The sequence below is a fragment of the Clupea harengus genome, chromosome 16, assembly GCF_900700415.2.
Source record: "Clupea harengus chromosome 16, Ch_v2.0.2, whole genome shotgun sequence".
Lineage (NCBI taxonomy): Eukaryota > Metazoa > Chordata > Actinopteri > Clupeiformes > Clupeidae > Clupea > Clupea harengus.
The window spans coordinates 3,508,728-3,580,816 of record NC_045167.1 but is presented as its reverse complement, the minus strand read 5'-3'; the positions used below and the strand labels follow the sequence as shown (position 1 = coordinate 3,580,816).

The 72,089-nt window shown below is 42.8% G+C and overlaps 3 protein-coding genes and 1 non-coding gene across 4 annotated transcripts; 2 read left to right on the top strand and 2 right to left on the bottom strand.

Annotated features, from left to right (window-relative positions):
- Positions 1 to 7,609: 7,609 nt before the first annotated feature.
- Positions 7,610 to 7,703, bottom strand: trnai-uau. Its single transcript has 2 exons — positions 7,666 to 7,703; positions 7,610 to 7,645 (listed from the first exon to the last, which is right to left on the bottom strand). It is a non-coding gene; the product is annotated as a tRNA-Ile (tRNA).
- Positions 7,704 to 12,981: 5,278 nt separating this feature from the next.
- LOC105904122 (potassium voltage-gated channel subfamily G member 3-like) lies at positions 12,982 to 18,412 on the bottom strand. Its single transcript, XM_042710044.1, has 3 exons — positions 17,425 to 18,412; positions 16,108 to 16,110; positions 12,982 to 14,228 (listed from the first exon to the last, which is right to left on the bottom strand). The coding sequence occupies exons 1-3, from the start codon at positions 18,048 to 18,050 to the stop codon at positions 13,610 to 13,612; spliced, it is 1,248 nt and encodes a 415-aa protein (XP_042565978.1). The 5' UTR covers positions 18,051 to 18,412; the 3' UTR covers positions 12,982 to 13,609.
- Positions 18,413 to 23,092: 4,680 nt separating this feature from the next.
- On the top strand, positions 23,093 to 39,339 carry mta3 (metastasis associated 1 family, member 3). The gene is made up of 14 exons (XM_012831964.3): positions 23,093 to 23,381; positions 26,788 to 26,855; positions 29,610 to 29,703; positions 30,084 to 30,210; positions 31,289 to 31,352; positions 32,249 to 32,366; positions 32,974 to 33,076; positions 34,050 to 34,149; positions 34,632 to 34,820; positions 35,630 to 35,704; positions 35,868 to 35,926; positions 36,030 to 36,151; positions 36,330 to 36,487; positions 37,088 to 39,339. Exons 1-14 carry the CDS (start codon positions 23,354 to 23,356, stop codon positions 37,331 to 37,333), a joined length of 1,551 nt encoding a protein of 516 aa, XP_012687418.2. The 5' UTR covers positions 23,093 to 23,353; the 3' UTR covers positions 37,334 to 39,339.
- Positions 39,340 to 39,567: 228 nt separating this feature from the next.
- On the top strand, positions 39,568 to 46,598 carry LOC116224064 (metastasis-associated protein MTA1-like). Its single transcript, XM_031582656.2, has 6 exons — positions 39,568 to 40,745; positions 40,875 to 41,054; positions 41,148 to 41,179; positions 41,388 to 41,509; positions 43,020 to 43,047; positions 46,237 to 46,598. Exons 1-6 carry the CDS (start codon positions 40,655 to 40,657, stop codon positions 46,282 to 46,284), a joined length of 501 nt encoding a protein of 166 aa, XP_031438516.1. The 5' UTR covers positions 39,568 to 40,654; the 3' UTR covers positions 46,285 to 46,598.
- Positions 46,599 to 72,089: the final 25,491 nt, after the last annotated feature.

Sequence of the window (72,089 nt, the reverse complement as noted above, 5' to 3'; positions counted from 1 at the left end):
TGAAACTAGTTTGATCAACACTGACAAGTACAAAACTGCTTTGTCAAAGTCAGAATCAAGACAAATGTACTTGTTTTTAGTCTGGCCACACTTGTTTTAATATGTATTTGGGTTCTTTTAAAAAGAAATTTTGTTAAGTCAAATTCTCCTGTCCTGTTGGCAGATCATTTTGCTTATTTTAAGTAATATATCCCCCATTTTATTACTTTTTTTTCTTGTTTTTGAAAGCTGAATTTTTGCGGTGATGTAGACCCAGTTGTTAGATACAATCTTTACATTTTCTTTCATGGGATTCAGACCATTTTCATGGTTGGAAAATCTTCATAAATGAAATGCTCCTGACATTTTGAATATTGGTCAATTGGAAATTTGAACTGCCCTTGTGAGGAAACCAGTTTATGCAATCTGATGCAATACAGTTTGTCCTGTCTGGATATATAAATCATCGCGAGAAGATATCTTATATATCATTTGAGTATTTTATTTCAGGCCTACATTGCATAGCACATTTGATAGTTTTTGTTGATTGGACATTGTTATGGCAAAATCTACACCCTGAACATTAGAACAACAGAAAAGCTCCTGCAAACGTAATAAAGAGGCAACAATGGCCTCTCAAAGAAATGCCTGAGACGATGTAAGCTACAAGAGCGAAGGGGCTGTTGCATTGCCATCAGCTCTACTGTTCTTGAAGTTTTCATGAAATGTGCAATGCCTTCTTTCTGACTGACCACTGCCCCCTGCAGACTGAAATTAAACGTGTTCCCCAACAGATAAGCTCTGTAATGTTCTCTCATCCAAGGCAGAGAGTGAGTACATTTGCTCTGTTACCAGTCCTCCACTGGAGACATCAGACTGCACAGTGGAACTACAGTATGTCAGTGTGTGTACAGTAGGCCTATTATGCAAACGTTGCAGTTATTTATTTTCATGTGTCACAATTGATGAACTGTTACATTTCACACAAATGTACATCTCCATATCCAGGTCTGGACACTGTGGTGGCTGACAGTCGTTCTGACTATGCCGGAAGCTTAGTGTGATAGTAATAACTATCTAACTTTAGAATGAGGTCCTGCTGTACTAATATTTGTTTATAGCTATCAGTATTAAGGACTCCTTAAATATATATAGTACAGGAATGCCATGTTGTTACATGGTGTATCTGTGATGCTTAAATTATGTTTCTGTTTCTTCTGGAAATCTCAAATTAAGACCCATCAGTCGAAAAATTTAACTCGACATGTAGTCCAATTTTAACTTAAAATTGTCTTTTCTTTGTGTATATTTTATTTGTCTGAGTAGTTCATTTTTGATGACCAAACATAATTTTAGAACAGCTGAAGATTTGTGGATCAAAATATGGATTTTTTTTTTCAGCTCTGGAGCAACAGTGGATCTCACACATTTTTTTTTCTAATGAGCATGTTTTTTTTATGGTCAAGGCCAATAAATCTGATTCTGATTATAAAAGATTTTTAGAGTGCTTCTCTCTTAATATCTTGTTACAATAATCTGCATTCCAGTTTGAAACACTAATTACTTTTGTTTAACCTTAACCTACATGGAAATGACCTACTGCTCCTAATAGACCTGTAGTGGTAGCAGGCTGCATTTTAGATGCATACAAAAGAAATGTGAACAATTATTATTATTCAATATATTCACATATGATACATAAATATTAGAAGTGGTGGAGGCCATTGCTTTTATATGTATTTCCTGAATGCATTATTAACTGATGGTACAAAAGAATTGACTGGACCCATCCATTTTAATTGGAAAATTAATTTAAAAAAAAGGATGATCACTGACTCTCAGTGGTACTGCATCTCTCTTCCCCTTCCCATCATATTAACTTTTGAAGAGTTACTGATTCTCAACTTCCTCCACAACTCCACACAAAACCACACATGTGTATGTATGTCACCCATGATCACAGTAATGGAAAAGAAGATGAGCATAAACTCTGCATGTATTATTTGAATAATTTCAGAAACCACACAGGTCCATGAGCTTTAAAATTCAGAACATGCCATTAAATTCCCAAACATTCAATCCCCTTTCCTTCTTTCTGTCTCTCTCTGTCTATCCTCACTCACTGTTTACCTTCAGTGTTGATAGTTGACATTAATGGTGTTGACAGCATTTTAATGTTTCACACACTCCACATATGAGCTAAGGCTTTTGCTCCTCAATTAGCCAGCAGGCCTGTCAGCCTGGCTTAAGTCTCTCTCTGTCTCTCTCTCTCATTCTCTCTCTCTCTCTCTCACTCTCTCACACACACACACTCTCACTCTGTGTGTGTGTGTGTGTGTGTGTGTGTGTGTAGTCACGGTATCCACAATTCCTCATATAAACAATTATAAAGAACAATACAGCAGTCATCAAAACCATATTTGACATTAGATTAAAGCCCTTAACCCAGAAACTGCTCTGAGGGCCTTTTCTCTTGTGTAACTCTCTCACTCTTGTCAAAGCTTCTCTCTCTTGACCCTCTGCCAGAGTATCACTGTACAAGGGAAAGCTGTTTTAATTTCTCCCAACCTGGTCAGACAGAGGTTACATTAAAAATAGAGATATAAAAATGATAGTATTGTCGTTTACCGATGAAATTACGTTTAAAATTGACCATGGAATTTACACAGGATTCCAAAGCTACATTGCTGTCATGTGTCCAAGGTTATTTGGATTATTTAAACATGCGCTAAACTGGTCAATTTCTCCTTTGGCCCACTATCTGGAGGGAACGGAAGGGTGGTGTCCTACTTCAGGCCTTAGAGCCAAAGCCAAACAAAGCCCATGTGACCCAGATGATGCTCTGCTTAGAATGCCTCCTCATTGTTCTTTTGGACTCCAAGATGCTCCGTCTGCAGAGAGAGAGAGAGAGAGAGAGAGAGAGAGAGAGAGAGAGAATAGCAGACAAAAATAACAGATAACATAATGAGTGAAAGTGAGGCTCACAGTGAGTAAAAGTGAATACCTTGCAACCATTACATCAACATTTATGAACACACAGAGAAACTACCATCTAGTGATAAAGATATATGGGTACCAATCATATAGCATCCTTCAGGCTTTGCAATCATATAGCATCGTTCAGGCTTTGCATATGTATGTGAGTTGGCGTGTGTGTGCATTTAGTGTATGTGTGTAAGGGTTTAGTATCTGACTGGAAGAAGGATTTAGAATTACATGTCCTCACATAAAGATTACTCTCCTCTCCTTTATCCTCAATAAAATATTATCATTATTATTGTCGTTGTCATTTTTGTTATTGCTGTTGCTGACATCCGATTAAGCCCGGTCTTATTAATAAAGAACTCATCAGATGTCGGCTCTATCACACTAAGGATAAAAGAATGTTTTTTGAGACAGAGAACAGTGTCTTTGGGGGAAGGTCTCAGGGAGATTTGCTACTTTTAAATACATGCCGACAGGCTGGAATAATGCAAGCTGCATGGATCAGAGACTCTAGATTACAAGAGACGCTATCATGGCCATCTCTGGGTAGTGTGACATTAACTGAGACCTCATTCTCTGGGCTCAGAGGGACTAGGATGAACATGTTGCTGCTCGGAATTGGATGTCGCTCAAAGTTCAGCTCTGGTCAGGGAAGCATGTCAGTCCGCTCAACATAGTTTTTTGGGTGTATTTGTGTGTGTGTGTGTGTGTGTGTGTGTGTGTGTGTGTGTGTGTGTGTGTGTGTGTGTGTGAAGAGAGAGAGAGAGAGAGAGAGAGGAGAGAGTGTGTGTGAGAAGAGAGTGTGTGTGTCTGAGTGAGAGTAAGTGAAGGGTGCATCCACGTGTGTGGATATTTTTCAGGGATTAGCGTGAATAAAATTTGATCAATCTTCACTGATCTTATGGTTTTATCTGAGTGCTCAATCACAGCAAAGCCTGAGCCTCTTCCATTCTCACCGCCTTCATCTGGAAAGTGCCGTGATTCCCGTTATCCTCTCCTGCCACTCTTATCCTCCTGATTGCTCAGAAAAGAGATCCTCTGTTTCTCATTAGAATATCAAGTCCCTGCAACATAAAAAAAAGGACAGTAGCAGCTTGATCGTCTTATAGGGTAGCTTCAGAGACAAATTAAAATTTGTCATGTCTAATCTTCTTTGAGCGCCAGTTCCAAGTGCAAGTGGTCCACATTCTTAAATCTGCTGGATGATCCTCGTTGTTTACAGTGCTAAGCCCAGCGAGGGCGCGGCGCCTGGGATTTGGGTGTTCTGAGGGAGCTACACACACAAAGCTGCTCTCTCTGTTTCACTTCCGACAGATCAGTGAAGGGACATGTAGGTCACATAATTACTGCCTGTTCCATTTTCTCATGCTTACAATACACACACACACACACACACACACACCACACACACACACACACAGACACACACATACACTCACACACACACTAACCTAAAAGCTAAAAGGGGGTTTGATATGTTATACATGCATGTAATACAGGTTGTACTGTAAGTTCAGAGAGAGGGTATGCTGAGGGCGACGGGCGTTGGTAAAGGTGATAGCTAAGGCTAAGGTTGAGAATGGCGTGAGGAGCTCTGTGATCTCAACAGGCTGCAAAAGAATCATTCACAGTTGGTCAGGATTTTCAAATGTTATCTTCTCCCCATACAACCTTCTCACAACACCACTCTGTACAACACAATAATTACACACATTCAAAATTCAGAGGTCAGGGCAGGGCCTCACCAACGTATAGGGAGCCTATATGAGGTCTATCAGTCTATGGTATACACATAGCACATGATAAAGAGGAACAGGGTGCGTGTCCCCACAACGCAGAGATGATTGAGAGTGAGAGTTAGTGTAACATGTGAGGCAATGGCGATGGAGGAGAGAGACTCTGAAGTTCAGTACGGGAGTATGGGTTTCTGCAACATTTTAGGAAAAACATCCAGCCAAACCTATCCTTAGTGACAGGAAAACAGAATAGTGTGTGTGTATGTGTGTGTGTGTGTGTGTGTGTGTGTGTGTGTGTGTGTGTGTGTGTGTGTGTGTGTGTGTGTGTGTGTGTGTGTGTGAACGTGGGTTAAGGGCGTTAGCTTTACTCTGTGGCCACAGTGCATCAGGGTTACATGCATGAATTTTAGGTGGACGAGGGGCAGCAGAGCAGCGCAGTCAAGTGGCCCAGCTGCAGGATTTTCTTGGGATTTCTGGGAATTAGTGCGTATTAATTGCGGCCTCTGTGGCAATCTATACGGAGGGCCGAGGGATAAGAAGCAGCTGCTCATGTTCAGTTCAACAGTAGATTATTAAGCTAAGACACTGAATTAAAATAAATAAATAAATGAAGGAGTTAAGAAGAGCAAGGGGCTAACATAAATGTCATTCAGATTAGTGCAGGCATTTACATGTCTGAGAAGATGAATCTCCTGACTGATTGGGCCTAGTGATGCAATCTCTACATCCCATTAGATCTTTTTGAACACAGAATAGACATTTTTCAAAGTGAGATTAAAAGTGGGGCCTCCACATTTTAAACAAAGTCATGTAAATGTACACGAAGATTGTCCATGTAATCATAGGTCACAAGTCTCTCTCTGTGTGCGTGTGTTTGTGCGTGTGTTCAAGTGTTTCTAAACGGATAAGACACCCGCGCAGGTGACTTAAGTAACGCAGCGAGCCCCCACTCATCGCGTCCCTACTCCCTGCCTTCCCTCGCCGTTATGAATATTTAACACCCGCTGTAATAATAACATGTTTGCATTGTTCCGACTGCTGGATTTTTGAATTATTTACTGGTGGCTCGCCTCTAATGCGATTGTGGTCAAGCTCGGTCCGGCACTCGGTCTCTGCTTCTCCACCAGTCAGGTCTATTCGGCTCGGCCGTGTCGCCGTGTCACTGCGGTTTAGACGCAGGCGGGGGTCAGAGTTCGTCCTGCCATGTTGCGTGAGTGTGAAAGCAGCGAGGGCCAATCAACCGTGAGACAGCTTTTCACTTCCAGTGTCCGTGACCATTTTTTGCTCGCCTCGGCTATGAGGCTCCTTTCGCCCGGTGCATTAAACCAGTCAACGGTAGGCCTAATGGGAAAAACATCAAACTTTCATGTTCTTTCTGTTCTGTTTGCTCAGCGACAGGGGTGGAATGAGGCCTTCCTACGAGTTTCTTTAGAAAAAATATATTTCTCTGGCCCTATGCTATCTGTATAATTCGTCCAAATGTAAATTCACTTATTTGAAACCTTGATATTAACTTTGTACAGCACAAACGGTTGTTTTGGTATGGATATATGTTACTTTAGGTCTTACCCTATATCTATGTTTTAGTGAGGTAGACCTACCCACCTGGAACTGCTACAGAATATCCAGGCCCACCATGAGGTGATAGTCTAATAGCATAATAACTTATAAATCCGCGCAATCCAATCTGGTGTCTGTGAAACACAAGAGCGCTGAAAATTGCTCGAAGGAACGTATCAGCAGCGCGATACATCTGTACAAATACAGACAATCTTCAGATTGTTTACGTTTCCTTGATAACAGTAGTAGACTGAACTAAATGTTTTTGACTGCCTTAGGTTAACAGAATCGCCATGTTTTGTACATAACGGTAATTCTCACTTGCAGAAATAAATGGGTATTTTTCTCCAAAAGTGGACCTTTTTGATTGACTCACACTTCCCCTGACCAATTGTTTTCGCGGAACGAACTGAGCTGATACTGACTCCTGCTGGTAAGGGAGAGCAATATTTTGGACAAATTTGGAAGCTATTTAATTTGTCAAAGTAGGACATATATTCTGGAGGATAGTTTCTACAAACAAATGGGTTATTAGATAAACACGTTTTGTCATTATTGTTGCAGGATGATTTAGCAATTTATGTGTACTTATAGTTTAGTAATTGGTAACCTTAACTCAGGGGTGTTTTGGTAACATTTCAGATAGGCTACTTTTGCTACTTTGTGTTCACCAGTGCATACAGGTGGTATGTCTGTACATGTAGTTCAGCCAAAGAGCAAATGCATTTATACAGTGGTGGCTCTTCTTTAATTCAATTGGTGAACATTTCAATCGATATTGTAGGCTACAGATTCCTGTAAAATGTATGAAACCCGCAAAAAGATGGGCAACAGTGCCATCTAGGGCTCGTTTAGTTGTTGCATGTGAACGCTGCCAAAAATAATATGAATAGCCCGTTTGAATTCTGTACACAGACAAGTAGGCTACAAAAACAAACCGAGGTGAGGGGGGACTTTTAAAGTATATTAAATTAACTTTTACAAAAGACAGATTGTGAGATTGTGTTCAGACTGCTGACTGTACTCAAGTGGTGAAGACTGCACCGACTCCACCGGAGCTCTGGTAGTAGTTTATGACTGTCAGGTCAGTTGGGTCAGTGAAGCTCATTTGAATTTAAAAGAGAGAGAAACTCCCTGCCAATAGCAGGCTTTTCCTCCAACATCCTGAACAACGCTATACAAAGTATGTTTACACTATTGTTCAGTTGTTTCCCCCATTGAAGTGTGAATGTTCCCAGCCAGACGTAAGTTCTCTGATGTCGCACATGTGATAGTAGAATCAGCTATGAGTTGTATTCCTGGACATCTTCTTACGGAGCTGTTCGGCGGTTAGTGTCGATGAAAAACTCTGCTCCAGGTGAGGCTCGAACTCACAACCTCGGCATTGCTCTGCTATGTACTGTCATATAAGTACCGCGCGCTAACCGATTGCGCCACTGGAGCTTGTTTCTTTAAAGATGAAAAGTCATTTCATGAAAATTCCATCGATAATCAGGTATTTTAATGTATGAGAGAGAAACTACGCTTGATATAGCGTACGTTTACTGATGACATGAGCCCAGCAGAAGAGAATTAAGCAAACTAATTGGCCATGTCCTTGCACCCTACACCGCTGCATGTCGCCACTCCCCGGGGCTCCTCGTCAGAGCATAGGGTATTTTTTAATGATGTCCCTCATTCATAAAAATAGTTACTGGAAGTAAAATGTCACGCTCGAAATTGCTTAAGATATCATTTAGGAAGAATAGCCTTCTGTAAACTTACGTTTCGACTGGAACAAAAATTAGGCACCATACTGTTGCATGGCATTTTTCATTAAAGTTAATTTGATTATGGGGTCCTTAATGCAGAAAGCGATTAGACCTATTTCATTGCTAATTCATAAGAACCTTTAAAGCATTCATAAGACAATTTTCTGGCAAATATAATTTGAATTTCCCCAGCTGGAAGGGCTAAGTTAATGGATAAAGTGATTGATATTGTATCAGTGGTCTGCATGAGAAGCAGCTTTCTACTGCACAGGGTGCCAAATCAGTGCTTTTACCCACATGGCTAATCTAGCCCGGTCAGTTATTTCAAATAGCAGACAAACCAGGTGCTGCACTCTCTATGAAGAAGGGCTTTCTGTGTTCAGCTCCTCTGCTGGGTGCTGTCACGTCTGGACCCCTGACCCTGACTAATTCATTCCGCTTCCAAGATCAATGTGGTGAGCTACGAAATTAAAGAAGTTGATTAGGAGAGCCAGAATTGATTTGGTTTAAAGCATGGTCTCTCTGCTTTACGTAAGGGATAATGTATTGTCCGGAGGTCATTATCCAAAAATAAATCCCGACGGGGCGAACAGCACCCCGACTTACATTGGGCCATTATGACATCATAATAGGGTCATTCAACTGGCTTGCACCTGTGCTTCACTGACACCTGCGCCAAGGTTCCAATGCTCCTCTTCTCTCTGTCCCTCCCCATTAAACTGTATAACTAGGAATATTAAGAGACACCTTTCATACTCTGCTTTTTTTTCTCCATCTTTCTCTTTATCCCTCTTACTCTACTTTCTCTCACACTTTTCCCTCTTCACTCTCTCTTTACTGTCTTTATCCAGAGCCTTTCTTCTTTCTTTCTTCCACTCTTCTTTCCGTTCTTCTTTCCTTCTTCCACTCTTCTTTCCTTCTTCCACTCTTCTTTCCTTTCTTCACTCTTCTTTCCTTTCTTCTGTCCTTCTTCCACTCTTCTTTCCTCCTTTCACTCTTCTTTCCTTTCTTCTTTCCTTACACTCTTCTTTCTTTTCCTCTTTCCTTCTTCCACTCTTCTTTCCTTTCTTCACTCTTCTTTCTTCTTCCTCTCTTCTTTCCCTCTTCCCCTCTTTTTTCCTTTCTTCTTTCCTTCTTCCACTCTTCTTTCCTTTCTTCACTCTTCTTTCTTCTTCCTCTCTTCTTTCCCTCTTTCCCTCTTTTTTCCTTTCTTCTTTCCTTCTTTCTTTTCTTCTTCCTTTCTTAACTCTTGCATTTCATGCACTGGTATTTCCTTCGGGAAATGCATTTTCTAGTTTTGATTACATTTTATTACATTTCAATTCATATTTTAAATATCTTTGTACAGTCCAACAAACATTCACTATTTAGGCCAAGTTACTTGTCCTGCTATTCCTGATGTAGTGATATCTATCCATTGAAGCTGTTGAATCGTTTTCCTTTAACATCCACATAACAGATATAACATGTGACATTCTATGCATTATGTATTTCATTCAATTCAAGAATCATGACATTTTCAGTATTCAGTTTTAGTATTTTTATTACATTTCAGGTGCACTGGGACAATCTGAGTTTTATTGCAATTTTTTTCTGATGCATTATGTAGCTACGTTCATAAAGACAGCACTATGAGTTTGAGGTTTACAAGTGGTAGGCTGAGTGATGATGTTTATTGACTTTTTTATTGAGGTTATGCATTTTTCAAAGCAGGAACTTCTCACTGACACCTCAACCTGAGTGTTATGAGAAGAAAAAAACATATTGAATTTCAGATCAATGTCTGTATTCATTCACAAGGTGAAGAGCACCCAGCACCACAGCTGTTCTGCTGCACGTCAAGGAAAGTTTTAACTAGTGTTGTGGGTGCATGAAAGCATAACTTTGCAAGCTACTAATTACTTAATAAGAATAAGAAATTGAACCATAGCAAAGCTACCCTAGAGTGACATATAGTTTGGTTAACTAGAGCTACTTAGAAAAAGTATTTCAATGTATTTTGTAAAAAAAATTATCAAATTGACAATGTAAACATGATACAAAATTATGACAAAATATAATCCAAAAAAGTCACATGCCAGCAACAAATGCCATTTAGCTGAGTTGACTGCAAAAAGGGCTTACTTGTTCACAGGTCATACATTTACCCACAAATGTAATACCCCACTATTCATGGGAAAGTGCAAGGAATATCAGCTTTGTTTTTAAATACAATGACTATCAGTCAGATACCAAGCATGATTACTTGTAAGGCAGATAACTTCTAACAACTTCTCTGAGCAATCGTTAAGAAATAGCATTAATCAATTTAGCACATTGCACTTCACAAAGGTCAAGTATGTGCTGGTGGCCGCCTGATTGAATGCATTCCTGGGCATGCCTTTACAGCGGTGAGGATGGCAGAAAAGGGGGGCGGGGGGGGGGGGGGGGGGGGCAGGGCTACCGAAACTACAAATAATTTTGGGCCATAAAGGGAATATATATATTTTTGTATCTTTACCATTCACCATATTTTACCATTGCTCTATTGTAATTTAACCCCCTTTGACCACAAAAAAATGGTAAAAAAAAGTTATTTAACTACTTGAATCACTATGCAAATATGAATGTAGTTGAACTACGAGCGAGCCTTTACAGTGGTGAGGATGGCAGAAAAGGGGGGGGGCAGGGCTGGTCAAAGGGGGTTCAATTACAATAGAGCAATGGTAAAATATGGTGAATGGTAAAAATACATAAATGTATATATTCCCTTTATGGCCCAAAATGATTTGTAGTTTCAGTAGTTAAGTACACAAAAAATGGTAAAAAAAAGTTATTTAATTACTTGAATCACTATGCAAATATGAATGTAGTTGAACTACGAGTGAGCTACTGCAAAATGCAGTTAAACTAGTAGTTTAATTGCATGTAGTTCACTACTCCATAACACTAGTTTTGACTTGGGTCACGCTTCACAAAACATGTATCGTCTAGTTTCCTGTTATTGTCCTTCTCTGTCTCTGGAACGTCTCATCCTGTGGTAACAATGATTTATCCCAGCTATATTTATGCAGATATATTGAACATGTGTGTCCCATGATCCTGTTAATGCATACCCTGTGTTGACACATGGCAGTCACATTTATATCTCATAGTCCTGTTTTTCTGAGGCAAGAGAATGAAGCATGATATGTGAATTGGCATTTGTTAAGAATATAAAGCATGTGCAACCAGACCTTGTTGTCTCAGTCATATCTGACATCCTACTTGCGAGTAGAATAAACCACAGAGATTCCTTTTGCTGTTGATAAGTTTTAGACTTAGAAACATATTACATTTTCAATACACTGCACAAAGAAAATGACTCACCCGTGATAACTACTGCTCCATCGATCTACTGAGAGTCCACACCACCCTTTAAAAAGTAATATTCTCTCCTGCTATATTAAAGGACTCACACAGCAGTAAATCTTCTGGTGAACTTCTGTTCAAAACCTACTTTAAGTGTTTTCTTTGTTCGCATTTAATGAGAACCGGCTCTAACAGGTATCAAAAAGTCTGTTCCTTCTATTACTCTAGACACCCCTCACTGGAGCATCTATCAGGTTTGGGGCTGTATCAGAAAACTGAAATGTAGTCCCCGGGGTATAAGGAAATATAGTGCTCCTTTGATGTTACCAGTAAAAACCAATGTCAGAGGGTATACAGCGTATTCATTTCCACCCTCCTTCTGTAGTATGTACTGAAAGCATGGCTAGAGCAAAACCTTCCTGTTCTTCGCACTTGCATGTATAGAAACAACCGGGTTAAGGTACATCACTCAAAGAGAACTGCACATTCCTTAGTCTTTACTCATTTTTATTGATCAGATTTTTGTGTCGGCAAGATATAACAGGTGCTGTAAGGCAAGTAATTTTTTTTTTACACACAATAAACAATACAGCAGATGAAAATGACACATTAAAAATGTTACACTTAATACAAAGACACATTTAAATATTCTCACACATAACCAAAGACATTTTATGCATTGTCAATACAAATACAAGTACAAGTTACAAAGCATTAACATGGAAACCATATTTAAAGCAATGAGTCACCAACAAACATATTGATGCATTGTCCTTTCTTCCTCCTACGCAATATGTTGTATGTTTTCTAAACCAATTCGCCTGCAAGACATAACCAACCCATAGCCAAGGCCTGACACAAGATTAAACACACCACTACCCTTTAGCCTAAACCACACTCAAATGTCTGACTGCGGCGCTGAGCGTAGTGTGAGGGGAATGGTGTGATAGAGTGGTGCTGCACCCACCAGAGTGTGGGGGAAGTGTTAATCAAATTCATTCACACCATTCACGACATTACACTGGCAGTCGATAACACTCCATGTTTGGATTATCTTCACATCCATCAAAAAAAAATGCTGCTATAAAGAGTAAATTATGAATGTAAAGCAAGGACTGGATTTATGCTGCAAGGAGCAAATATAATGCATAAAACATTGAGGGAAATGAAAAAGACAAATAATCTCTGCCTGTCATTTCATGCTTCTCAAGGTATCAACTACCGGTTGCCCATACCTTCGTGGTCTCTGGTAGATCATGGCTTTGGTGTCACTGCGGCAGCCTCAGAAGAAGTACAGACCTCCATGCCATGAGAAGCTTGCTGACCATTTCTTTCTACTCAGTAGTTATGACCGTCGTCAAGGGAACATAGCCTAGAGATGTAGGAGGACACTTTCTGCCAGACTCCCTCGCTCTCAGCTCTTAGCTCTCTCCCTCCCTCACATTTGGAGTTCATTCTGTGCCAGACTCTTCTGAAGTACTGATCTAACATGCTGGAGAGGCCTCACCATGGGAACCAGATCAGGGAACATGGAGAGGGCACTCTGCTCTTGTGGGCTGACTTAAGCCAAGCGGCTTACTGCAGTTCCATAAGGACAGCCTGGCCATCTGCAGCAGCCATAAGTGTCCCTTCCAAGCACAGCTGAACCAGAGAATTGTGCTCTTCAACTCTTGTGTGCTCTGCTGGTACTTGTGAAAAGAATAGAATTTTACCACTAGGTCTTCAAAAGGACATTCCTCTTTGGGATATATCTGCTAACAAAACAAACGACTTGTGTGTCACAGACGTCTGACAGTAGATCTAGACTGATATTTCAGAATTCAGCTTTCCATGTGTTCAGTGTCTTTCTGTAGTACCCATTAGTGTGTAGCCCCACAACTATAACACTCATGTACTGCAGCCATGTGTTAAGTGTTATTTCAGGTTATCTTTTGATTCCTAAAAACGTACTCACATTTCAGACTAAGTAAAACATGTCTGTCAGTGTGGTAAACCATATTTTGCTAGCATTACAACAGTTAACGGGGATACCATAGTGATAGACCCAAAATAAAGTATTTTCTGGTGTAATGCGGACTTTGCTCTAAACACCATGTTGAAGACTATTATAAGAGAAAGAAAAGTCCCCAGATTGTTAAACTCTAAAAGACTAAAATGTTCAGTTAGACTGTGAAGGGCTGACGGAGGGTCAGCGTATGTGACCGATACAGATGAGCAGCACAGAACAAGGCTGACCACAGGTCAGTTGAGGTGCTCAGCAGAGAGGCTCTAGGGGTGGCGTGAGGTGCGGAAGCGTTGCTGGTGATAGCACTGCAGGAAGCTGTGGTAGATGAAGCTGATTGGCAGCGAGATCAGCACGATGCCACTCACCACACACACCCCGCCCAGCACTCGACCCGGCACCGTGATGGGGTACATGTCACCGTAGCCCACCGTTGTCATGGAGATGATCACCCACCAGCTGGCCGCGGGGATGCTGTTGTAGTCCTGGCTGCTGGACTGGAGGTCCAGGCCGTGCTCCAGCAGCTGGGCCAGCGCGCTGAAGATGGCCGTGGCCACGCACATGAACACCAGCAGCATGACCAGCTCGCGGCGGCAGTGCTGCAGCGTCAGACCCAGCGTCTGCAGGCCGTGGAAGTGGCGCGCCAGCTTGATGAGCCAGAAGATGCGCGTCATGCGCAGCATGCACAGCACGATGCCAGCGCGCTGCATCTCCAGACTCTCACCCAGCAGCGCCGCGGCGGCCATCGACACGTAGTACGGGCTGACGGCCAGGAGGTCGATGATGTTCAGTGGCTGGCGGACGAACTCACACTTGTCTCGGGAGAGCAGGAAGCGCACAATGCACTCTGCGGTGAACCAGCCGATGCACACAGCCTCAATGATCCTGGGGATGGGGGGACAGGAAGTCAGATTCTAGAACTTAAAGATCACAATGACATGTTTGAAGAATATATAGGGAATTACTAACAGATATTAGACATTTACTTGAGCAATGCACTGAAGATTAAATGGAGACATTTTTTTTCACTTTAAAGGATTGCCTGACCAAAATTGGCCCACAGTTCAGTGAATGAATGCATATATTTCTGTGCGACAACTGCACCGCAAAGGAACACCTTTTCTACTAATTGCATAGTGCTCCAAAGGAACACATGTTCTGCTAATTGCATAGTGCTCCAAAGGAACACCTTTTCTGCTAATTGCATAGTTCTCCAAAGGAACACCTTTTCTGCTAATTGCATAGTTCTCCAAAGGAACACCTTTTCTGCTAATTGCATAGTTCTCCAAAGGAACACCTTGTCTGCTAATTGCATAGTTCTCCAACTTGCCTCTGCAGAGGCCCTCTCCTTGAAACAGTTCGCTCTGAAAGTGTTATGCCAAAAGAACAAGTGTGGGTGTTCTGCCAAGATTCATTTTTAGGGAAGGGTACACACATCAAACTCCAATCAAAAATCTGGCCATATGGAACAACAGAAGGGCACTGTTGGTGGATGGCAAAATACAGACAAAAAAACCTTTATGTAAGTGTGAGGGGCACACTTCCTCATCCGTCAGTACCATTCGTAAGTCCATGACAGTAGTATGTATTGTAGTATTGCAGAGGGCTTTCATTTCGTTTACAAGTTGATTTACTCTCCCTGACACACATGCACTCGCAGCATGTGCAAACTAATTGAGAAAAACGAGAGCACATGATGTTATATGACTACTGATGAAGTCCACATTCATCATACCAGAGTACACATTAGTCTCATTAGACAACACCAGACCAGATATGAGCTTTCATTTATGTGTCTATATATAGAGTTCCATTCTGCCAGCCAGAAAAGCATTGCGGTCATTGGTGGAACCAGACAGCTGTGGTATACATCCAACAGTAGCTCAGCTTAGCCATGTTCGTTCATTAGCTTATCCTTGGTTATGCATGTTACATATGGCCGTTTTGATGCTCATTACAATGTCATTAGGTTCAATGTAGACACACGCTTGATTAATTAAGAGCTTGAATGCAATACATTTACATTTAGTCATTTAGCAGACGCTTTTGTCCAAAGCGACGTACAAGGGAGAGAATATTCAAGCTACGAGCAATAGAACCTGGTGTAACAATAAATAAATAAATACTACTTTATGTAAACTTTATGTAAATGCACATTGTGTGCATTTAGTTACTTGCCCAAACCAAAACCCATTATCCTAATCTATCTTGTAAGAGCACGTACTAACGCAATACACTGCTCAGTAATGAATAAAATGGCAATATAAATCAATGCCCATGTTTAATAAGGAAATGTTATTACTGAGTGAGTTTTATTACAAGGTTACAATCATAAGTAATGAACAATATCTATCTGTTGGCATAATGGGTGTCCAAAATAAACTTTGATTGATTAGATTAACACAACTCTTTTCTCAACTCTGTCATTCTGGATGGCAGATGATGGTAGCACAATCCTGATGAAACTCTAAATACTCTAAATGCAGTTTTCTTCGTGCACTTTGTTCCTCCGTGTACACGCCTGCAAAATACGCCGTAGGCTAAGATGTCCTTCTTTATCAGGGGATTATATCAGCTGATGTTGACACAACTGCAATAGTGCATTTAGAAGTGCACGTAGATGGTGGCATGGTATTCACTACTGTCATATACTTAAGACACTAGTATTGTTATTGGGTCATCACCAAAACAGTCAACTGGAACTGGTTGCCAATAGTAACAAAGCTCAGATGAGTAGGTTGTAGTGCATTTACATCTTCAGCACCTGCTTTCAATGAATGCAGACAGGTATATAGTCATTTAGATATTCTTTAGGCAGTTATTGTGTTTTCATGTTTTAACATTTGTCCTTATATTTGTTTAACATTTGTCCTGGTGTTTGTTTTGTTGTTCAGTGCCTGTTGAAGATCACCTGTCCTCTATTGGGAAAATAATATGACTGAACTTGCTCAGTACAACCCACTGAAAAATTCTCAATTTCATTTGACATTCTGCAGTTTTACCCGAAAGGCTATAACCACACCATCTCATTTCTCTCTCGCTCTATTTTTGTGCTGTTTTCAAGTGTGTAGGATGTGTCAGTATAGAAGGCTTGAATATTTTTCCTGAATCCCATGAAGTTGTTTCCCCTCCCAAGCTCACGCATCTTCTGTGGGCATTTGTTGTTATTTTGCCATGCCTCTGGGCTAGAGCAGTAAGGGGGCAGGGGGGTGTGACATGAGTTGTTCCTTTGTCTAGGGATGCCTACATTTTGCTGTTACCCCCTGCTGTGCCTCTTTTGCTACTATCCTGCGACAGAGGAGCTGTACGTGTCTGATTCAATCCCTACCGGAATTTTGTTTTATTTTCCTTGATGTCAGAGATCAGGAAAAAATAAAAGCATTTAGACCCATGTAGGCCGGTTGTGGCGTCACGTCAATTTTCCATTCAATTTATCAAACACAACACAATGCAGACAGGGAGCGCACACTCCTGTTACATCAGCGTTGCCTTACCCTTAGACTTTACCTTACATATAAGTGTGTGCTACATCCCAAGTTGACACATCCAAGTTCTGTTGACATCTAACTAAGCTAAGGTTAACATGTACAGTACCCTATGTACCAGCTGTGGGCCCTTTCAAAAACAGCATCCAAGTAGAAACACATACGCATTGCCCATTGGCTTACTTATCCTTCCTGTTAGAGTTTATACATATCATCTTATAAGCAGACACTTGCAGGTTGCTATGGATTAGTCTAGGTGCCTTGATATCAGGGAGTGGTGGAACCACTGCGTGCTGAGAGCAATAGTCTCCATTTAAGGCAAATTCCATTGGACAACATGTCATGCCATTGATTATGATATGGGTTCAAATATTATTGCTGTATGAACTAAAAGGGGAAAAACTATGTCCTTGCCCCTCGAAGTGTCCGATTTGTGTATTTGTCTAAAACCCTTGATCGTATTTGAAGGCGGTTTCATTAGCTGAGTCCATCCTCTGATTTCTGGTTGACTTCATTCATTACCTCACAACCATGTACAAAAAAGGGAAATGTTAAAGTGTCGTGCTTGTTTAAGCAATGTGTAAATTACATCTTACCTGTGCTCTTCTAGTTTTTTATTTTTGGCTGTTTCCCAATCTGGCAGAGTACTGGCACAAAGAATGACCATGGATACGATGACACAAATAACAGACAAGGCGGCTACAATTTGTGCAGCGACCGACGATGCCGGTTCCTCAAAAATCCTTCTGAGTTTTCCTATCCATCTCATGCTCCATCCTGTGGAGACAGCAGGGTCCGTGGCGGTCACCTCTTCGCCTCTAGGCTCTTCCTCTGGCTGGTTGTCCTCCTCGAATAAGTAAGTGTGTGTGTCGGACATCCTGTCGTCGAGTCGCCTCTGGCAACAAAACTCCAGATGTGAACTCTCCAGACCCCAGTATATCATCTCATTGTAGAAAGAGAGTTCGCACATTTTCGGGGCGAACCTGAGTCTCCCCGAACGCACGTACAGCATAATGAAGACAAAAGCCTCTGAGTGTCTATCGAAGAAGAACTCATTTCGCTCGCGGTCATAGTCATCACACACCTCCAAAACCTCCTTTTCGGACGAGCAATTGTGCAGTCTACTTACCCGTCGGAGAGGGAAATCTTTTATGATTTCCCTAGAGAATGCATACTTGGTGCCCCCGACGTTTAGAATACAAATGCTTTTTCCGAACTTCATCGTGGGGTGTTGTCATGAAACGCCAATGGTGCCAAGACAGTACAGAGAAAATGCATCGGACTAACCATTTTAAAAAGACCCCTCTTCTTTTGCCATTGTCATTTGTAAAAAAACTTCCTATTACATCCATGAGATGGTTTTCCAAGCCTACACATGTTGCGAAGCCCTCCTACATCCACTCCTCTCTCTGTGGTTGTTTGATGTAGTGCGCGTGGTGTCGGGGGCAACCCAGGATCTGCTTCAGTGGCGCCCCCTCCTTACGCAAAATACGCACACCGCATAGTGCTTACAGGATTGGCTCTAATGATTATTCCCGAGGACTGAAATCGATATGGAGAGTTTTGAGGGAGTGTGATACATCAGGCACCAGGAGAGTCTTTTGTTGTAAGGTAGGCTGAGGTTTCATTCTCTCTAGGATGGCGTGTAAAAACAGGGTTAATGTTACTGTTGGTGCACTTAATGAGCTAGCGACCAAGAAACACATCACTTGCTTTAGTATTTAGGCTATCTGATCGACGTTTATTCTTTCTTTTGTTTAATCCGTGGATGCTAAGTTAGGTTCAGTGCCTGCAAGGTAGCTAGCTCTTATCTGATTTATCTAAAATAGAAAGAAAACATCTCTATATAAAAAAACGTGGGCTACGCCTACGTTTATTAACTAAAAACTACGACAAAACAAGAGCCAACTCATATTTTGGCTGGAGCAGTCCTTAAACCACCTTAAAGTAGGTTAACTTAGTAGTAAAATAACGTTCCAGTCAACCAATTTATTTTCAAAGGTGGTTTGTTTCGCAGTGCAGTCTTTGTCACACTGTCCCATGCGCCAGACGCTGTCATTCACTTCTGTTTACGCTAATAGTCAACGTTTCTTGAAATTGAGCTGCTGCCACTTGTGAGTGGCATGCTCTATGGTGGCACAACTTTCTTGAGTGTGCGTACCATGAACAAGTATCCTGCGGGTGCCCCTGATTTATTTTACCTTTCCCGTTGCTGAAACAGACTGATTAGGGAGCTCAAGTATCACTAATGATCTCACCGATCAACACCACTCTGCTGTGACTGTTCGATTACATCTTCATGCTGAACGTGCGTAATCGATAACCTAAGGAATCACATGCGTAAAACACGAAACAGAAGAGCGAGGTCGATATTCTGCAAACAAACTAAGAAATTTGGTTGTAAAAGTGTATGCATTAATTTACTATCTTTTCTTGAATAGGGAGAAGAGTGGCCTACCGTCCTCCAAAACTGAGATAAGCTGTAACTGGAGACTGTGTGGCTCTAAGAAGCATCTGTCCTTGTGACACAGAATGACCAAATCATGTATCACAATTATTGACCACATTTTCAAAAACATCCCAATCACAGTTTCTTCATCCATGCATTTATGATCTTTAAACATGTTAAATGAGACACACTTTATTACACATACATTATTGTGTGAATGACATCATGATGTATGTGATCTTCTCATCTCCCCTCTGGGCAGACAGTGAGTACTGCATAAGGGGTCGCAAGAGTTGAGACTTTACTGTAGGATGGTGTTGCAAAAACTTCCTGAGGAACATTTCAGAACTTTCTATTGTAGGAACAATGAACAGATTCAAGGAATCTATTTCCCTGATTGACATAACACAGGCTTCCCAGATTGCACCATGTCTAAATATAGCCAATGAGCATGCACTGAGACATGATGTCATATGTTCAGGGGTGAGATAAAGCAAAAGGTGTCAAAAAGCACAACACACCGTAATCAGTATGAAACAATGAGGCACCATACCAGTAATTCATCTTCTTACATGATGAGACTCAGACACTGTGTTTCCGTTGTGAACTTGAAACGATGGATGGATGGATGGATGGATACTTTATTAATCCCAAAGGAAATTTAGGTCATCCAGTAGCTTATACACTTAACTTAACTCACAAACATACATACACAAAACCAGGGAGTATGGGAAAGTACAGCATGTTCTTTAGCTACTGCAAAGCTAGTTGTATATGATCTAAAACAACAGCACCTAGGCTAGATTGGTTATGTGATTCTTGGAACTACTGGAGGTCAGTGATCACTAACCAGTCTAACCTTGCAGGACAGGTCTCTCTCGTCTCAGGGTCTTGCATGCCTTTTAGGAAGTTAGCTCACTAGTTTCAGATCAAAACTCCATAATGCTGCTTTAATTAAACTAAAACTAGCCAGCTTACTACCTAAAAGGCATGTAAAAACCTTACAAACACACCAACAATCCAGTTTGCGAAAAAAAAAAACCCTGCTAGCATGCTAAATGGTGCCTAAATGGTTGTCAATGAAGTGCTGCAGAGGTTGTTTTTTTTTGCAGGTTTTTCCATCCCGGACCACAGAACTTCCTAGTGCATAGCTTGGACTGCTAGTGGGAACAGCAAGTGTGTTTATCTGTCCTTCACATGAGCATTCAAAGATGATTTTGAAGATAAAAGTAGTTGCTTATAAAAACATACCTCAAAAAGGGATAATTAATTGCATAGTGTTGCTTTAATAGAATTTAGAGAGACAGCACAAATGCCTAACAAATTATGAAGAAATACTAAATTTACTAAGGAAAATACAACAAAAACACATGTACTGTACAATTAGAAGATGTACACAGGAAAATGTGTTTAAACGTAGTTGCTAGAGAGGCAATCTAAAGCAGTTGGCCATGTATGTGTAGAGCAGGACAGAGGTACACATAGTCACCAGGGTCAGTATCTACCTTGTATATGCTGAAATAATATAGTTATTGTCATGACATTCAAAAAGGAAAGCATTTTGTGTATCATTAGACAGCCATGAATTGTGCTCATTCAGTTGGCAAAAAAAGAAGGGAATGAAACCAAGTGTGGGTGACTGGAAGATGTCAATGAAAATGAGGGTCAAAAACAGACGTCCAGAATAATACAGCTACAGGCCATGATAACCATATTCACAAACAGGGTTGATGCTCAGTGCAAGGGAAGATGTTTTTAAGCAAGCAAATTAGTTCCTCTGTTCATAAAGGGGGGGGGGGGGGTTCCAAATGTACCCGGATGGATGCCAGTATCATGTAGAAGTGTCCACCCAGCTGGTTAAGGAATCCTGGGAAGTTAAGCGAAACCTGGGGGTGCTTTGTCCCGACCACATCAGGGTTCTCCTTCTTGGCTGCTGTTATGATTTCCCCCTAAGAATCAACACCCAGGGGACAACATTCAAACGATAGTAGCATCATTATCGTCTATCTGCAGCATGACATACACTTCACCTTATCCATGACTGTAGTTCAGTAAAGGCTGCAGATGTGTCATGTAGAGAGGCCCAGGTCAAAGTGGCAACCCTTGATTGCCACAGTCATCGATGATCTGATCACGAGTAGTAGATCATTATCAGGAGGCACATAGTTTCTGTCGGCCCTTTCAGCGGCTGATCGCATGGACAAGGATCCCGTCTGACCAGAGCTACAGCACCTGTTTTGGGCTGTGTGGAGCCACCTTTTGAAAAGTAAAAAATGCGTCAAAGATCGCTTGATAGTGTGTGTATGGGAATTAGGAAATTGGTGTGTCACCTCAGGGCACAGGGCCTTATTCGGATGCCTCTGACTGTCTGCTCTATACCAAAGCCATGTCTATTCATAAATATAGCAAACAAGGAATTCTCCTTTTATTAAATTTAAATGAAAGATGGTAGTGTAATCTGAGTGCACTGATATAGAGGGTTGATATAGAGGATGAGTATGCAATGTTTGGCAGCATTTATAAGACTATAGCTTGGTGCACCCGCAGTCAAAACAGTCGCAACCAGTTCTGTCTGGGCGAAGTGAGTACGTTTCCACCTTTCTAAATCAAGGTGACATGTAATTGGGACCCCTGCTGCTCATCTGAACACCCGCTCAAACCTTTTGAGCATTTGAGGATTTATTTGCATTAATGCATGTAATTTGCGATGTCAGTGACACTCAAACATGGGATGCACAGAGCGACTATCCAAAGGGAAAATAAACAAAATGTTAACTTAGCTGATGGCAAAATACCTTAAAGTCATACAGCAGCTGAAAGAAAGCTGAATGTTTCCCAATATCATGGTGCCTTAGACATTCTAAAAATCAAATGGCAGTGAAAAATACCAAACAAAGCATATATCAGGAAAAACAGCTTGTGTTGACCACAAATATGGTGAGAATAATAGCATGCAAACATTGAAGCAGATGCCATGGGTTTGAAGGATGAAAGCCAAGGAAGACTGAAAACAGGGTGAAGGACCAGGAGGAACAGTCAGTGCAAGGCAAGGTGGACTAGCTGTAACGAGATCAATGTGACAACACAGACCTATGTGGCTTGGACTGAACCAACCTCATGCACCTCTAATGTGAGCAGTGCAGTTTTTTTCTGTCAGAGGGCCAATGTTTGAAGACTGGCACTGCTACACCACTTGGTTCAGTTTTGGTAAGGATTTGAGTCTAATGAGAAGGTATTGGGCCACATGGTTAGTGGTTCGCCAATCAGTGAGCTGTGGGGAGTGGTTGACCCAATCCTTTTCAATGTTTATACAATGCTCATTCACAATGCTGCAAACCCAATTGATTATGAAGGATGTCCAGACTTCAAAGTGTCTGAAATGTTTTTTTTTCTGGGTCTCGGTCTCTCCACGAGAATCTAAGTAACTTAACTCTAGCCGGTCAAAATTTGCTGACTACCGCACCACCCCAACCAACTATGAATCAGACATAAAATCACTGTAAATAGACTACAGACTACAAAAGGCGTTTGTGTATCTTATAATAAATAGCCAACCATTTGGGCGTTGTGTTGTTTTCGCAATGCAAGCGCTCACGTCTGAGAGTGTGTTATGCTTTATACGATTCAATTAATCATTGTCTTCATATGCATACTGATATATTCTAATGGGTGAAAAGAAAAGTTGGTCTAACAAATTACCGACTTTTTTTTTCGAGCCAGTGCCTTCACGCCATATCACCGAATCCATTATAGGCACACGGTCAGTCCTTCCATCGTTGCGAACGCTTCTCTGCTCTCTCCCTCCCACCCCTCGCCTCTCCTCCTCTCTCCCATCCGCACCAGGAAGCCGTTCTGGGCTGATATCGGAGTCTTTTTCCGCGTGTTACTGTATTGTACTATGAATCTTGGGAGGGGGGCTCCTCTGAAGATAATCCGCAACTCATTCACCCCTCCCTCCCCACCTATCGTTTAGGCATAGAATTTATAAGAGGGTGGACTTCAAAAGCGTTGATTAATGTATTTATTTTGAACATTTTTGTTTATGATTTGGTTTTTAACACTCCAAGAGGGCAGAAATGGCGGCCAACATGTACCGGGTTGGAGGTATGTAAGTCTGTGTTTTTAATGAGCCGAAAAAAATACCAGCGCCATAACGATACAGTTGTTTTGTTGACCTCATCCAAGAGTCATATTTGAAGACTGTTTACATTAACTGCATCACTCACGCAATTAGACTGAACGAGCGGCGTGATTTGGAAATGTTTTGGATTCAAATTTGGGTCAGGCCTCTGTTTTAGCACCACAGGCTAGCTAGCTAGCCAGCAATCGACTAGGTGCCGAACTAGCATTGTTGCTGGAATATAACATTAACCTTTAAAATGCTACATTGCATTTGTAGTAATGCGCCTCATGAAAGCACAATTTCTCAGCTAGTTGCACAACTAGGTATGTGCACTGAGCATTGCTGATATGTGTGCAGTGTAGAGCTATTGACATAAAGAAATATTTGGATAAGTAGCATAATCATTGGGTAACGTTACGGGCTTTAAGTATACATTTGAAGTTAGTTAGCCAGCTAGCCAGCTTCCTTGCTCATTTTAGCTATCAGTGCTAAATTAGCGTGCAGGCTGGTGATCGAAATTATGAAACAGTATATTTATTATCGTGGTTAGTAGGGCACAGTAGAAGGGAAGTACGCTGTATTAGAAAAGGTCATGTACCATTAGGAATGCATGTGTTTAAGAAAGAATACATTCGTGCTCGCCACCAGCAAGCCGCGCAATTAGCCAGCTAAGTTAACCAGTGGCTATATTAGCCGTCTATGCCACGGCATCTGACATTGTTTCATGGCGTCGTTGCACCGTGGCAATGAAAATGTTGGAACATGATTGTTTCCCCACCAGCTTTGAAACGTCGTGATGTCTTATGTAAACAACCGGTCGGCAATTCGACCGTAATAATACATGCTGCTACTCTGCCTCAACAGCTATTTCAGTCTTTGTTTGCTACCTTGTATTGAATCGGTCTAATAGTACCGCTATTTACACAATTCTCGGTTACAAAGTATCGGAATGTTGGTCACGTGATCCATACCGATAGACGTCCTCTTCTGGTTTGAAGGCACACTTCTCAGCGCTCGCGCTTAATCTGTACATCATCATTCGTATTTTTCTTTCATGCATAGATTACGGGGGCACTAGCCGTATTTCCTGTAGATTTATGCGTACTTCAAAAGTGTTTCTCAAGTATGGTGTGTTCTACAAAGACTAAACAAAACCTACAAACGAACATACTTGATAGACTCTTGAGAAACAGACCTCAGTAACTTCTCCAAGAAAGGCCTGCATTGCAATTGCACTTATTAAATGTATTGACCAAGTCTTTGCCATCTCTACTCACTGAAAGATGTATTTTTTAATGTTGATGATGGTATACCTTTCTGTAATTTTACAAGCCATAGTCAGCAGTGTTTAATGTTAATGTATAGTGCTCATGATTTAAAGAATGCACTGTCTCTGTGGACCTCCAGTCCAATATCTGAAGTGCGCCTGGGGCCTGTACTACGAAACTGGATTTTGGGGTTAGCGTGGTAACTTCAGGCTTAACCCTGGGTTTTCAGTATCACGATGGTGGTTCACTTAATACCGGGGTATATCGACATGGTAATTTATGCTGCACACCTAACTTGCTCCGTAGCAGGGGGGTATTCCAAGAACACAGTTTGGTGACAAACCTGGTTAAGTTAAATCCAACCAAGTGGTGAACCTCCTAAACGAAGAGCTTGATGGCTTCATTCTCCTAGCATACCTATTAGGAGGTTTACCACTTACTCTGACTTGTCTTAGCCAGGTTTGTCACTGCACCACGTTCTTGGAATACCACCCAAGTTATGTTCAAGATAACAGATCAAAACAAAGAAAAGCACCGCCTAGTAACCAATCAATTCTCTTGCAAAATTGTGTCACTATGTCTGGAAGATCTTGTGGACCTCAGTGCGCAGATAGTGAGAAGGTCTCTTAGTATGGAAAGGTTCCCAAGACTGTTTAACACAGCCAGGGTTGCAGAGGAAAGAATGATACTAATATTGACTTGCACGTCATCTAAACAACCCATTACTTAAAATGAATACACAATTGTGATTATAGTCAGATCTACCCGTGCTTTAATGATGAGACGGTGATGTTGATAAGCCTATTAACTTGCAAATTCACACTTCTACATATTTGGAATTGATTACGGTTTCGTCGTCTGAGAAACGATTATGGTTCGGTCGTCTTGTGGGAAATCTGCGGGCTCTAGACCTCCGCGTGTTTGCGATTGGTCATCTGGTGATGCCATCACCACCCCTTTCCATGAATGCGTTCATAGCTAGATTAGGAAAAGATGGGTTGACTTAATGAGTTAATAACCACCGTTGTGACATCGCTTATGCGTGACTGCCGTTGTTAAGGTTTGTCAAACCGACCAGCAAAAGATACCCTGGGTGTGTGGAACTTGCTTCTTAGTATAGTCAAGTCAAGTCAAATGTATTCATAAAGCACATTTAAAAACAACTCACACTGACCAAAGTGCTGAGACCTATGGTCAGGCAGAAGCGAGTAAATAGTGTCCTTTTTAATACTTTGCTGAATGTCACTTTTTGTGATTACGGAGGTGTCCCTGCGTTGAAAGGCCAGCATGCCGATTGTAGATTGTTCAGTTTGAACACTTTGGAATTGACTTCACATTGTATAACATTAGCTGAGTGAGGGCGGCATTCCAAGTACGTGGTTTAGTTAACTTGGAGAAAGTTGTTTTGACAGGAGAATAAAGCCATAGGGCTCTTCTACTAGAATGTTTACCACTTTCTCTGAGTTAACTTATCTGGGTTAGAGACTAAACCACATACTTGGAATACCCCCCTGGTGACAAAGGAAATCATGCAGTCCTCGTTATCCAACTGAGTTGTTTGCTGCTGCAGTTCTTGTCTTGTTGCTGTGTAGTAAATGCATTGTTTGTGTATATATGCACATTACGCTGTAGATTAGATGGTAAAAACTGATGTGATTTTCCATCCACTGCAACAGGTATCTTATGAGTCTTGTCACTGTTTCTAAAGGTCCGTGTACAGACTCATTTCAAACCGGCCCCAGCCAGCTCATGCAATATGTCTAGATGCTTAAGTGCATGTTCAGAATCAGAATAGTATTTATTGCCAAGTAGGTTTACACCTACCTGGAATTTGTTCTGATGTATAGGTGCATACAGTAAACATAAAAACATACAAACACAGTGAGTACTACACATAACATAAAACATAAAAACACAGTAAGTACTACACAAACACAATAAGTACTACAATACAAAAAGCAGGGCAGGAGTGCAAAAGTGGATGTGCAATGTGCAGTGTGCAATGTAGTGAGTGTTGATGTTGGTGCTGATGTTAGTGATGTAAGTGCTCATCTGCTGTCATATTCCATTGGTCTGGCCCCTTTTGTTCCATTGACTTGACCATGCTTTATTCTTTCAGATTATGTCTTCTTTGAGAATTCGTCAAGCAACCCGTACCTGATCAGAAGAATAGAAGAGCTGAATAAGGTACTGTCGCCTGTGGGCCAGGTGGGGATCAAGGCATGGACTCACACCCAACAGTCACCCTGTGAGAAGGCTGTCAAGCCTCAAGGCTGAGCAGACATTTCTACGTGTCCCTCTCCAGTCATTCGCTGTTGTTGTAGTTTTCAGTCCACATGAGAAAATTAAGCAGTCATTATTTTAACAGCTTTTATTTACATTGGAAATGTAATATATGGAGATTATTTTTTTGCAAGTTTCATCTTAGATCATATCTGGCTCTACTGTAATTCTACTTTAATTCTACATTATTTGGGGTTTTTAGAATCAAAATAAGAGTCACCTTAACTTATTTCTTGCCTTGTTCATAACTACTTATACTGACACTAATCCACAGGCCAATATCCTGAATCAGGGGAGACAGGGATTATATTGTGTGGACCCTTAATGTCATGCAAAGAAAAAAAATATATAAATATATTATTACTATTATTTTGTTTGGCTGTAATTTTGTTTTTGAATCTGGAATAATGTGTGTCTTCGAATTTGGGGTACATAGACAAAAGGCCTGTCAGTCAGGGTATTCTTTTTTTTTTTAGATTTATTTTTGGGCTTTTTATGCCTTTATTTGGATAGGACAGTTGAAGATATGACAGGAAGCGAGGTGGAGAAGAGGTGGGAAGAGGATTGGGAAATGACATCAGGCCAGACTTGAACCTGTGTCCCCTCGGGCAATGTAGCCCGTAAGTGGGGGGCTTTATCGGCAGTCAGGGTATTCTGAGGCTAGGATAGGTCTCAACCAAAAATATCTTGTATCCTGATGTTCCACATACCATGATTCTTTTGTGTTTTTAGCATGTGTAGTGGACTGGTTATTCTCGTACCTTTCTCACAAACCTCTGTCCCCAAATAGACATGAAGGTTAGCTCAACCAAAACTCTTTCTGATATATTGCCTGTTGCTGAGCTTGTAAACTGATGGCTTATTCACCAGCCATCCAAGTTATTGTGACCCAGCAGGCTACAACTAGACAACTGGTAGCAGACTAATATCAGTGACAACATGAACACCGATTCATCCAGAGATTAAGAGATGAATGTCTAGGAATTGTAATATTGTAGGTATCCCTTGAAGGCTGTGTCAGGAGGAGAAGTGCATATAACTGACCTAGACAAAAAAGTGTGTGGGGGATTTGTTGGAGAATAGAACAACGTTGTATTAGAAGTGGTCAGTTTGGTGGTGTTGCGTCACGGTTCCCCAGGAAGTATATGTTTAGCTTCATGGCATTGGGTCATCTCTGAATTTGACAGGTAACTACTGGCTTATGTTGCCATTGACCAGTGGTTCCCAAAGTGTCGGGTGTGGGTTGAGGATGTAAAAACAGAACAAAACCCTAAACAACCAACTACTGGTCAAATTATACCAATTATTACAAAGTATGACTGTTCCTACAGCACAGTAACTAACCTATTTGGTGATACGTTTATAGCCTACTTTGTACTTAAAAGTATTGTCAGGGCCTACAAGTTAGCGTGTATGATATGAAGGATAGCTAGCCTAATTATGAATACAATGGACATGCACCTAACATGAACCAATCCAAAGAATGTTCTGATACATAGCCAATCATAAAACCATATTTGATCCATCCAAATTTGATACATTTTAAACAAGAGCTCTTATCAAAGGAAAAAAGTCATATATAATAGGCAATATGTTTTGTAATTGTCAAAAGGTGCGCCTGCCCTGAAAGGTTTGGGAACCACTGCCATAGACATATACATGTGGACCAGTGTCTCTTCTCTGGCCACAACAGAGTGTGTCTTGGGTGTGACATTCACACATCCAGATGTTGGCAGATGTTATGCCTCCTTTAGATTTTCTTTCAGTGTGACTCTTGCTTTTATACTGTCACTGGAACCATCAGTATTTGCAAGTAGTAGATTAGTGCTGTTTTTCTCACTTATAGTCACTCTATCCAGCGGCATGCAGTCAGCCCATAGAAGAGAGCCCAACTAATTGGTTGTGTTGGGTGTTTAGTTGTGAGTATGTCTGATGTTATTGTTGTGTTTCGTCAAATAATGGATTTGCCTGGCCTCAAGAGATTTACAAAAGTCAAGATACCTTGATCATCTGAAATTATACATACTATGGGGCCTACATAGCAGTTTGTGTTCTGATGATTTCAGAAATCCGTGTCGCAATCTGCAGTTAACAGAATATCTGAAAAGAACCGTAATTGAATTGTTGTACAGTAGTTTCTTTGTCATTGAGCAGTTTTTGAGTGAAGGATCTGTGGTCAGAACAATCAGTGGCTACATATCCACACACAAACACCCTTTTAGTTAATGCTGTTGGGGAAAACAAAATGCTGTGTGATTGTCATGTGAAAAAAATGAAATGCCTTTTTTTAAGCATATTTAAGAATACTTGGTATGTGAACTGTTGTATCTGGCTACTTCCGCCATCTAAATACTTGTGTTCTGCCAATGTTTATTTGTGTGGCGCTGACCACTTGATGAATGGCAGCAGAACCTCCAAACTGGAGGTGGAGACAAACGTCACATAGACACATAGACACTATTTGGGTGATATGTACATTAGTGTAATTGTATGAATTGTGGAATGTGCGTCATGTGATCTAAATGAATTTATCCAGATTGAAAAGCTTTGCTTGCGTTCCAGTAGCAACAAAGGGGAATCTGTAAGAGAAGGATAACTGGTCCTTTCTTGTCCTGGAATGAGTGAATGTCCTGACAGTGTCTCTCATGTCTCTGGCAGACTGCGAGCGGAAATGTGGAGGCCAAGGTGGTGTGTTTCTACAGGAGGAGAGACATCTCACACAGCCTGATCCAGTTGGCAGACAAACATGCAAGTACGTCTAGGAGATGGGTTGAGGGGATTTAGTGGTCATGTGGTCGTGTAGAGATTTGTTAACCGTTTGACTCTCGTTGTGCAGTGTTTTATAACATCAGTTTAAGTTTGTCAAAATGACTTAATTTTGATGTGTCATCCCATTGGGGATTGTATGTGTATGATTGCAGATGTTACTGACTAAATGTCCATGTGCATTTAGTTGGACCATTCAAGTACATGTTCTTCCAGTGCTTTGATGTCCCCATGAGTGTCAGTTAACTCAGGGAAGTGTTTGTGACTAAGTGAAGTTTAATACTGTGCTGTATGAGTAACGTGTGTGTGTGTGTGTGTGTGTGTGTGTGTGTGTGTGTGTGTGTGTGTGTGTGTGCGTGCGTACAGAGGACCTGGAGGAAGAGAGAGACAGCCCCTCAGAACCTGAGCTGTCAGAAAAACAAAAGCACCAGCTCCGCCACAGAGAACTCTTTCTGTCGCGCCAGTATGAATCCCTCCCAGCCACACACATACGGTAAGGCACCAGCCGAGGCACACAGACCCTAGGTACACCCCACCCCAAATCTTCACAGGTGGGCCTTAGACCCTGGGTACACCCCACCCCACATCTTCACAGGTGGGCCTTAGACCCTGGGTACACCCCACCCCACATCTTCACAGATGGGCCTTAGTCAAAGGAGGTTTGTAGTTCTCCAGAAACCCACAGCCACAAAATACAAACAGTGGCATAACTGAAACAAATGTCCAGTATTTAATATTTAAACTTCTTTAGGAGTAGATCTTTAGAACAATTTTGAGATGTTTTGTCATACCAGCAGTGTGAGCATATTTGTCATCCAGTCCTTATTCCCTCCTTTCTTCACACAGACACACACAACTATTTAGATCAGGCCATCTTTAAAAAGATGTTAGTTCGTTTTTCATAAATTTGGCAATTAAGTCGATATTAACACCAGCATTAATGTGTTTCATCACAGTCCAGTCATATAATTGAGTTTATACCTCAAAAAACACATTTATGTGTGTAGTACCTCTCTAACATTACAAAAACGGTTACCAAATATTGTGTGGTTGTAGAACAATCTAGCCAGGTGTGCCTTTACTTCTGTGATGACATTCTGATGATGTTTCAATCAAAACTAATCTTAACTTCTTGTACAAATGTATCTTATCAGCATACAGTCAGTATTACTTTATAACATAACTTAGCCCATTTCTGCTCATAATAATGATCATCTGAGAAGGATGAAAGTTGCATCCTCACTGCTGCTTTGTGAACTCAAATGCTAGTAAAACTGAGACGGGAGTTGGTTTGCTATTGTTACGGTTATGGTTAGCATTCAAACATTTTCTAGGTTGCTTGATTTTAGAATAGCTAACTTTTGCATGCCAAGGAAGAACAGGAGTGTCAGGAGATTATATATATTTATAGGACAAACGTGTCAATTTCTTTTTTTTCTTTTTGGTGCTTATCTTGCCTAATCTCATTTCCTCTCTGGCTTAGTAAAGTCAAAGTAAAGTGTCCACGTGGAAGGGTATTGTGTGTGTGTAAGCGTTCAGTGTGTAGTAATTGCTTTCTTCTTCTGTGCCAGGGGGAAGTGCAGTGTTGCGCTTCTCAATGAGACGGAGTCGGTGTTGTCCTACTTGGATAAAGAGGTACCAGCCTTTTTGTCTGGTTAACACTAACTTAGTTAAATACATTGCATCCACACCCTTTCATTATGCAGAAATATCTGTCAGTTTTCAGATGATACTACAGTACTGGCGCAACCCTTCTCTGAATCATTGATGCCCTTTTAATGAATTCTCTCTGAGAACTGTGAGAACATGTGACCCAGTAGACCATTGTGTTTTGATTGAGTGTCTGAGGCGGTTGGTAGGAGTTTCTGGGACTCCTGTGGAGTAGTTTTCATACCTGTCCGATATAAAAGTTGCAGATGTAGAAAGTCCGGTACCCTCTGCTAGTGAACTTACCTGTGTTCCTCAAGGCTCTGTTTTAGGTCCCATGCTGTTCATATTGTCTATGTTACTGCTTGGTCAGGCTACTGGATAGCATGTTAATCATTTTCATTGTTACACAGGGGCTTTTTACACCTGGCATTAAAATACGTTATCTAGTTTATATCAAGATAGGAAATGATTTCAACCAGATTACATTAACACCTGGTATTAATATTTGTCTTTAGTGTCCACATTGAGATCTGATCGCTGTGTCTAGCTCAGTTCACATCCCCCTCTTACCTGCGTCGGTCCAAAAAAACAACGACAAACAAAAATAAAAAAAGGTAGAAGAAGTGGTCGCCATCCATGAAGCTGCGTTATGGTGTCTTTTCAAAACCTCACTGGTTTGGATCATAAAGGATGCATGACTAGCATTAATAACTGGCTGAATTCGTACAAGTCAAAAGTGCTGAAACTCAAGTGCTTCAAGACACAGGATGTAGTTCTGTGGAATATATCTGGGAGTGTAGGTGTAGCATAAACCGGTAAAGACACAGAAGAGCATTTGTTGACTCTGACTCTAAAAAGGCTACCGTCTCTCCCCTCGCCAGGATACATTCTTCTACTCGCTAGTGTACGATCCCACACAGAAAACGCTGCTGGCCGACAAAGGGGAGATTCGTGTGGGACCACGTTTTCAAGCAGATGTCCCTGACATGATGCAAGAGGGTAAGTAAGCTCAAACTCCTGTGTCCACACAAGCTCACACCCTACACACACATTTCTGAGATACCAATCTCCTTACCCACTATGTACACAAAAAAGGTCAGAGATGGTTCTCCTTGTGGCTTGAATGCGAGGGTTGGGGGGGAATGCCGTAAAAAGCGAGCCAGTGGAACTGGTTGTAAGGGAGGACAAATGATTTAATCAGTGGAGCAGTGACCTGTGCCCGACGGCCGTGCGAGAGTGTCTTTAATGGGCACAATTTATCAGAGGCCTGGATATGTTAGTTTGATGATGATGGCTGTTTTCCAGCAGGGAGTCCCACACACTCCGCGGCGCACGCTAAATTAAACCCTAAATAAACTATAGAGAGCAGTCCCCTGCACAGGCAGTGAGAGATTCTGCTGTCATTCTGGCCCTCAGGAGATACTCAAATCCGGTTTCCTGCTAGCCCTAGATTTGGAATACATCTAGGGCCCAGATGGAGTTTGTTGTGCATTTGTGTTTGTGTGTTCGGTACAAACACATCAGATGGCTGCACTAGCGTTTGTGTTTGTGTCACGGACACGTAGGCATACATGCTAATGAATGTTCTCTCCTTGTGTCCCCGCAGGTGTAGATGATGACAGAGATCAGTCCAAGCTGGAGGAGCACATGTGGGACCCAGAGTGCCCGCTGACCAACAAGCAGATCGACCAATTCCTGGTGGTGGCTCGGTACCTTTCACCTTTCAGCTTCTAACTGATACGCTGTGTACTCTACCTGGAGCTGGGCTGCACTTGTGATGCTACGTGCCCTCAGCCCAGATAGTGCAGAGGGCCTCCCAGTATGGCCCCGAGGGGTTACAGGAGGGGTTTTCAGCCCAGTAGCCTGGTTGTAATGAGGCGTATTCAGACCAAACTTGTAGAAGTATCCTGAGCAGAAGTACTAGCCTGGATACCAGACGAACTTAGCCCTGCCCACAACATTTGAGGTCGGGAAGTTCGGTCTGGCATTGCTCCGTTGGGGAGAAATTATGCCCGACCAGAAGCTGTTCAGACCAATCAAATTGTCAGGGCGGGCTTTTATACGATGATGGACAGATGATCAACAGTAACGTAATCAACCACGTCACCAAAGAGCGCTTGGGTTGAATTTGTTTTCAACAAACATGGCTGCCGCTGGAGAGCTAAGATGTGTAGATAGATTCTGCCATCAAGTCTGTTTTAGAAGACATCGACAGCGCATTCATTTTAAAAGAGGAACAGAGAAACGCGATCAAGGCATTTGTCGATCGAAAAGATGTTTTTGCCGTCCTTCCTACGGGATTCGGTAAAAGTTTAATTTATCAGCTGGCCCGGTTCACATACTACGTTGCTCTGATTGGTTGTAGGTCTATCCAATTGAGCGAAGAGGCATTTTTTTTCCTGGTTCGGTTGAAACACGCCCCATAATCACAGCCCAATGGAGCAGTATCAGACTCATATTCTGACTAGAATTATGAGTATGACAACGTCAGGCTACAGAAGTACTCCAGGAGCCTCTAGAATCCTATATTTACGGGTCTATCTTAACTTAGGTGGGATGTTTTCTATAATGCGGCCCCCGTGCTGCATTTAATGAATCAGGCGTTAGATAAACGTTGTTGCGTGTGTGTAGACTCTAGGCAAAGTGAGGGCTCTGGTGCTGATGATAGTCATGTCTTTGCAGGGCGGTGGGCACGTTCGCACGGGCTCTGGACTGCAGCAGCTCCGTCAGACAGCCCAGCTTACACATGAGCGCAGCAGCCGCCTCACGAGACATCACACTGGTACTGCCACACTCACCGCTCTCCTCCCTGTCCTCTGCTATCTCTCTACCCTCACCACCTCTCTAAGTGTCCCTCTACCCCTCACCACCTCTAAGTGTCTCTCTACCCTCACCACCTCTAAGTGTCTCTCTACCCCTCACCACCTCTAAGTGTCTCTCTACCCTCACCACCTCTAAGTGTCCCTCACCACCTCTAAGTGTCCCTCTACCCTCACTGTGTGTCCTCTTCTCTTGTGTGTCTGGACTTTTCATCTCTTCCCATCCCCTAGTACTGTCAGAAGTACCTCTCTTTAATCAACCTTTCTCTCTCTTTCTTTCTTGCAATCTTTGCTCCTCCATTTCATCCCAACAGGTACTCACCTCTCCCATGCTCTTTACTTTTCTGTCTTTATACTTCTCCCCCCTTCTCTCTCCCCCTCTCTTTCTCTATCTCTCTCTCTCTCTCTGTCTCTCTCTCATCTAATGTGTCTCTACCATTTGCAGTTCCACGCCATGGACACGTTGCACCGGCACAACTACGACCTATCGAGCGCCCTGAGTGTGCTGGTGCCCCAGGGAGGGCCGGTGCTGTGCCGCGACGAGATGGAGGAGTGGAGCTCCTCCGAGGCCAATCTGTTCGAGGAGGCGCTCGAGAAGTACGGCAAGGACTTCAACGACATCCGGCAAGACTTTGTGAGTCACTATAAACCTCTTAAACGGTGCAAGGACCACTATGAACGAAACTTCGTCCATACACAACTGGAAACTAAAGAGTAACGATTTCCTTCACCAACAATGAGTTGCATGTTGTAGTAAATATAGATCAAAATCGATTAAAGCATTAATGGTTGCAATGTCAATTATTCATAGTTAAGCAAAAACAAATCGTAAACCTCATTATTTAATAACGAATGAATGAATTTGTTGATAATCCAATTTGTTAATGAAGTTCATGATTTATTTAATTATGTAAGCTAAAGCTTGTCCTTAATGTGAAGCACCATGTTTTCTTCTTTCTTCCTGAGAATGTGTAGTGCAGTATAGTTACATTTCTGCACTTCTTTCTTTCTTTTTTATTTCATTTTGTTATATTTCTTATGTAAAGTAGTATTTATTTATTGTTACACCAGGTTCTATTGCTCGTAGCTTGAATATTCTCTCCCTTGTACGTCGCTTTGGACAAAAGCGTCTGCTAAATGACTAAATGTAAATGTATCTAAATGTAAATAGTGATCACACCACTGCACCTGCACTCCATTCAGAAGTGTAAACACCAGTGAGCAGGCACTGAATTATGCAGCGGGACCAGACGCCTCCACACAAACACACTGAATCATAGACACCTGTGCACACATGTGTCTTATGGAGCACCTGGTGTGGAACGGCCATGAATATTCCACAGAGGCACAAGAAATAGAGCAAAGCAATCTTTCGGGCAGAGGATGCGCAGGAACACAGAGGGGAACACTAAAGATGATTATCCATTTCTGTTGGCTTTTCAGCTCCCGTGGAAGTCTCTGACCAGCATCATTGAGTATTACTACATGTGGAAGACCACAGACAGATATGTTCAACAGGTAGGCATTGCATAGTATACACACACACACATACACACACACACACACTATGGCATTCAAAACCTTTCATTCCTCAAAAGAAAATTCACCCACATAGACTTTGCTGATCTCTCTCTCTCTCTCTCTCTCTCTCTCTCTCTCTCTCTCTCTCTCTCTCCTACAGAAACGTTTGAAAGCAGCAGAGGCGGAAAGCAAACTGAAGCAGGTTTACATCCCAACATAGTGAGTCTGCCCAGCCTGACCTGCACCTCCATGTGCATCACTGACTGATTTCATTCCCTTTGTCTAAACTGCCTTCTCCCCCCCCCCCCTCTCTGTGCTGCAGTAATAAGCCCAACCCCAACCAGATCTCGCTGAGTAACGGCAAAATGGCCACCATGAACGGAGCTGCGGCTCCAGCAGGCTTCACACCCACGGGGGGCGGACGCGCCTGCGAGAGCTGCTTTGGTGAGAAACCTAACACACACACCACACACACACACACACACCCTCACCACAGTCCCCTCTCTGACACACACAGCCCTAGTGTATCGAAACTGAAGGTGGGCGTCATGTATCATGCACATACATGTACCTATTCTTACCTGTGTGTTTTTCTGACCCCATTTCCTGTGTCACTCTGCAGCCATCCAGTCTGCACAGTGGTACTCATGGGGCCCCCCCAACATGCAGTGTCGCCTGTGCGTCGCCTGTTGGATGTACTGGAAAAAGTACGGTGGCCTGAAGATGCCAAGCAGAGCAGAGGGTGCTGAGGAGAGAACGCCTCCAAGCCCCACATCTACTGTAAGAGCCCTCATTGAGCACACACACACACACACACACACACACACACACACACACTCACACTCACACTCACACTCACACTCACACTCACACTCACACTCACACTCACACACTCACACTTACACACTCTCTCACACACATACACCAGGTCTCACAAACGAGGCTGGCAGTGAAAAGTTGAGGATCCTTTCTATCCGTTCACACCCCACCCTACTGCCTCAATCCTCAAATAATGGAGCATTAGAGAGAACAGTTTCAGAATGTACACGAGGCAGATGTGTTGCCATGCCAACAGAGATAGGGTGAACGTGAGGCCAGACATGCAGTCTTGGAGACAGCTCTGATGGTAAGGAGCAGGGAGAGGCTGTTGTGTAGTTTAAGCAGGCAGAGTGAGTGAGTGAGACGAGGGTCTGGAATGAGGTGAGATCTGAAACTGAAAGTCCTCCAATTTAAAAAGAAATTCTGTTCCGGAAAACAAACCTGAGCGTTAACACCATTACATGTTCTGCCCTTCCTCTCTCTTTCTCATCTCTCTCTCTCTCCCCCCTTATCTCTTTCCCCCTCCTCCTCTTTTTTTTTTCTTTCCTCGCGTCCTTCCAGGAACCTCGTTCTCGCGGTCACGGCATGCGCCAGTCCTCCCACATGGTGCCGCAGCGCAACAGCGGCAGTCCCAAGTCCTCCATGAAGACCAAACAGGCCTTCCTGCTGCAAGCCACGCGCCTCACCAAGCTGGCGCGCCACATGTGCCGTGACCTCATCAGGCTGCGCCGCGCCGCGCGCCGCCCCTTTGTGCCCATTAACTGTGGGGCAATAAAGGCGGAGTGTAAGAGCTCTTTAAATTCCTAACTTCAAGTCCTCCCACACTCACCGACCTACACACACACACACACACACACACACACACACACACACACACACAGAGACAGACACACACACACACACACACACACACACACTCACGCACGGCCACCACATTGCGCTGCCATTCCTCCCCCATCCCCTCTGACTCTCGCTCTTTTTATTATTATTATTATTGTTATTATATTATTATTTCATTTTTTTGTATTCTTCCCCCACTCCCTCCGTTTCCAATAAAGACTGCCTGTCCTCCATCACAGAAGCGTTTCATCATCTTTTGTTCTGTTCAGCTTGCTTTGTTTCTTTTTTCTTTATGTTTTTTTTTTGTCCCGTAATAGTTTTTCATTTGTCGTGAATGTCACAGTGCACTTCCAAAAGGTTAATCCCAAGCACATCCTTTTTAGACTAAAGAACAAAGGAAAGTGCACACACACACTCATTAAACATGCACCACAACACCACCTTGCTGAAGCCACAAAGTGGTTGTACCTAAATATATCATAGTGTGGACCTTACACTTACAAATCCTAATCAAGATTGATGAATGTATTTTGCCTATGAAAGCTGTATGTCATAATCAATTTATTATAAAATGCTGTTTTTAAGATTAGAGAAAATTGTATTTTGTTTTTACTAGTGGTTAGACTGTCAACTCCAACATCTGAGGCAGATTATAACCCATGACCGATGATATGGCATGTATCCCTGCTCCTTATCTTCAGATGCATACGCGAGTGTATGTGTGTGTGTATTTAGAATGTGTGTGATTCAGCTTGTACTGGCAATCACTTGGCCCTCAGTGCACAGAGGGTGAATTGGCATTGGCACAAGTATGAAGTAGCTGAAGCGGGAGTTGAGTGCAGTTGGGAGCGTACCGAAGCACTGTTGGAATATTGGGGCTTTGTTGTTTCAGTGGCGTGATGGGCTTAGAGGTTCCCCCTTGTAAAGCATAGTCATGAGAAGAAAAGTTAGTTGAGGTTTTGGGTTTCTTAGATGAGTGAGATTTACTTCCTGCCTGTGAAAGACTTAGTAATAATCCCATTGGTCTTCAGGGCATCAGCCTTAATGAGCTCACGGTAGGCGAGAGGGCACGTGAGGTCAGCGGTTTGTGCAATCAGCTGGGGGCTGCCTGTGTTGTGCAGCGTCCCAGAGGCCCAGGTTCTCTTCCCAGAGGCCCAGATGTGCACAACCCCGAGTCCCAAGTTCTCATCCATCCACAGAGCACTTCCAATGGATAGAGTTTGCTCAGTGTAGATATAATCAGCAGCATTGGAGAATCTAGTCACTTAAGTTCAGTGATTCTCCTCATTCTCCTCAGCCACCTGCAGACTTAGCAGAGGGGAAATCAGATCAGGGCAGTTCTGTGATGGTGGGTTGCCTTGACACCCGCCCAGCTGGCTGACCAGGGCTTCAGGCGGCAAAGGGGATACATGCTCCTCAACTCCTGCTTAGTCTGCAGTTCATTTCCCCAAACAGAAACTCTGTCCAAAAGATCCCGTGGGTTTCTACCTGTTAGCAGGCCTGGCACCAATTGCGTTTAGGTGAAGAGGTGCTCTGTCAGAAAGAGAGAATTCTGCCCCTTAGTATCAGAGATGGGAGAGAACTCTGTCCCCTTCTACACACACCAACACTCACAACACACACCCATCACACATCCCTCATCTCGTTTGTGTTGTTCCATCGCTCCCCCATTCCACGTTCCCCGCTCCAGCTTCCCTCGTCCCCCCCTGCCTGTTTGTGCCTGTCTCACGCGCCCGCGTATGTGTCATGAACGCCTCCGCTCCGTCCACTCCAGGAGTGTGCTGTCTCCTCTGTCCCACAGCACAAAGACTCGGTGGCATGCTCTCTGGTTTTTGTCCTTTCTTTTGCTCTCTCCTCGGTTTGACTTCACATCTGTGTGCATGTGTGTGCCCATGAGAAGGAATGACAGAGAAGGTTTTCTGACACCAACACCAAAAAAAAAAAAGAAAAAAAACCCAACCAAACCAAATCTCTCCCAATAAAACCATGGCTGAAAGCATCCTCTGCGCGTCCTTGTAGTGTTCATGTGTCCTGTGTGTCCATCAGTTTTCCACCACCACACCAGTGTGTATCTCGAACAGGAGATCAGCATGACCTCCACCCACCATCCCCCATCCCTGCCATCAACACTCTCCTTAGTTGCAGTCAACATCAGTGTCTGTGTGTACGTGCGTGCTTGTATGTGTGTGTGTGTGTGTGTGTGTGTGTGTGTGTGTGTGTGTGTGTGTATACATGTAAACTGCAGTGGGGAATTCCTGCAACTACTCACCCAGAGCATGACCAGAGCTTTACTGCTGTTGGTTCCATGGCCTTCGCTGCTGTGCTGGAGCCTGTCTTGCTGTCAATCAAAGCGATCAGTGTTTCACTTCTCAAGTTCCCAGCTAATGAACTGCACTACTGCAGGGCTGACCTTGCCCGGCGGACCCATCCTGCTTCTGAGCTCCACTGTTATTGGTTTTTGACACTACCGAGTCCCACAGCCACTCAGCACCTTTGCTGCCAAAAGACACAGTTATTGAATCTCACTACTTCTGAGAACTGCTGCCACTGCAAACCCTCTGCTCCTGACTTAGTCGGCACAAAGTCTGCACAATTCATTCTTGTTCATCAAATGGTCTCTGAACTCCACATCATAAAAAACAGTGACACATGCCAGCTCTCTGGCTGTGATTGTCTGCAAAACAAATGCAAGTGGCCGAAATGCTAAATGTGATTTAGGACTTCCTATCTAAATGTGAAAACATCTATGCAGTCTGTAAGCTGTGGGGGTAGACTGATAGACTAGGCCAGCTGTTCTGAACGTCAAGCTCACTCAGACTATCTTAAATCACATACCTCCAAATCATCCCTAAATTGCTTACCTAAGAACTGACGGTGGCAGCCATCTTGAATAAATCTCACTCGTAGCAACACAGAAATCTAGCCATGCATATTCCGTTTTCCAGATATTTTCTCAAACACATTCTATCAGAGATGCCCTCTGACTGAGTCTGAGTGTGCTGTGCAGCGCCTCATGAAATGTTAATGTTTTCAGTCATCAGTTAGGTGCTCAGTGAGCTAGCTGATGGAAGGAAGTTGATGGAGCGAGTTGATTATGGTGAAAGAGATTTTTCTCTGTGAGTGTGCAGCTTCTGTAAGCACCTGTCTGGCCAAACTCACCAGCCATCAATAACTAGAGGCTGGAGTCCTGCAAGCCCATTCATCAAGCTGACTGGTTGAATGAGCGAAGGAGTGGGAGAGAGGGGGAGTTACTCGCTGTACCTCACTGCTGCGTTCTGATGTGTAGATATGATCAGAGCGTCGGAGGGGACGGGAGGGAGACCGGTGCGAGTCAGACCCACGCCCAGAGGCACCCTAACCAGCGTGCTGCAGTTTCTTGGTGAGTTTCGCTGTCCTGCATGAGGTACCACAGACTCAATATCTCCCCCTGGTGGTTGGGGTTAGTGCCACCACTCGCACATTTTGCTTGACGCTGAAGCGTTGTGTGGGTATGTGTTTTTTGTGTCAGAGTCCCGCCCAGCCCCGCATGGACATAGGCCTCCACGGACCCCCAGCTTGCAGCTTCAGCCTCCCCGCCGCCTGCTCTCCTCTCTGCCCAGTCACGGGCCGCTCGGCATGCTGGGAAAGCGCAGCTACCAGCATCACAGCCGGGCTGAGGCAGAGAGGAGAGGAGCCGCCACAACGCAAGGTGAGCTGCTCCCTCCTTCTCTTCCCCCTCGTTTAACTTGGCACTTGCATATTTTGTGTATGCATGTCTAAGGTTTTGTTTCTGCTCCAATAGATAACCCAGGGCACATTGTAGGATCCGTTCTGGTAAGCTTATTTATTTATGAATAATATTTATGAATTTAGATCTGGGTAATACAGTAATTGATAGCCATTGAATCTGACCCTCATCTCTCTGTACACGTTCCTTCATCCCTCCCTCCCTCCCTCTCTCTCTCTCTCCCTCTTCCTCTCTCTGTGTGTCTCTCTCTCTCTCTCTCTCTCTCTCTTCCTCCCTTTTCTCTCCCTCCCTCAGCATAATGGGAAGAGCAGCAGCGGGTCAAACCTGCGTGCCAGCAGCATGATGCTGCGCAAGCGCAGGCCGAACTGGATCGACGCCCCTGACGACAGCTTCTTCCTCGTTTCCCGGGAGACCAGGTAGATTTGCTGGGTCCCATTTGACCACCTGCACCCTCCACTCACTACCACATGGTGACACACACTCACCCCTGTCCCCGTGGGCACTTGTGTCCACCCCTGCCAAAGGTGAACTAGATTAGGCCAAAGCAGAGACAGCACACCCAGACACACATGGCCACCTACTAAGCTCAAGCCAAAAATATCATGAATTCTGACAGTTTCAATCCAATCATGAATGCATCAGTCCAATTCCACACATAACAATACATTAAGAGAGAGAATTGACAGAGAGGAGCTCATACTCCCTGGTTAAAATGGATACACACCTCTGTCTGTTTGGCCGCCTCTTAGCTCGATACTGCCCTCAGTATAGTAGCATTGTGATGACAGAGCGTAGTTCCTGTAATATTCATACATTGCTCAAGTGCTAATGCAAATGTATTTAAGATCCCTGTTGGTTCAAGGAGGTCCAGTTCATTACTTCTCCTGCATTCTCAGCATTTTTTTTTAGCAAAATTGGCAACTTTGTTGTGTGTGATGAATGCTCCACAGGTAATCTAAGGGTAGACAAAATCAAAAGCACACACACACAACCACACAGACAATACCCAATTACACAAAATTATGCCATTTATGCACAACTGTTGTGATATAATATATTTGTACATATTTTACCTTTTCATTGTGAGAAACACTTCCCTGTGATGTGCACAGGGTAGTGTAGGAGGCCATTTCACCTGAGCCTGTAGAGTATTTCTGCTCCATCATTGCTAAGAGCCACTGGATTCTTTCTGAATCCCACCTACACAGTAAATTAATGTTGATTAGGGCTGAACGATTAATTGCATTTGCGATTTAATCGCGATATGATAGAACGCGATTTTCTAACCGCAACGTTCGCGATTAAAAAACGTGGTCTAAAAAAGACATCTTTTTGAAGATGGTACATTTTGCACACAGTGTTTAAAAAGTGCATGCCTAGTGTTTATACTTAAAATTACTTTTTTTAAATTACTTAAATGGACAGTGGCAAAGCCACCGATTTGTTGTTCTTGTTTCTGTAATGAGCAGTTAAATAAAAATGTAAAATGTGGCAAAGAATATTTTACACTAAATGTATCTAATATTGTGTTGGTCATATTTAAATCATTCATTCCGTTTTGTTGGGGGAAAAAAGAGGATAAAAAAAAAATCGCATATTAAATCGCAATCGCAATATTTTGGTAAAAAATCGCAATTCGATTATTTTCCCAAATCGTTCAGCCCTAATGTTGATGCTCAATCAGTATGAGGGTGCGGCCACCTTGTAACCTGGAAATGTCCACAAAAAGGCACTTGGATACAGAACATGGTCCGATCCTCGCCGCTTGTGACCTTTTGCAAAAGCAACATAATGGCCTCCTCTCTGTCATTTCTACGACAGCGTGTGGGTCCCTCAGAGGTCCCCTCTGCACCCGTGCCCCACTGCATCATGGGTCACGTGTAATTGTGACTGTCTGCTAATGACTGGCTGCTTGTTTCATTTCAGTGCTGCAGCCGTTAGACACCTGCTCATGGTAAGTCCACTCCACACACACGCACACACACACACACACACACGCACACGCACACACGCACACACACACACACAAACCTAGTTTACCTGTGGAGATCTAGCATCACACCAGAGAATGATATTCCCTAAAGCCAAGCATTGATTGATTCAAGACCTTAATGTGTGGGGAGTTGCTGCAACTAGATTAAAATGTAATGATTGCTTTCCACCGGAGATTACTTCCTTTCACGTCCTGAAACATTCTTCCCCTGAGCAATAGAGTGGGTCAACAGTTAATCAGTTCCTTGCTGCGACTCGACTGAGCGTCCGTAGAAGGGAGGGAGCAGTAACACAAGGGTCTGCTCTTCAAAGAGATGCACAATGCAGACTGAAATCTTTAAGAGCTCAACATACTGTAGATCCCAAGAAACCTAAAAAGGGCTTAAAAGGGTTCATGAGAGCGCCCATAAATGTATTGATGCAGGCCTAAAACCCCTTTTGTTTAAAAAAAATACATAATAACATTACTTATAGTACAGTGGTAGTATTATTAGCAGTATTACTAGTCATTTTAGCAGTCTTACATGACTTTAGTATGTATCAGTCATGATCTGAATTTGTTCAAATTGTGGTAGTAGATTTGTGGCCGGTGCATTTTCCTGTACGAATCAAGTCAGAGAGTGTGTTTGATTTAGTTAAGTTAATAATGTAATCATTCCAACCCTAATCTCAGCCAAGTTGCCCCGCAGACATCTCTTCAGGACCTCTCAGCCAGAGTTAGTGCCCTGACACGAGGCCTGGGGGGGGGGAGTCCCAGCAGGAACAGAAGGAACTGCAATGGAACTCCACACACACACACACAACCACCCACCCACCCACACACACACACACACCCACCCACACACCCTGGCTATTTGTAGAGCCCCAGAGTGAGGCATGACCACCCCAACGCCCTGCAGCTAGAGCTGGCTGATCTCAAGAGGCCCCTGGCTGTGCGAGGGCGCTAGGCCGGGCTGACGGATGAGCCCACGGCAGACAGCAGCAAGCTGCCGCGGCTTCATTTAACAGCCGCTCTTCACGCGTGGAAAGCATTGCTAAATAATCATCCGACATCTTTCAATTTAATGAGACGCCCCCTTTTTCATGCATGCATGACTGCACTGTAATTCGAAAACACCAAAGTGTTTGCTTGTGCCACTTCTGTGGGGGTATTATGTTTGTGTGAGCAAAACCCTGTTTCCATTTCAGCTGTGGCTAAAGGCTTAATCCCATTCATAAGATGTATGTTTTAAATGCACAGGAAATAATGAGATCCTTGGGAAGTGATTGTGTGGGAGTGGAGCTCCAGCTGGCATCTCATTCATCACGAGTCCACTGAGATTAGCTCTGGACCTGCTGAGGCGGGCGCGGGCGGGCGGGCAGGCGGGCGAGGCTGCACTGCCCAGCGCTCATGGGCGCGCCTGATTGATGTGTTGTTGTGCTGGTGCACAAGCAGAACCATCTAGAATATTCAGCAGTACTGACAAATGGACAGATCTTCATGGGTGCCACATTCTTCTCCAGTAACCCCCCTCCCATCCCTGCTGTCATGTGTGATTGGTAATATGATGACTTAATGGACACTTGTGTGTTCATTATCTGAGATCTGAAAAGGATGGGTGATAAAAACAGACAATGCACTGAAACTGACTGACTCTTCCACCCTCTCTCTCTCTCTCTCTCACTCACTCACTCTCTCTCTCTCTCTCTCTCTCTCACTCACTCTCCCTCTCTCACTCACTCACTCACTCTCTCACTCACTCTCTCTCTCTCTCTGTCTCCCTGTCTCTCTCACTCACTCTCCCTCTCACTCTCTCTCTCTCTGTCTCCCTCTCTCTCACCCAATCTCTCTCTCTCACTCACTCTCTCTCTTTCTGTCTCCCTCTGTCTCACCCAATCTCTCTCTCTCACTCACTCCCTCTCTCACTCACTCTCTCTGTCTCCCTCTCTCTCACCCAATCTCTCTCTCTCACTCACTCCCTCTCTCTCTCTCACTCAATCTCTCTCTCTCTCTGTCTCCCTCTCTTTCACTCTCTCTCTCTCTGTCTCCCTCTCTCTCTCACTCAATCTCTCTCTCTCTCTCTCTCTCACTTTCACACACACACACACAGTCATGAATCAGTTAAATGGACCATTTGAAGCCCAGCCCGTGGCTTTCTCATTTGTTGCTCCTGCATTTTGCATGGGTTTGAGATATAGAGACATAGTCCATCACTCGGATTATTACCACATACCAGACTTTATGTGACATTCATTTTATCAGGTCTGTGTCTGGTGATGACCACAAAGCCCTCGAAGGACCTCCGAATCTTGAGGTCTCGGTGAAAGTACAAATTAAATAGAAATAAATCAAACTTTTCTCTTAAGTGGTGTACAGTACGAGGGCGTGTGGTTTTCACTGGGGTACACAACATAAGAATAGCACAAACACACACACACACACACACACATACACACACACACACACACACACACACACACACACACTGTGCTATCGCTTTGCCTGCCTGGAGGTAAAAAACTATTTAATCTGGAAGAGTCAGTCAGTTTTATTCTACTTTTTAATTGGAATTTCATTGTGCAGTAACTCAGTTAGGTTTTATGGCATTTCATTTGCACATTGTATCTTGTAAGGACACCTTACAGGATAGGGAACCTCTCCTGGACAGGAAAAATAATGATCATCTATTTGAGAATGCTTACCATTGACTATAGCTCAGCTTTTAATACAATCATTCCAGCCAAGCTCACAATCAAGCTCAGAGATGTAGGAAGAATCATGCCTTATAGGCTGATAAAAGTTTATTTCTTGACCAGTTAAGTAACTCAAAATTCAGACACATGCATTTAGACACATCCTTTTCCTAAGATCTGCCACTGAATCAAGTACCACTGTCTGTAATTATAGCCTAGTGCACTACACACGCATGCCTGTTTTAGAGGTGTTCATGTACTTGTAAAGTTGGGTCTTAAGTCTGCTTTGCTCCATTCCAAATCTAAAATTGTATTTCCACATAACTGCTTATGTGAAAATCTCACAGTTTTTCCGGGATGTATTTTAATACTAATTTTGTATTTATCTAATTTCAGGATGAACACAGATGTTAGTTTGAATCACACCTGTCTCCTGACTCTGATGGGCTTCTTCTCTCTCTCTCTCTCTTCCCTCCAGGAAAGCTCGGAGGCTGCTCACTCGCTCTCAACTCAGAAAAGCCTGTAGGCAGCCATGTGAGCAAATCCACCTGCGCAGGGTCTCCCAGGGGCCTCCCCAGGGGCTTCCCCAGGGGCTTCCTCAGGGCCCGGTTGTGGCCCCCCCACACCCCAGCTTGAGGATGCGAGGCCCCATTGTCATCCACGACTGATCTCTTGCTCCGCCAGCCACCCTCTTCTCCTGCCCCCTCGCCATCTGCACCTCCTGGTCCTTGTTATCTTCCCTTGCCCTGCACATACCCCAAAGCCCCCCTCCCACACACACAACATTGCTCCAGATCACTCTCCTACCCCCTACACTCAGGCGTCTACCCCCCCCCCCCCCCCCCCCCACCTCCCCACACACACACCCCCACCTCCCCACCCCAAAACCCCTCTTTTACCTGCCCGCCTACTCTCCAGTATTTCAGCACAGGCATCTGGTAGACTGCACAGAGTCTGTTTTTATGCATTCAGTGAATCTTTCTTTCATTGCTGATATGATATCTACCTTCTAATTCCTGTCCCAGTCCTTGGCTGCTCCTGATATGGCCAGCTGTGCTTCAGCTTCTGATTGGCGTGGGAGAGGAGGTGACAGCTTTAAGGTTCTCATGTAAAACAGGGTGGCACTCAGCAAGATGACTTGGCTGCGCAAGAAACATGTACAGACACCCCGCCCCTCAAAAAAAGCTTGCCTATTAAAACAAACTTCTCTGGAAAAATTGATGTGCTCTCTTTTATAAAGTTATTAACAACCCTTTGAAGGGATCTCATTCTTTTTCATCTATCTTCTGTGAGTGCAAAACATGGCAGTACGACTTTATGTGCTTTTTTTTTATTTTAAGAAAAAAAATCTGTTTTCAGCCATCAGAATGATGTGTGTAAAGCATGTTGACTATAGCGAACAGACATTTGTTTGGCCTTCCTCCAGTACTATACTGCATCAGCATTAGGTCCTATTCTACTGCAGTGGAATGGCTAGCAGCCTAATCAAGCAAGCTCTTCTGCCTGCATCCTCTGTCACCGGCTGCTTAAAGCCTCTTTTGTAACTGTAAGAGGACACCAGACATGATGTCTAAACAACTGGGGAAGTAAAATAATAGCTATTTCTCCCATGCTATCTTGCAGGCTTTATAATCTCTATTGTTTAAAAAAAAAAAAAAAAAAAAAAAAAAAACCCACACACAAGAATGGGATTCTGGTGACCATGCGCTAGTCCTGGAGCTATCAGTCTGGGCCCACATCTGCATGTGACAGTTGTGATAATGAACTACTTTTCATTTCTAATTTGTCATGTTTTTCTTGGTTTCCCTTGTATGTCACAAGTGTTTGATGAAATCTGCTAAATAAAAAAAATCTAAAAACAATAGCATGTGTGCTATATCTATGTACATCATGTGTACGGACTGTAATGCGCTTGTCTATAAATAAGACGACATATCCCTAAAATCTCTTTCCTAAGTGTGGAGCTGGAAGTCTTTCCTGTATCCGCCATCAAACTGAACTGTTCAGAAAGGAATAAGACGGCGACCTTTTGTTGACCCATCCGATCTCATCAGGTTTGTTCTGTGATGATTAATGCTTCCTCATTATTCCATACCAAAAAAGGAATGTTTGTAATGATGTGGCAATGTCCATATCCAATCCGTTACATCTCTATTAGTCTACAGTGAAGACATCAGTTTTCGGGCTGTCTGGTGCATCGGGCTAAAAATTTTAATCTGGTCTTTCCCATCCCTTAATCAAATAGAAAAGAGAAAATGAAGATACAGGGTCTGGAGTTTCTTAGCCCTGCAAACCACCCTCACATCACTGACCGGCACTACCATGGGGGATGCCACTGATGCTTACAAAGCTGGAAACACCAATGGTGCACTCTACATATTTGCAGAGGCCAGTCAAGTTAGAATTTTAGAGTTAACCAGTGTAGCGAAGGGAGAGCGTGGTCACCCCACCCGGACTCGAACCCAGGTCTACAGGGTGCCAAACATGCGCTCTGACCGCCACACCAAAGAGCCCGGCTCGATGGCATGGCAGCCAGAGCACATATTCACCTGTAGGGACGATCACATCGTCACAACCAGCAACAACAATTCCATAAGATATGGAAATTACGGAAAAAATTAATAATACACTTCAGTTCAAGTTGATAGATTCAGGTATGCAATATCTTGGGATTCGGCTTACTCCAACTATTAATGACATGGTACAGGCTCATTTGTACCCATTGCTTCAGCGTATAAAGGATAACCTGGATAAGTGGAAACTGATCAACCTTAGCTTATGGGGAAAAGTTAACACCATTAAGATGATGGGTGCTCCTCAGGTGAATTACATATCAATGATGGTGCCACTAACTGTTCCAGACTTTAAACAGTACAACCAAATAATCAGAGAATTTCTGTGGAATGGCAAGAAAAGCATATGAAAGCCACAGGTTCCTACTTTCATCTTTTATGGGATAGCCCTCTAGTTTTTCCTTTTAGGAAACAAATCATTAAAACAATTGGAGAGTGGTTATCTACAACATTACCAGAGTCTCCACAACTGTGTCTGCTTGGAGATAGGTCCCTTCTACCACCAGAAGTGTCTAAAGCAGAGTCTGCCCTGGCACTAGCTGGGTTTATCACTGCAGTAAGAATTGTCCTAGACACTGGAAGAGCAAAATAATGCCTAGTTTTACACACTGGCTGAAGCTAATGACGGATAAAGCCTCCTTTGAAGATCTTATTGCAAGATTGAATGATGGTAGGGGTACATTCTACCATGTCTGGTCTCACTTCCTACATTTTATTCAATTTCAACTGACTAGTGCCCCATAATTAACTATTTTCAAGTATTATTCAATCTTAACTAACACCCCCTTTTTTCTATTTTAGTTAATGTATTTATTTCAATTGTGTATTTCTTTTCTTTATTGCCCTGGTTGTTGTGTAGTGTGTGTATAGTGTAGAATGTGAATGTGATGTTAAACGTGAGGTGTATGTTGTGTGTTTCTCACATGAAAAACCCCAAAACACTTTGATTGTAAAAAAAAAAGAATTAAATCTCATTTATGGCACAGCAAACACTATCTTGGAGAGGTCTTTTTCAGAACGTCTGAAACAGCAGGAACGAGACAAGGGGCATAATCCCAAAGCCGCTCGTCCTGAATGAGTTTGTCATCGGTGACATCCTGACGCTAGGGGGCTCTGATGTGGTACATCCGGGCCACATCACGGTCCACGCGGACCCCTTTGCAGTCCGCCCTTAGAAGGCCGTGCACGGTTGTGCGGTACACCATCCGGGGGTTCACTATCACCTTGTAGTTGTTGAAGGCATTTGGGTCATTTGGCTCGCGCCACACGTGATCCAGTATGTCCACGCCGGCGACCCCGAGCCACTCTGTCGGCCGCTGCGCTGCGTTCCTCCCACTCACCGTGTTCCGGAACACGTGGTTCTCAAACTCGAAGCTGAGGTGGCGGCCGTACTGCTGTTCCAGCAGTGGCAGCAGTTCCGTCCAGGTGTCCACCGTGAGCGGCACGATGATCTCGTCCAGGTCCTGCAGCACCACGTACTGGGTCTGGTACATAAAGCGGTACACACAGTCGTTCAGCGCCGCAATTTGCCCGAAGTATTGCAGGTCCCCGGGAGAGACCGAATGCTGCCAGCCTCGTGACACGTTAATATACTCGGTTATGGGCCAGGGGATGATCTCAACAAAGCCAGCCTGAACATAGTAATCCAGCACTCTCTGTGTGGCCGCATTGCAGCTGGACTTGTAGATGGCCACGTGTTGGGCTCCTAGCAATCTGAACATCTCCAGGGTCTGCACCAACTGCATGACGTTGGTGTAGTCGTACATCACCGAGATGCAGACGGTAAACTGGTAAGGGAAGGACTCCTGGCGTTCCTGTTGGTTACGAATGGGGAGAACGGGAGGTTTTTGGCCCCTAAGGGGCCCTGTGTAAATTGCAATGTGTGAGGGCATCGGGCAGTTTTCAGGGAGTGAGCACAAGATGTCCGCCGTGCCGTAGTCAAACTCAAAGTGGTCAGAGTGGATCTCATACCTGGCGTTGCTATTTTGAAGTTCTTCATCACAGCAAAACATGCAGGAATAGCTAGGCTTCTCCTTGCGTTTCACAATAGCAATTGTGCGAATTAGAGAGTGTTCCGACCGATGCTCCATATATGATGACACTAAGTAAGTCCTGGAGTCACTGACGTGGACCAGAGGGTTTGTCACCTCTAGGTGACCACTAGGGATGGGCATTCGATTAAATTGTCTTAATCGATCGTCGGGAGAATTAACGATCGATTTTCGATTAATCATCAATATTTTTATATTAAAATTCACTATTTATAGGCTATATTAAAATGCAGTGAAAATAGAAAAAAACACAGCGTGTTTCCTCATTGAGATCTTTATTACAAGATGAACAACTCTTGTGGCAGTTAAACTAACAAGATGGACAACTCTTGTGGCAGTTAAACGGGATCCGTTCAATGGTTACACTTGAAAATATGCGCTGCTGTACTCTTAAGCTGCGGAGCCGACAGCTAGAAGCCGGTGCTCATAAACACAACTTTTTTTTTCTCTCTAACTAATTAATCTCACATTTTGAAATTCATTCATCTAGATTCATCGTGATTAAAAGTTTGTTTTCTTCTCAAGACTAAATCTTATAAATTAACGAGTAATCACTTCAGACAGCGTGTATTTTAGACACTGTTGTTCAATTGTATTTTTTTCGTGCTCTCTCGCCGTCATACAAGGAATATATGCGAGACACAATGGTGCCCCTCGACGGTAAATCGTAAGAATTGTCCCCTGAAGCAATTCGAATCACCTCAGTCAGCCCACCGTCTTCAACTATGTTGATGGGCCGACAGTCACCGGCAAACTAAACTGCTACAGCGTTGGTAACCTTTTCACGGACTGGTCTAGTTAATTTCCTAGAGAAGTCGTGGAGTGTGGGTTGGCGACCATCTAACCTGGGACTGCTTTCTGTCGGGTGCTTTGCATTAAGGTGATAACTTAAAGACGAGCTGCTTCTGTAATAGCTACATTCAGCTTGACAAATGCTACATACAACTTTAGTTTTGTCGATTGTTCTGTCATTTTGCCTCTTAAACAGAAACTTTCCGCCCAACAATCCCTCAGCTCTCTCTATCTTCAACTACCGTCTCGGTCTCTTCTATCTAACTGACTTGCAGACACGCGGCAGTTTCGTGCCATGGGTCAACGCGCACCGGAAGTAAACAAAGTTGCGTTAACTGCGTTCAAATATTTTATTGCATTAATCTCGGCCACAATAATCTCATAGAATAACGTGTTAACTTTGACAGGCCTAAAATAAATAAATTACACGCACACTACGCAACAGAACATGCATTAGTTTTAATCGATGAAAAAATAATTTCATCGAGGAAATTCTTAATGATCAATTAATCGATCGTCGATTAATTATGCCCATCCCTAGTGACCACACAGTGTCTTTGCACGAGGAGGCCCAGTCCTCCCACTTGGATAAGGAGTGGCTCCCAGTTGTCCATCCCCTCCCAAGCAGAGGAAGCAAAAGAGTAGAAATGCCAGCACAGACACCCCCACAAGTTTGCACATGTTTGAGGCCATCGTTGGATGTTGGGGACATCAGTGGGTCCTTACTCTTTATTGTTGCGTCTGGGAAATATAAAGCCAACAAAAGGAACAAATATCAACAAAGAGTCAAGCCTCAAACAGAATTATCATCAAACTGAATTATGATAGCAAAAGCTTGAGCATTTATTATTATTATTATTAATAATAATAATAATAATAATAATATTAATATTATTGGCACTACTAGTGGTTGTAGTAGTAGTAGTAGTAGTAGTACTAGTAGTAGTGGTGGTATTTTGATCATTCTGATATAGCATAACACATTTTCCTTTTCTGTGAACACGCTGCTTCGAGGGCATGGAAGGTAGAGGTTTAATTTGATTTGGTGTTAAGATACCATCGCCAGATCGACAGAATCGCAGAGTCTACCTTAAAGTGGATGATAATGAGATAGCAAAGAGGTGAGGTCATGCATATTTGAGCAGAGATACTGTCCACTCTGTGATGGAGTGTTTGCCGAGACCTGACCCAATTGCTTAGCCACACTGATGCTACAAGGTATCAATATTGTTCATACTGTACATATCTTATTTATTTACATATTACACCTTACATATGAACATACTCCACACTTTTACTGCTTTTTTGCACTTCATCAACCTTTCCACACACACACACACACACACCTGAGCTTGAGCTACTATTCTGGCTACTCCGAGATGCAGACACCCTGTCCATATTCAAATCGAGACTGAAGACATTCCTCTTTACAGTAATGTATCCTATTGCCATGAATAATTGCTTCAAAAAGTCACCTGTCGAGCCAGCCAGCCGGCATAAATAAACACAACTCATCACAATTAAACACATACAAAATCCCCCAAATCAATACAGCTGGGCTACAGACAGCGCATGTTGTACCGTGAAGGAAGGCCATTACGGATCCCGGGTACAGCATCTGATGCGTGTTGTGGCTGTTACCAGCCAGTTGGCCACTGTTGTGTATCCTGCCATCCTAACTTAAGTCCACATGCACCATGTCAGCCAACCATAACTAAACATAACATAATAAAACTAAACAAATACAATTCCCATACACCTGGCCAGGCAGCTTCTCTCAGCCTCTCCTTCTATATCCTATTGCTAATGCCTATATTGATACTGATAATATGGCCATATTACCTACTGTCAATTGCCTACCTAAATGTATGTGTACTGCTCTGTCTATTAGGGATGTGCATCTCCATCACTGAATACGATGCGATACATATCTCGATACACTGCCAACAATCCGATACATTAAAGATACATAAAAGAAGCTACTAATGCGATACGATACGATTCACCCCTATTGCGATGCAGTGCGATTCGACACGATGCGATTCAACGAGATGCGATGCAAAAGAATATAATTCTATGCAATTTAATATGGTACATAATGATTCATTTATTTGTCAGACAACAAATCATTAACAATGTCTCTGACAAAAGATAACATGTATGTGTATATGTGTTTTTTTAACTATAGCCTACCTGGCAGTCACAACACAGTTTGCTTCATCCTAAACATGTTGATCAACTGCCTCATACATTAAATTTAACTAATTTGTCCTATTTTAAGGGTTTTCTTTAGGAATATGAGTTGATCCACATGATCAGGATGAAGCAAACTGCGATGTGCTGTAACTATGTCACCAGCTGTGCTGAACACTCTTTCAGAGGTTACTAGCTAGCGTAAGCTAACGGTTTCGCTAGCTGGTTAGCTTGTGTAGCTTGGAAGCCCTCGTTTTCTACAACACTGTAAGGCTGGATATTTTTACAAATTAAGAAGGCAATGGCTTCGGTTTTTGCCTTTGAACGAGCTGAGTTGGTAGCCAGCGGGGCATGCAAAAAAGTGGCAATACTTTGCTCAGTCTGCTTGCTAGGTGTACTGGTGGAGCTAGCCACTGTAGCCATAGCTGAATCCGTGTCACCATGTCGCCTCTTCAGGTGAGTACCTAAATATGTCGTGCTGCTTGTGTACTTTATGGCAGCACGACATATTTTGCAGATTGCATGGGTCTTATCGAATTTCCCATCTTTCTTCGTAAATCCAAAGTGTTGCCAAACCTTGGATTTATTACAAGTTCTAGGGACGTCTAACTCTAACCGCCATGGTAACACTCTCCCGGACACGCCTCCAACTCCCGCGAAACTTGGCCAAGAGACTTCACGAGAGACGGCCACTGACAGCAGTGGAGATGAGAGCGCGCTTAAGAAACAGTTAGAAAGGGGGAATCTATCTTATATAAATATAAAATGATTGGTCACAAATCATTGGTCACATTTCTAAATATTAAATGGTGTTCGCCTACACACGATTCTATATAAATACAACGGATTATACCGATGCAAACATTTTAGAAACGATGCATCGCGATTTTATGTTTATGCTTCCCAGCGTTAACACAGATTAAGCAGCGAGCCAAACTCCTTTTTTAAGAGCCAGGAAAATGAGCCTTCTTGCTCCTTTATTGACCACATTGAATGGAGTAAAACTAGGAACAAAAACAAAGTGGAAAAAGTGCTGAATTATAAAATACAACATAACATTATAATTAGCTATAATTAACATTAACATTAATTAGCTAACATGCTAACGCAAACAACAGCAGTGTCGTGCAGTTGCAGCGATCCATTCGACCATCTAATCATATTATATACTATTTATCATCAAAGTTATCACAACTCATTGCAACCAAACAACACACATACCACGATCATGTAAAACTTACAGTCATTGCTCTCTATGAGATTCAAAGTTAAAAACAGGTTAAAGTTGAGTTTGCTGTGACAGTTGAGTGTTGCCATGTGAACGATGCCCGTGTGCTCCAAACTTCCATTGCTTTCCGATCTCGTGGGCGTCAAAATAAAAGTCCTATTCAAAATAAAAGTCCTATACAAACAATTCAACTTCAATCACCAAAACACATAAAACATACCATGGGCAGAACACTCCCCGTCTGGCATTTAATGCCACTAAAGATTCAACAGTCCTCGCTTGACCTTTGACCTTTCTTAGGCAGAAGCAGGAGGACCTCAGTAATGGGCCTGAAGAATGTCTTTACTTTGTCTTGTGATGCAGTCTTTATTTCAACCTTTCTGACCTTTCCGTCACTGCTTGGAAAGGCGGCAGTGACCAGACCCATAGGCCACTCATTGCGAGGGGACTGACTCTCTTTCAGCAACACAACGTCCCCGGGCTGCAGATCTCGTGTTGCTGTGCGCCATTTGCGCCTTGGCTGAAGAGTGTGGAGGTATTCATTTCTCCATCACGTCCAGAAACTCATTTGCCAGGGCCTGCACCTGTCTCCACTGACACTTGAACAAGTCCTTTTCAGTGAAAGTGCCGGCTGGAGCAGACACCCCTGGCCTTTGAGTCAACAGCATAGCAGGAGTCAGCAGCACTGGTGACGAGGGGTCAGAGGAGACTGGAACTAATGGCCTTGCGTTCATTATGGCACACACCTCTGCCATCAAGGTACACAGCACTTCGTGAGTCAGGTCATTTTGCTTTCTTTCCAGGAGCATGGAGTCGAGTATCCTGCGGGCTATGCCGATCATGCGCTCCCACACGCCCCCCATGTGAGATGCATGTGGCGGGTTAAACTCCCACGCACAGCCGTTCTCGTGAAGGTGTTTCAGAGTGCTGACCTGGTTTGGGTCGTCCGGTCTCATGCCCAGTTCAGCACTGGCCCCGATGAAGTTCGTACCTCGATCTGATCTCAGCTGCTTTGCTGGCCCTCTCAGGGCGAAAAACCTTCTCAAGGCATTGATGCAGCTGGGTGAGTCCATGCTTTCAATGAGCTCTATATGCACAGCCCTGGTGCACATGCATGTGAAGAGTATAGCCCACCGCTTACTATGAGCTGCACCGCCTCTGGTGCGTCGTGTGACCACGTTCCAGGGGCCAAACACATCCAGCCCTACGTATGTGAATGGCGGAGATGAGCTCAGACGTTCCGGGGGGAGGTCAGCCATCTTCTGGACCTCAAGCTTCCCTCTTAACTTGCGGCAGGTGACGCAGTGGTGGATGACTGAGCCTATCAGTGTCTTGCCTGCAACGACCCACAGGCCGGCAGCCCTCACAGCACCCTCTGTGAAGTGTCGCCCTTGGTGCTGCACTTTTGCGTGGTGGTGGCTCACCATTAACTTTGTCACATGACATTTTGGGAGAATGATGGGGTTTCTCACCTCAGGCTCAACAGATGCATGTTTCAGACGGCCGCCAATTCTCAACAGGCCATCGCACATGACAGGATCGAGGTTCAGGATTGTGCTAGACTTGGAAATTGTTCTTTTTTCTTGTAGTGCTGCATACTCTTCTGGATAAGCATCCCTCTGGACAGACATGAGTATGACTCGTTTTGCGGTGCCATCTTTTACAAACATTCGGACAGTCTGACCTGAATGACGTGGCTTGGTGGATTATGAAAGAGACAGCTCTCATCAAAGACTCCCAAGTAGAGAACATTTACATTTACATTTAGTCATTTAGCAGACGCTTTTATCCAAAGCGACTTACAAGGATGTATACACATTTACACTGATGGCACACTGCACATCAGGAGCAATTAGGGGTTCAGTGTCTTGCTCAAGGACGCTTCGACAGGGAATTGAACTAGCAACCTTCTGATTACTAACCGACTTGTCTACCTCCTGTACCACTGCCGCCCCAGAGAAGCGCTGGAACCGTTCTGAGGTGAGTTTACCTTCACTTAGGTGTGTGGCGAGCGCTGTCAGCTGAGGCCTCAAGTCTGTGTCTGTTTCAGGATCTACTAACTGAAAGGGGTCATGAGTTTCAGGCTGGTGTGGCTTGTATAGGAACTCTGGTCCTGTAAACCATGTGGTGTTGGTGAGTTGTGATGCAGGCACTGACCTAGTGGCCAGATCAGCTGGATTTTGATCCGTAGGTACATAGTGCCACTGCTGAGGGGATGTGGTTTGTCGGATGCGGTGAACGCGGTTGTGCACATACACAAAGAACCGCTTAGACTCGTTGTGTATATATCCCAAAACCACCTTGCTGTCACAGAAAAACTTCACTGCATCTGGCTTGTGGTCGAGCTCCTCCAGGATCAATTCAGCCATTTCTACTGCCAGCACAGCGCCACACAGCTCAAGGCGAGGGATGGTTGGTTCGGGTTGAGGAGCCAGCTTTGCTTTTCCAAGCACGAAGCCCACTCTACACTGCCCATCTGTTGTGATGACTCTCAGGTAAGCCACCGCGCCGATGGCCCAGCAAGAAGCATCTGAAAAAAGGCACAGTTCAGTGTATATGGTGTTAGAGAAGGACTGCTGTGTGTATGAGCGGGGGATATGGAGGCTGCTCAGATCTTGCAGTGATTTTCTCCATGTTTCCCACTTGTTCAGCTTGTCTGCAGGAAGTTTAGCGTCCCAATCGTGGACCTCTGTGGAGAGTTCTCGCAGCAGTGCACGTCCCTTGATGGTCACAGGTGCGGCGAAACCCAGCGGGTCAAAAAGACTGTTGACTGTGGATAGGACTCCACGGCGGGTAAACGGTTTGCCGCTGACGGCGACCTTGAATGTAAAGGTGTCAGAGTCAATGTCCCAGCACAACCCCAGGCTTCTTTGCATTGGCAAAGCTCCGGCGTCCAGGCCCAAGTCTTTCAGGCCTGCAGCCCGGTCTTCAGGTGGGAAGGCTTGCATTACTGTGACACTGTTTGAGGCTGCAGCGCCCTTTGAGCTGTGGCCAGCCTTGATTAGAGCAAAGTGAGTCAGTGATTTGTGTGTGTTATGAGTAAGCACACAATGCCTTATGCTGACTGCGGGCAGGACGGTCTTGCATCCTAACCCTGTTTTCATTCCTGCTTTTATTACCCTGCTCTTATTCATCTGCATTTAATTAAAGGATGGTGACTTTAATGGCTTTTCATCCCCCGCCCTTGGAGAGCGTTGACTTATTAAATCAGTGGCTCTCAAACTTTTTCATGTCATTCCCCACAAGGGGGCCTTTTGAAGCCCCACCTGTGCCTCATCGCTCCAATAAAATGGTAGGCCAAGTTTAAAATTGTCAAATTCAATAACAAATAACATCAGTTAAAAAAAAAAACAGAAAACCAATAACAAATAACATCAGTTCAGAAATAGAGAAAATAAAAGTGCAATGGTGTCAATCCTTGCCTCAAATGGGCTGAGTTCCAAAAATAAAGAAAAAGGGCCTACTATGCAAACAGGTGGGCCTTGAATGGATGCGATGAACGGGAGATTTTCCCGTTGCAAGGCCTTCCTTTATAGACAATACCGATCATACACCCCCATCGCACAAAACAACCACACTCAAACAAAGAAATATTGTATTGTTAGCCTATTAAGTATTATATTGTAATAATAAACCTGTTGTTAACCTTTCCTGCTAGTCGTAGTCGGAGATTAGTAACCCTACAGGGAAGACTTTTGTTTTATATAGGAGCCGCACCATTATACAACACAGTATTAACATTAGATGGGGGACCGGGATGAAAATGTGACCTGGAACATTGTGCAAACATTTTGATTGACGTTGTTGTGTTATCAATGGTAGGCCAATCTTAATATCTCCTTTGTACGTCACTTTGGATAAAAGCGTCTGCTAAATGACTAAATGTATTGTCCATGAGAAAAACTTTTACCGGAGCATGAAAGTGTAGTGGGCGAATTGCTAATATCGACGTTATGGATCCATTCGTGTCACGAAATACAAAGGTTGGCGATTCAGTACCAGTGGCGAAAAAGACAGCTGATCCACCAAGAAATCAACCTAAAAGAAAGTTGAAAATTTCAATAATTTTAACAATTGTACATTTAGTCATTTAGCAGACGCTTTTATCCAAAGTGACGTACAAAGGAGATATTAAGATTGGCCTACCATTGATAACACAACAACGTCAATCAAAATGTTTGCACAATGTTCCAGGTCACATTTTCATCCCGGTCCCCCATCTAATGTTAATATGTCGACGCGCAAAGGAGGAGCATTTTTAAGGCTATGTCGCAAAGCTGAGGGAATTCCGCATCAATGCTACCCAGAATGACGAAAGAGAAGAGGTGGTAAACAGATGCTTAAGTCTACTGTCACTCTTCAGCTCAATAAGCTGCTCTTGCATGTCTATTGACAGCTCGTCTGCTGAGCAGAGAAATTGATCCCGAACCCAGGTGAATGAACGGTAGTCGTCTTTGAAATAGGACCCAAACTGATTCTTCAGCGCTGAAAGGTGATCAGCAGCTGATTTTTAATTTGTATGGCTTCATGCTGTCATTTTCCAGCACCTCGGCACACAAAACACACTGAGGACGTTGCTCAGTCGTGCCAGTGACGGTAAAACCAAACTGCAATAGCTCTCGTCACATTTGCGAAGCTTTGGCTTCTTCGCAACTGGCGCATCGGTTGCCTGACTTTTACGAATCAGAAACTTGTCCATAGTTGTGTTTGTTTGCTGATACAGTGTGTGTGTGTGTGTGAAGTTAATACAGTACATGGTCTAATTTCAACGTCGTGGTCTTGTGAGTGTGTTTGTATGTGTGGCTATGAACAACTTGCACACAAATAATGGATACGGCTGTGCTAGGCAATGGTTCCTAACAAAACAAATTGTACACAATGTAGACAGGGACAGCACAGAATAGTATTCAAGTGCTGGTGTTTTATTTGTTGCAACACGGTGGATGATCAAAAAATGTAAAGGTAGGTGTTAAGGAGAAAATGGCTGGCTGCAGTTGGAAGAAGTTAGCTAGCTAGAAGGCTAGCTCTCGGGCTACGAGCTTTTTAAAAAGACTCTGGAGCAAATTACTCCTTAGAATAGGCTACGAATAGACCTACTGCAAGTGCAGTTAGGTATTACTAAGGAGTGAGTCTTTAAAAAGACTGTTTATATGTAGCCTGTGCACCAGGCTAGGACTAGGTCCCTTAGTCTCTCTCTGCCCTGAGCGCTCTCTTCCTAGTGCCAATCACGTCACTAATTGGGGGGTGGAGTGGGCATCTGGTAGGCCATCTAAATGCTTTGGAGGCAGGCGTATATATAGACACCTGGGGGTCCTTACACGGTATGTTGTCACTCTGCTGCCGGCACCGGTGTGAGGAAGCCATGCTGTGGGTGCGGTCTTGCTGTGAGTAGGTATGTTGACGCGTTTCGTTCTTGATGCTGATTTCACTGCGGTTAGCAATCTAAGGAATGTTTGTTTTAATAGCGTGCGTGTGTGGGAGCAGACGCTGACCCAACCGTGTTTTACCATTGTTTGCGGGACCATTTCCTTATACAAGGTACGATGATGTAACGCCCAGCATAACTGTTGTCATACATTGTTTTTAACTGACGGACTGTAACTAGGGGTGGGAATTGGCAAAAATGTGACAATTCGATAGTATTGCGATATTTGGGCCACGATTTCAATATTATTGCGATTCTTAACATATTGCGATACAGCAAGTATTGTGATTCGATTCTGCGATATATTGCGATTCATGTCCCCCATATTATTCAGAAGGCATTACAAAAAATGAGGAAAATAAGACTGCTCAACTCACTTCAAATGTCACTTCAAATGTCACATTCAATTCTGTGTACAACATTATCTTCTAGAAATTAAAAACAAAAAATCCTGATTTCGCGGGAGCTTTTCCAAAATGTTGTGATGAAAGTTGCTATGTTTTTTAGGTGTTTGTTGATGAAATTGCAGGAGCAAATGAAAGTCGCGATAAAAAGTTCAGAATTTCCCTCTTTGTAATTATAAATGAGTTATTTGTTGAAAAATAAGTCATTAATAAACAAACATTCATTAAAGCCCAAAACCATTGTCCTCTTAATAACCTTGCCAACATGCCAAACAAAAGATTACCAGGACTACAAAAATGTAGCAAAATAGGCTTTACTTATCCACAACGAAGTGCACCACGGATGTGGTGGCAGAGTGAAAGTAAAAAAAAAAAAAAATATGATAAAATAAATTAATATTTCTCTACTGATCTGTGCTATAAATGTAATATCTGCATGATTCCAATCATTTTGAGCATTTGATATAATCAAATCATTGAATTTGCGTGTGTCCTGTTCAAACAGACAGGAGACATTGAGACGGTGAGGCAGTGACGAGTTGTGCCTCATCTCAGATTGCGCAATCCCTAACAAACTGGGTTGAGCGCATGCGTAGAACCTATTTAGTCTTGCTGATCTGACATAAAACCACTGTGAAAAAGCACAGAGGGGAGGCAAACAGTACCTCTGCCTCAATGAATCCCATTGTGAGCCCAACGGTCGGGTTTATGCTTGTTCTGCCGTTGCTTTTCTTCTACACTTATATTTGACCTTGACCGCGAAAATGGAAGATTCTATAGCTTAAATTAACTTTCAAACAAAACGTAAAGTTATCAATAATGGGAGACCAATGCCGGAGCTAAAAGGTACGCTTCAAACGAAGCTAAAAGGTATGTTTTCTCACCCCTCATTCGCTAACATTACATTGATACAAACCGTGTACAACCGGTTGTGATGGTGAAGCCATTTTCATTTGAATTTGCTGTTGAATGCACGACAACAAAGCACCGCAACAAGTATGGAGTTAGATTTGTTTCATAATTCACAAACAAACGAAACGCGATTCAAACAAACGAAACGCGATTCACAAATGTATTTCATGATTCACAAATGTATTTTGTGATTCACAAATAAATGACCCCATGACATTTATTTGCAACCTGACGAACACGAGTTACAAATCCCCGCATTCGTCTGTGTGGATTTTTGGAACTTTCCTAACGCGTTTAGATTCACAAATGCATTTTTTCTAAAAGATATTCTCTGCAGCCTATCAGATCTCTTCCAATTTTAGCCAATCACATTATAGTGTCTATGTGGACTACAAACCACCCGTCATAGTTATGGACATTGTCCGAGATCACGAGCAATGGCATCTGTTAGCTGCCCACTAAATGTTAGTGAAATATAGCTTGTTAATCTTATTAAACCGATTATCATACATGGTTGAATATTCTTGAGAATGGCAGGATCCATGTTTAGTCATTTTAAGTGTTTCCTAGGCTAACGTTTAGCAAGCTAGGCCTGGCTAACATGGATAGAGCTACGCTTGCTGCATATGTTTGCTCTCTAGCCACATCTTACATGGTTAAATTGTGTGGCATGTCAGCTTGGTAGTTAAGCATTGGTAGGTAGAAATTGGTCATTTCATGCCCAATGTAAATTATAGCAGACATCTGAATGCTGGGATGGTCCATTCATTCGAATTTAGGCTAATATTCCGTAGAATTCTGAAGCACCTTATGTGTGTCTGTGCACTGTGTATTTATTACTTTTCTAAAGAACCTGTGTCTGTACGGATTATTGAGACAGTTCCCCTTGCTCTGGCCTTAGCACAGACAAATTGAGATCAAGGGGTGGCGTAGTCAGCTGTACACTAGGGGGCGCTACATATAAAGCAATGAATATCTCAATGATAAAGCAAACAAGAGAAATCGAAAAAATCTGAAGAGTGTCATCTCAGTGAGGGTGTCCGCTTACCATGCCTACAGTTACTTACTCGGAAGCGTAGGCGCAACTCACAAGACTCCGTTTTGATTGGTGGACCAGGAACTAAACGCGCCCCCCACTTTGAGAACCACTGACGCAACCCATTCAAACTAAACAAACTAGGAAGCGTCTTACATTTACATTTACATTTAGTCATTTAGCAGACGCTTTTGTCCAAAGCGACGTACAAGGGAGAGAACAGTCAAGCTAAGAGCAATAAAAAAGCATGGTGTAACAATAAATACTACTTTACATGAGAATTAGAAAAACAACAACCTAGAAAAGAGGAAAAAGAAGTGCAGGAAAAAAGCGCCGGCGTGATCTCCCGAGTGAACATGTCTGCAGAAAAAATGAACATGTCTGCAGAAATGAAGATGCGAGGTATTCGCACGCAGTGGTCAGGTAGGCAATTTACAATGTTTAATATACATGTGCGTAGACTTTGTTAAACTTTTTGGTGTCCTGTACACTTTACTACATTGCAGCCGTTGTCATTACGCCAGTGGTTATGGATTAATTCATAACCAAGTGTGTAGTTGGTAATTTAGTAAAAACTATAGAAAACCCTATAAAAATTCATGACACGCCAGCAACAGAAGCAGACAAATATGATAAGCAGAACGAGACGTTCAGTGCCAAGTATACATATTTGGAAATGCAGTGCAACAGCCAGGCGAAAATTTAGACGCGTACTGTACTACTCTGAATATTCTCTCAATAAGAACTGTGAGTTTCCTGCTCTCAAAACCCTGTCCCAATGGCCCCTGTCCTCAGAGCCGGTAAAGACGCATGGCGCATGAAGCATCAAATTAAGTGAGTTAGCAACAGACATATTTTAGAGATATAATGAGTCTTAATGAAAATAATCGAATGCTTTCAAGCAGTTATTTAACTGCCATGGGGGTTATCTTTTTCTCTTTGTTCCGAATCCCCATTCATTCTCTCATAGGGATTTTCTTTTTAAAACCGGAACGTGCACACAAAATGACTACGGTCACTCTCACACTCTATAGCAGGTGCATTCACATGCAACACAGAGGTGAGAAATACAATTACTACTGTAAATCCTCAAATTGTGGCCGGGGTCTTTTATTTACTTAGGCTGCACAGCGCACAGGCCTTTATTTAGGGCAGGCTTGTATTAGGGGCAGGCCTTTATTTCTTACTTATCTTCTGTTTTAGAATTGTATTATTTAAATAAAATAATGGGCATAATTACAGTAGGCTAATGTCATTCATTGCATATGCGTTCAACACTGCCTGCAACCATTTAATGGTAGGCTACCGGTAGAATAAAACCAGTAGGCCTATAGGCTAATCAACTTTCTGCAGGCTAACCATTTAGAAATGAATCAGTAATAAACCATAGTGTCAGTCTTAAGAGACATCGTTTATTGCAGCTCTTTTCCAATGTTCTCAATTACAATCAAGCAAGTCTAAAATATCCCTCGGCCAAATACAAAGTTTATCGCGTAGCGCTTTATGTGCAGTGTCAACGTAACAATACACATCGAAGTTATGGTCTCCTCTGTCAGTCACGGAGGAAAAGATTTCCAAAGCATACTTCAACACCTTCTCTTTGAATTTAATATCAAATTTTCGCCTCGGTGCCATAGTCTACTGCTTTATAAAAAAAAGTAGCCTAGCCAACTAAAACGTTAAAGATAAACAACAGAAGGCTACGATACGTGCATTTAGGCTAAACAATAACAAATTGCCAGACGAATTCATGTCATGAACAATAACAAATTCGCCTAGTAGGCCTACGTGGGAAGTGTCTTTTTTTTTATTGCAAACAGCCCATGAAATTAGCCAACAACATTAAACATGAGGAGACCATGTATTTATTAAATGCATTAATTTAAATTGTGATGTCTGCTTTGTGCTGATGCTGGTAGGCTACAGTAAAATAGGCTACCTTATTTTCAGTGAGGTTCGTGGTGAAAAGTAAAGGTTTTAAAGCTTAGAAACCTTCATAGTGCATATATAAACATGCGTGTTCCAGTCATTTTGAGACCAAGTTCAAGTGTCTACTACCTTCAGAAGCTGACATTAAATATCCAAAGTAGTTTTTGATGTAATCTCATTTTGAATCTGTGTATCAATCAATCAATTTGTTTATTTGATCAAGAGGGACAGTGTACATTCATGAACATTACAATGTAAATGCACCCAATTATAGCCAAAAGGCTAGTTTCCATTGGCAGTCCCCCTGCCAGAGTGAAAAAGGCTATACAACCTAAAAAAGGCATTAACGTATATCAAACATAACATTGACAATAAATAAAAAAATAAAATAAAATAAGATACAATAAAATAAAAAATACAATCCTAATGTACAAGTTCTACTGCTATACAAGTTCTACTGCTTACCCACTAGTGATCACATTTTTGGTTATTTATCAACCATGTTTTGAGAACTTTTAAAACAGTTAAATGAGGTTGATTCTCTAATGTTCTGAGGGAGATGGTTCCATTCCCGGGCTGACCTAACTGAGAAAACCGACTGTACAAATACACTTTTTAAAAAAGGAATATCACAGTCTCCTCTTGCTGCCCCTCGAGTAGCACTGGTTGCTGCTGTTCTAAACGTGACTAGGCTGCATAGTGGTGGGGGGGCCAGGTTAAACCGGATTTTGAACATTAAACAGCAGTTCTTAAATGTGATCAGGTTGTCCCAACTTAAAAGTTTGTACTTATGGAGGACTGAACAGTGATGGTGTGATTTAGGTTTTTTGTCAAGTATTTTGAGGGCCTGTTTGTAAAGAGACATGACTGGTTTAAGGGTAGTGGAGTTGGCAGTAGACCAGGTGGGTAAGCAGTAGTAAGTAAGTTCTCGAGATAAAATCAGCGAGAACATGTACATTTTAGCAGCCTCGGTGGACATGTGATTTCTAAGATGCCTAAAGTTGGCCAAGGTTAATTTAAAATTTTTGCATATTTTTTTTTTTGCATAACATGTTTTTTTTTGTGTCTGGATGAATGGTTTTGTGTGTGTGTGTCTAGTCCTCTTGATGTATGTCATCAGTCAGGTCTCCGCGGTTCCTGTCACACTCCCTTGTGAGGGAAAAGTGCAACTTGACGGATCCTACGTGTTTGGACTGCAACCCATCATTACTGACTTACTGAACGATCCCTCATGTGAAGTACAGTTGATGACTGAGGTGAAACTCAAATTCCTTGTGGACAAATGCTTCTGGCAGAGTATAACATGTTGCAATTACAGATATAAACCAGTTACAGGTTAGGTTGAGCCACAGATTTTATAAAAAATTCTTTCCTGCTATTTTCCACAGAATACTGTGAGGGTTAGATATGAGAAGGGGAATGTGCCTGCCTCCTTGTCATCACCAGTCCTGAAAGCCACGATGCGCAATTTCACTTTGAGCAACTGCTCCAACTCCATCACACTGGATGTAGATTGCCCACTCAGACGAGAGGTCTCAATTTGTTCACAATTGCACCCACTAATCTTCATATGAGATAATGAGGTGTAATACTTGTCATTAATATCTATTTATTTGTCTATTTTCCCTCTCAATTTGGCTACAAAGGTCCCAAAATCAGTACACTGCCATTGTAAGTATTTCCATACACCTGTACATCCCACAGAATTCCATGAGTGGACACAAAGGTATAGTGTTTGCAAGGGAGTGGGTATGTACGGTGATACTATGTGTAAACTATCTTCTTGTCTGGATGAAACATTGAATGAGTAGACCTTATTTTCACTTTGTTGGTCAACAGAAGCTCTTACAGCACTCCACGGTCAATGATCCCTCTCTGATACCTTCGTATTTGTGTCCGTTTGTTCCCAGGTAACTATTCTGCTCCAGTCCAGTCCATCCCCTCCACTGCCACACCGCTAACCACAGTATCGAAGGGTAAGTCGAGGATGGAAAAGGACTGCACCTATTTTATCCACACGTGCTTCATACTCAATGCCTTATCAAATGTCTCATCTTTCAGCAAACAACACCAACAGTGGTGTTGCTATTGGTCTTGGTGTCGCTGCCATTGCCATTGCCATTGCCATTGCCATCGCCTGGTTCATCTTTAAACACAGGTATGTTAGGATGAAACATTCTCTCCGGTGCTCACAGGAAGAGTCTAATTTTATGTCATTTAATTGTTTGTTAATTGTTATTGTGTTTCCCTCGCTTTGTTATTGCTAACTACTAACAGAAAGAAGAGGAATGATAAAAAAACAGAGGCACACCAGCAAGCAGCTCCACTGATGAACTTGGTGCCACAAACATGATGCTCAGACACGACGATCAAGCCTGACCTGCAGTGATGTTAATGTATTGTAATGCACAGTCCTAGCTCTGTAAAAGGGAAACAAATGTATGGCTCGGACCAAGCAATACACATTACTGTCACGATTCGTATAAATACCTGGCTAGTCTCCAGTGGTGGAATGTAACGAAGTATTTTTAATTTAATTTAATTTAATTTAATTTAATTTAATTTAATTTATACTTTTACTCCGCTACATTTCTACAATATGTGCTGTTACTCGTTACATTTTATGAACATAGTTTTGCCAAAATGTTGCCTACACAAAACTATGGATTGCGTTGCTGTTTTGGAAGTTTAAACCAATCAGGTGGCTCTATCAACTCTAATGATATCAGAGTGCGCGTTTGGCAGCAGCACTAGCGGTAGCTTTGCCTGTTATAGTTGAACATTCAGCCTGACTACTGCATATTCAACATGGATCCAGAGTTGGCCTGAACTGAGCCCTCTGATATGAGCCACCCTTGGCCTTATTTATAAGATATGTTTGAGTTCAAAGGCCCCAAGAATGACTCCTGGAGGTTTCAATGCGTTTCCTGTCTCCCTCAAAAAAAGGAGTTGCTAGCCTTCGATAATTCGCCCTAAAATTTAAAGTAGCATATCGAGGTAAGCAGAGTGATTGCTATGCTAAGTTAATGTCCCTGACTTTTGAATATTGATATATGTATTTCATTTGTTTACTGACATGATATTATAATGTTATCTAGCGAAATGCATGTTGACATACAGCAATAGCATCAAAAAAACATGATTGGACCTTGTAGGATATTTTCTTATACTAAGAGATACATGGATTGATTCAGCAGTATGGAAAGGCCTTGTTTAACCATTACATAGGCTGAACAGCTGAGAAAGATATACAAACTAGATAATTGACTTTGCAGGGGCCCCACCAGGCGTCCTTAGAGACAGAACCCTCGTGAGGGGATAACGCTCACAAAAGAGCTCATATAAGGAAACATATAGGCTAATATTAGATAGGTAGTTCAGGTAAACAGCCATACAAGAATAACCACAAGACACACCTAAAATAAGGGTATAAAAGAGCCTGCAGAGCGTTCACACTTTGAGACAATCCATGGATCTCTCCTTGTTGTAGCTTATTGATTACAATAATAAACTTCCAGATTCCAGCAAGCAGTCTCCGGTCTTCTGATTGAAAGAAAGATGTAGGGAGATTCAATCTCGCCACAACAACCTTCATTATATATTTAACGTAGTGGTAAGATAAAGCTGGTAGGTTAACTATGTCAAGCTAGCGTGCCTTGTTCTGTCCAGTTTTACAATCACATTTGTTTTTCATGTTCTATGTTTCCCTTTTTTACACATTTACAATTAAATAAAAGATTTAAAGATATCACATGGTGTCTTTATTGGTTTGGCTTAATGGTATTAACTTTGCAAATAATCCCTGGTAGATAACTTGTCATCCGCAGAATTGTAAGATATAGTGTGAACAGTATTACAGATGGTAGGCACAATAAGTACACCAACCTTTCCAATTAACAAATGTTGTTGCTTATAATTATTACTAGTAGTGACATCTGTAGAGGCATTTATTACCAGTAGCTATTTCTTTATCAAAATGGCACAGCCTAGACATTGAGAGACAACCCATTGCGTGAGTACTTTTACTTTTAATACTTAAAGTAAATTTAAAAGTAAGTACTTTTCACTTTTACTTAAGTAGGATTGTTGATGTAGTACTTTTACTTTTACTTTTATCTCTTTTATCTCACTTTTACTAGTCTCTGTGGACCTTATCAGGTCGTTAGTCTTTCCTTGTAAGACACGTAGTTCCTAAGAACACGAGTAGTGCTCTCAAGCACTTTATGCACCCTTACTATCTTTCTTTGAGTGTCATGCCTGCCTTTGCCGTGCTGGGTCTGCCTCACTCAAACCCTGGTAAATAAGACTTTGGGCTGTCCCTCTCCCTCCAGTCTACAGGGGGAGCCGTCTGGTCTGGCCAACGTGGCTAGATGGCAGCTGATTGGCGGGGACTGTCGGTAGGGAAAACGTATGGCTAAGGAATGTGTATTAAAACCGGATGTCACTTTAATCCGGTCTCTGGTTGGATAAAACTTTTCAACAGAAATGGACAAGGACCTTTACTTTTTACTTGAGAAGTTGTGTTGATCGCCTGACATGCAAACGATCGGTTTTCTTTAAATTATTATTATTATTGTGAAGTTATACGGCTTATGTGAATAAAGCTATGTACACAACTTTTTATATGTCTACATTGACTCGGTTAGTTGTGCATGTGGTACACGTAGGTCTTAACTGAAGCTAACGCTTAGACCAACAATCCATTGGAACACAGAGTAGCTAGCTAGCCTCGCTGCTAATAAGTCTAACGTTAGCATGCTGATATGAATAGACCCATTATAGTCAGGTGGCTTAATGCTCAATTGACTTGTTAACCGAACTTTTACGAAGTCATACAACTAAACACACAAGTGACTTGTTAACCTATGTATACATTGACTCGGTTATTTGTTCATGTGGTACACGAATGTTGCAGAGTATTGTTTGTAGGACTTAACTGAAGCTAACGCTTAGACCAACAATCCATTGGAACACATAGTAGCTAGCTAGCCTCGCTGCTAATAAGTATAACGTCAGCATGCTAATATGAATAGACCCATTATAGTCAGGTGGCTTAATGCTCAATTGACTTGTTAACCGAACTTTTACGAAGTCATACAACTAAACACACAAGTGACTTGTTAACCGAACTTTTACGAAGCTATATGACCAAACACAAAGCTAGCACTGTTAATTCCGCTATAGCTAGCCAGGTCAATTAGCTCGCCTAAGATACTGCAATTTAAGCTAACCAATTATCTAATTTCCCCCAAAACCCATCGATTACGTGTGTTTGTGATGTGTAACATATATCCTTAATCAGTCATTCAAGTTATTAACGTTTATTTACCGCTAGCGATTACACGACACAAGGGTAATTCAATCGCTATTAATGTTGAACTTGAACTTCAACAACGTCACACAACATTAAAAGTCAGGCATCGGCATGGTTCCTAAAGAATAAATAAAAGGTCCTTGTCCATTTCTGTTGAAAAGTTTTATCCAACCAGAGACCGGATTAAAGTGACGACATCCGGTTTTAATACACATTCCTTAGCCATACGTTTTCCCTACCGACAGGGACATTTAAAAAGAGTTCCTAATGTGAGTTAGAGGTCGGCTCTTCCCCAATCTTCTTTGCTTGCACAGGGCTGCAAGACCTTTCCTCAGCTCCCTCTTGTGTCATTTTACCACTACACATACACTATGCTGATCTGCACTACATTGAGCTTTACTTTCTCTTGCCGCCCATCTACTGACTTTTTGTAAGTATTTTCATTTAATCAGTTAATACATTCTTATTTGCTTTAAACTTTAACTCTGTGTGGTCTCCCCATTTTATGTTATCTCCACATCGAGCCATGTTGATGTAACAGAGAAACATTGTTGTTAAGCATTTAAATAATTTGCTCACACATTTGATGGCAAACTGGCAATCCTCGGCCCATCTTTGCTCCTAAAGGACTAGGCCTTTCCTGCAATTGCTGTTTTTGTACCAAATCATGATTACAATGACCTGTTGACATCACTAGTTTCAAATCACATCATTTCTTTAATAATTCTGCCTTATTACTACCCCTAAATTGCCCCCGTCCCAACTTTTTTGGGAATGTGTTGCAGGCCTGAGTGGCAGGAATGGATGTATATTTACAAATTGTTACGACCCACTGCGTCTCTACAGAGGATGCAATGTGCATGCATGGCCTGTAGGACGACTGATGACTGATTAACCACACCTGGCGAGGTGTAAGGAATAAAAGGATCCATGGACACCTGACTCGCTCTCGCAGAATACCGACGTCTAAACCCTCTAGAAACGTCGCCGTTGTTGTGGAGATTGTAGCTAACTAAATAAATGCGTGCTTTTGTAGTAAACCTTTTCGTTGTCTGCCTCCGTTGTTATGTTGCGGTCACAAGCCGGCCGTAACATAATAATTGGGGACCTCGTCCGGGATCGTGTTGTGTTTGGAGGCAGGATTATAGGTGAGCGTATTCTAACTGTGTGTCGCTGAGTTAAACAGAGCAAACTCCTGTAGTTAAGAGTTCTCCAGCTGTGTCGGGTGCGACGCTTCCTTCGGGGTACTATTTTTTGTGTTTTTTGTTATTTTCGTTTGTTATTTTTTGCGGTAATCCCGGGTGGGGGTACGCTTCGGGGTTTGGAAGTTTGACTGCGTCTATGGTCTGCTGCATTCCCGCTAGTTCAGCGTTTAAAGTTTGCCTCGAGCCTGGTAAACCGTAGAAGACTAGCGAGGCGAAGTTAGTTTACATTCACCTAGGAGGGGAGTAGCTCAACGCCCAAAGAAAAGGGATTGTTTGCCGGTGACGCACAGTAAGTGAAACTCACAAGGTTTGTTTATTTATTTTTTTTTTCCCTTGGAGAGCGTTAGTTAGTGAGTGATAATAAAGACGTGTTATTCAGTTAGCGGTAGTTATAGTACGAGTGATACGAGTTGGATGAAGTTTAACTGTGCTTGGTGCAAGTTATAAGTATAGAGGCTGGAGAGTGAAGCCCGATACTTATCCAGTAGCGGTGTGTGACTGGGCTGTTGTGGCAAGCCATTTTGACTATAAGTGATTGTGGCAAGTTTTGGGGAAAACCTAGATTGCCTATAGTTTGCATTGCTGCCGGTGGGTTATAGTCTGTTTGTTAGAGGGGTGGTGATTTTCCACTTTTTCCTCTTCTGGTTGAACTGTGGTTTAGGCCAGATGGTATAAGGTGTGCTTGTCTTTCCTGACAACATTTAAGGTGTAGACAGTGGGTTACATCTTTGTGTGTAGTTGGACTCCGGTGTTTGTTAAATTGTATACTTATTGTTTTCCTCTGGTAGCACTATGGAGGTGGAGGACATTATTAGTGAGCCCTCCGAGGAGCGGTTAGAGACGTGTAGCTGGTAGCAGTCGCCGAACATTATGGAGTAGAGCTTAGTAGCCAGGTAAAGAGAAGCAAGCCTGCCATACTGACGGTCATAAAAGCCTTTTTGATTGAGAGAAGTATATTAATAACAAAACCAGGGGACCCAAGTAGTCCTGGAATCTCTCTCTTAACTAGTGAAGCCCGACTGAAAGAGATGGATGTGGAAAAAAAACGAATGGATATAGAACTAGAATTAAAAAAGTTAGAGTTCCAGAGGGAACAAGCCGACCGTGAACGCGAAGACCGACTGCGCGAACAGGAACGCAAAGACAAACAGCGCGAACGTGAACGCGAAGACAAACAGTGCGAATGCGAACGTGAACGGGAAGACAAACAGCGCGAATGCGAACGCGAAGACAGGCAGCGCGAACATGAACGTGAAGACCGCCAGCGTG

What these genes read in the sequence shown, in the direction of transcription:
- mta3 (XM_012831964.3), top strand. Translation starts at nt 23,354, where the DNA reads ATGGCGGCCAACATGTACCGGGTTGGAG. An exon ending in GTTGGCAGACAAACATGCAA is followed by an intron (nt 29,704 to 30,083) that starts GTACGTCTAGGA and finishes GCGTGCGTACAG; the next exon opens with AGGACCTGGAGGAAGAGAGA. An exon ending in CAGACAGATATGTTCAACAG is followed by an intron (nt 35,705 to 35,867) that starts GTAGGCATTGCA and finishes TCTCTCCTACAG; the next exon opens with AAACGTTTGAAAGCAGCAGA.
- LOC105904122 (XM_042710044.1), bottom strand. Translation starts at nt 18,050, where the DNA reads ATGAAGTTCGGAAAAAGCATTTGTATTCTAAACGTCGGGGGCACCAAG.
- LOC116224064 (XM_031582656.2), top strand. Translation starts at nt 40,655, where the DNA reads ATGATCAGAGCGTCGGAGGGGACGGGAGGGAGACCGGTGCGAGTCAGA. An exon ending in AGGAGCCGCCACAACGCAAG is followed by an intron (nt 41,055 to 41,147) that starts GTGAGCTGCTCC and finishes CTGCTCCAATAG; the next exon opens with ATAACCCAGGGCACATTGTA. An exon ending in CTCGTTTCCCGGGAGACCAG is followed by an intron (nt 41,510 to 43,019) that starts GTAGATTTGCTG and finishes GTTTCATTTCAG; the next exon opens with TGCTGCAGCCGTTAGACACC.